The sequence below is a fragment of the Ambystoma mexicanum genome, chromosome 10 (assembly GCF_040938575.1).
Source record: "Ambystoma mexicanum isolate Mex_15411 chromosome 10, UKY_AmexF1_1, whole genome shotgun sequence".
NCBI lineage: Eukaryota > Metazoa > Chordata > Amphibia > Caudata > Ambystomatidae > Ambystoma > Ambystoma mexicanum.
Genome location: NC_090932.1, coordinates 1,393,278,478 through 1,393,350,566, shown reverse-complemented (window position 1 = coordinate 1,393,350,566; position 72,089 = coordinate 1,393,278,478).

Here is a 72,089-nt window from a genome sequence, read left to right as displayed (position 1 = left end):
CTTCTTCAAAGTGACCATGTTGTTTACCAGAATGTCTGACATACCAACCTTTAGACCCTTTTCGATCTGGTTTTCGTCCAGCGCATGGGACTGAGACAGCCACAGTGATGGTATGGGACGACATCTTGAAATATGCTGATGAGGGTGCTTGCACTCTACTCATCATGTTGGATATTCTGGCAGCCTTCTACACCATAGACCATAACATCTTACTGCTCAAGCGCTGGTGTATCACAGCAGGCACTGGGCTGGTTTCACTCATTTTGGAAGAATCGCACCCAACAAGTTAAAATAGGTGGCTGTTTCTCTGATTTACTTCCTGTTTCATGTGGAGTACCCCAGCAGCCATGCTTGCACCCCTTGCTTTTTAATATTTACATCCAGCCTCTGGTGTCTCTTTTTTCACCTTTTGCTCTTCAATATCACTCATATTCTGATGCCAGACAGATTTATCTACGTGTCAACAACTCAACAAATTCTTTATTCCGTCAAATAGTGGATGATCCCTTACATATTACAGTTTAATTAATCAAAGACTGAGACTGTTTTACTTCTAAACATATGCTCAATGGGCCTCATTCCGAGTATGGCGGTAAGGGATAGCGGCCACCGGTAATGAGACCGGTGGCGGTGATCCCTTACCGCCATACTCCGAGTTCCCTTTGCGCCCTCGCCCTTAACGCCTGCTTTGAGCAGGTGTTAAAGTCGAGGGCGCAAAGGGGCCTCCAAGCCAATAACGGTGACCGTAATGAACGGTCACTGTTATTTGCATCTTCCCCATTCCCATTGAGCCCTATGGGGGCTCATTTGGGAATGGGGAAGAGCCTTGGTGAATGGGGAATTACCGCCCCGCCAACCTTGGAATGGGGCGGTAATTCCGCCATCCACCAAGGAGCTGCCGGTCCGGGTACGGCGTGAACCAAGGCGTTAATAGCGCCATTGGTTAGCGCCGTACTCGGAATGAGGCCCAATGATTTTTGCCATCCCTGCCTCCCTTGTGCCATCTTCCAGCGTGCTTTACACATGAAGTTATGGATCTTGGCTGTTATTGGCAATCTAATTTGGGCAGTGAATATCACGTAGTGAAGATAGTTTAGTTGATTGTTTGTAGGCTTCATTTACTACAGTCTGTATTGCCATATACTCCTGCTGCCACTGACCATTCTGCTGCAGTAGGTGCATTAGTTTAAGATAAGCTAGACTATGAAAATGCCATTCTGGCTGGTATTCCGCAGCAACATTTGTCCCATCTTCAGACCACACAAAATCTCTGCATTGGCTGGCAGTGCCTGTTTTCAAAATATGATCATTGTCGTGCACCATCTTATCGTTCCAAGAAACAAGAAAGAAAAAATTCAAACATAGCAGCCAACAATTATTCTTTGATCCACTCACTGAAACTTTTTGGTTATCCCAACATCCTGCTTTGTGCATCAGCGTGGCAGCTGGTTTGCTCGGAAGTGAAACTCTGGTCAACTGAAATCAGCACTAGTACGGCTGAGATGGTTTACAACTTTTATAATTCAATACAACAAAAAACATTGCCATTTCCCTTAATTTGCATTATAGGATATTATTGAAAGTCAACCATATTATTATAACTTTGTTCAATGATCCGACAGTGGTTGAAGAAAGAAACAAAATGTTTAATTAGCGAAAACTTTTGAATACAGTGGTGTTCCCTTTTGGCTTGCCTTGATGGAAAGTAGTGCAACTGCCATATATGTCATTTTAAAACATCTGTTCTAGGCTCTCGTCTTTGGAAATCTCTTCCTATAAGAATCTATAAGTATCTTTAATACATTATAGATGTATTTTCTTGTTTCCCTAAAGCCCTTAAGATTCACCTTTTTAGCTAACATTTGTTGATCTTTTTTCACCCTTTCTGGTTCTTTTATACTGTAATAAAATGCAGACGTGGCTTACTCTGCTCGCTTTTGGCAAAATGCAAGTAAATAAATAGATACACATAAAGAAAGCATGCTCTCCAAATTGCCACTCATCTTTTACATTCTGAGGACAAGAGGTGGCTGCTGGGATCCTGTCATACATTAGTGTTGGGAGCACCCTTCTGCTACTAATGTATGGAAGGGGGCTCGACAGCAAATCTTTGCACCACTGTTCAGCCTCTCCTGAAATGCTCATGTCACCTTTATGACTAAGGGAACCTGAGCATTTCTAAACATAGCACAAATCAAATGAGCACATTCTCTGCTCTCCTTTCATTTGCGTTATTTTCTGTGATGTGGGCGCATTATGCGGATGCCACTGAGTGAATGGTCACATTAAGCTACACAAATAGAGCCTATATCCAGACTAACAGTTGGACACACATGGAGGAAAATGCATTCACAGTGGCCAAAAAGCACTCCACACCTCAGTGCAACTACAGATAGAAGGGGGAACATATCAGGTAATAGGAATGGTGTATGCATACACAACATAGTGAACGAAATGGCCCACTGCTGGAAGGACTCTGCAGTGTAATTAACCATGTGCATGCTACCTTTCTCATAGCATTTAATGTATCCAGCTATGGAATGGCATGCATCCTTGTATAAGTCCATCTACAGTGAATGTGTACTATTCTTTGTGACACCTGTATCTTGCATCTATTGTCCCATCCATTGAGATTGTTCTGCTGATATGGAGAGGTTTACTTTGTCCAGAATGCCTGATAACACCACTGGCCTCTTGCAAGGTGTTCTCACCTATTTACTTGGGGGGTCATCTGCCTACCAGGGATGGAAAATGTTAATAGTCACTGATTTCAACACCAAGCAGTGATGGCTGTACCTAAGAAGGACGTCTATGCAACAACACTATGCTATACTAGTCATGGTGGACCTCTATTTCACTGGTATTCTACCCTGTATGTAACATTGTCTTCTTTCATATGTATTGGTATTTTATGGAGTTTATCAGAAAAAAAGGTTTTGAATTAAATTGAAACAATAGAATCCCGGACTTGTATGGGCATTGTGAACCCATTCAAACCAGTTATTCCCTATTTAAAAGGGCCCCATTTTTTTAGACAACCATACTTAGCAGCGTGTGGACCACTTCACTTGTTGTCGCTCCTGTACGTGCTATACCTGCACTGCCTGAAATCATAGACCCATGATGAGCTAACTATGTGGTGCAGGGAATTCCATTACAGAAGTCTAGCAATGGTTCTTCACTTTCTGGATTTTACTCACATGGACTGCCATCTAGTACCACATCAGTGGGCAAGTCCATCCACCAAAGAGGATAATTAAGTAAGCAATAGGTGTTGTAGTGTAGACTATACCAAAGTGGGGTGTTACAATAGAGTGTAGGGGGTGGGTGACTGTACATGCAAACCATCCCTATGTTCAATATAAGTGTGGACTCCAAATATGTGATTTCTCCCTTCTCTCTCCAAAATATCATGTATAAATGTTAACAGAGATGCCGTTAAGGAAGAGAGGGTACCTTTCTATTAGGCAGCAACTGAAGCATCCAGTGGAATTCCATGGGCCTCATTACACGGAAGGCGGAGGACCAAGGTGCTATTAGCACCTTGGTCCATGCCGGTAAAATACCAGCACCGCCTTGGTGGAAAGGGGAATTACCGCCCCATTCCAAGGTTGGCGGGGCGGTAATTCCCCCTTCCACCACTGCCCTTCCCCATTCCCATTTTTGCCCCATAGGGCATAATGGGAATGGGGAAGGTGCTAATTACGGCACCGCAATTTTGCGGTGCCGTAATTAGCACCAAGGTCCCTTAGCGGGTTGGTTTTTAACACCTGCAAAAAGCAGGCGTTAAAGCACCAACCTGCTAAGGAACCTCGTAGTAAGGCGGTAATGGTTAACGGTCACCCTTACCATTAACGGTGACCGTTAACCATTACCGCCTTCCGTGTAATGAGGCCCCATCTCTCTGTGGACATCTCTAAGAATGGCCCAGGTCCCATGGTCAACTTTGAGGCCATAATGGACACAACATTATTCAAGGAACACATTATCTGTGTTTTGTGGTCTCATAGGTGCAAAGGTACTATGCTGAGGACACCAGACAATTATATATAAGACATCAAATTCTGAACGTTCCGCTGCTGCAGGATTCATTGAGAGGGTCTTTAATGGAGTCAGACTCTGCCTGAGTATCTGTACTTAAATCTGGTTGAAATGGTGTAGGTGAACCTGAAGGGTACTTAATGCAGGTGTATAAATCCCAAAACTACTGGTCATCGAAAGGAATGGGGCACTGAAAAGTATGTAATGTGGATGTATTTTGTCTGTATTCTTAGTGCATGAGCTATTTATGTTTATATATGCTTGTCCAAATGATGAGTTAAAACAAATTTGAGATCCTATACCATTCACACTTTCTTTTTTGGAAGTCAGGTGACTAATCAGACTGCACAGACAGTTGCAATGTGTCTTGGCATGTAGAAGTCTAGGGCAGCCTGCAAAATCTCCTTCATGGTAGCCTGAATATTGCTGCTTAAAGAGCAAGTTTGGAAGTTGTGCTTAAGATTTACTCTCAGCTCGGCACTAGGTACTCATGTGTGCCCAAGTGGTGGATGCATGAAGAGCGAGGGGAGGGCAGATTCATTGTAACGATACCTTTGAAGAAGGTGGTGGGGGTGTGTGGAGAAATGGGCTTAAGGGCTGCAGATTATCTCTCTATACAGTAGAAGGTATATTTTCAACAAACGTTGCAAGTTGTTGAAAAAAGGTATTGTATTGCAAGCTGTTGAAAAAAGGTATTGTATAAATAGTAGTGGAACAAATAGATTATTTCTATAAGTAAGAGCACATATTACACACATTAATCTGCATCACTTGCTTATTTTCCCACACCATAGAAAAACATTGGATTACAGCATACCACACCAGAAACAAAATAGGGGAAACGAACAAATAATAAACAGAAAACAACAAAATAGAGGACACTGAGTAATCCCACCGTACAATATTTCACATCACATCACACTCTGCTGGATCACATAAAAACCAGAAGAAATACATACATTGTAAGGATGTCTACAACACACACCTCGTCAACTCAGGCATTATATGTACAGTTTAATGAATGCATTCACTGTACAAATAAGCAGGGGACACATTCAAATTATAAACAATAAAAAGTGACGTCTAGTGGACACAACAAAATAACATTGGTAGAGTGGATCAAATCCTGGTTTTCGGGATTCATTGAGAAGTACAGCTTATTTCTTTGCACAGTATAAATGTCTTTTCCAAACTAATTTGCAAGATAGGATGTATGTGTCGTGTGCAGTATAAGCCAATGCGCCCCATGTATGTGATTCTGACATTCACTGTCCTGCACAACTCACAAGTAGCTTAACTGTCTTCTTGGTGAGTGGCCTCTTAATAATTCATTACCTTTCCCTTTGCCCTGTGCTACAAAAGTATAGCAGTGGCTCTACACTATAGTAGCAAAAAACAATCAATTCAAAATACTTTAATAACAATACACTGTTAAATCTCTGGGAATAAGTCCTGAATGCATTTACCAATTTTCCACACTTATTTCCAGCACCAAACTAAATATTAGAATAGATAAAAACACACCTAAACGCACTCGACAAATTAAAACAATACATAATAAATACCAACTCAGATGTACAGTTAAACACATTCACAATAACGTTTGTTGTGAGGGCAGTTTTAGCTTAACCGAGATTTTGAAGAACTTTGAGCTGTAGGGAGATGGGCATTAAAAGTGAAGATTGTTCTGTGAACAGTATTTTTGGAAGCCCATACGTCCACCTTTGGAAGCTCAGGATGCCTGTGTTGTGTGTAGTACTTACCAACAGGCCCAATGCATTCTGGCCCATGAAATGCTACAATGTAAAAAAAGAAATGTCGATATGAGTGCGTCTACTGCAACACTGCTACAAGACACATGATGCCGACCTTCTGACCCACATCTGTCCTGTACCCTACACTGGAATCATGACTTTCAAACAAGCGTGTAGGGTAACTCTGCTGTAGGTTTGCGTTATTCCATCCAAGCTTTCTCTTTTGAATGTGCAGTGCATTAGATATCCATAAGTACTTCTAATGGAAATTTGTAATATTGGCTGATTTACAGATCACCCTTTTCTGTGATAAAAGACCCTTTGTCTGGGTGAGCAGCCTCTGGGGAATTCAGTGGATTTCCTTTTTTCCTCATTGCAGTATTATAGTGGCTTTACACTATAATCTATCCCACACATAATATAATACATATATCAATATCAATGTATACTGTAAAAACAGCAGGGAGTGTATAATAACAATAAATATAGAACATTTTCCCTGGCATCCTGTGCTAGATTCGTAAACCAAGCAAATATTTAGAATAGTTAAAACGTAGTGGATGAATTAAAGAATGGATGATTAGTACCTCAGATGTTTAATGCGCCTTTTACAGAACACATTCCAAATAACCTGGGGCCCAGTTTATTCAGGTGTGACCTATTTGAAACAGCTGATGAGATGCTTGTCAGGCTTGAACCCTGGTCTCAAATCTGTTCAGGGTAGACTAGGCAGGTGTTCAATTGTGTGCCCACCGATGCTGCAGTATTCACAGGCACCTGAATCTTGTCCTTGAAAGAACGCCTTGGTCACACTCTCCTCATCTTCAAGGTGTATGTGTGGCCCAGAGCAGTGTATGCAGTTGTAGGTGCTTAACCTCGTTAAATGCCAACAAGCTACCTAATTGCAACACGAAAATAAACTGTCACAGAAGAGTGTGTTTGGCATGTAGCATAGATGCACTGGACCCTGAAAAGTGGTGATTTGTGCCAGGGAGACAGCTGATTTGAACGAACAAAAGTGATAAGTACATCCCTCTCAAGTAAAGTATAAGTATGCACCTGCCTAGAGAAAATTCTGCTCGATCATACAGGTTCATTTTGGAGTTTGCCTGTCTGGAAATAAGGTGCCGGTAACAACGTGTACCACCAACAACCAGCACCAACTCCAAGTCTGCCGGTAGGGTCTGTGTTGTACCAGCAGGCCTGACCTGTCGGTTGTTCAGGCCCCTACCGGTAGACAATTGCCACGATCACACGTATCAGTAATACTGGTGCCTGTAATTGTGGCATCCCCATCCTATGGAGTCCTCTGGGACTCCAGGGGAATGGGGAGTTACCGACATCTCCTGCAGCCATAATATCCTGGTAACACTGGTATATTAGGTGGCAGAGATGGTACAGTAGTTCTGCAATATCCCACCAGAATTACCAGCGGGATACCCGGGAAGCTATAATGAGCCCCGTACTCTACACTATATTAACGGACAGGATGAAACAAACTCTTTAACAGGGTACGGCGCTACACATTGAGTAGGGACAGAGTACTGAAACTTCAAAGATACCAACCAGGAAGCATCCAGTAAGAGGATGAAGAAGAGAGACACAGCCAATGGGATCATGGACCCCCACAGAGGCACAGGACATTTCCAGGAGAGATACAACAAACAAATGTGATGGGTGGAAGGTTTTGAATGAATGTGAACCACTAGCAAAGCTCTGGGCAATCTTCCACACAAGTGTTTTGTAGCCCATCTGCATAATTGCAGAAGGGGATCAATGGCATACAAATCAGTATCAAAACTGCCTCCAACAGGAGCAGACTAGCCCACACTGCTAGGTCATGTCCCCTCTGCATGGAAACTATAGCAACCCAGGCATGTTTAGGCCTTATTGGTCCTCATCAGTGAGGTAATTGGGCTGCTTTGGCACATCGAGCAAGAAGATCACATCTGAGAATACGCACTCTCACTTAGGGAAAACAAACTATAACTAACAAAGGTGATGGGGGGGTTTGAATTAATCTTAACCACAGGCATAGCTCTGGGCAACATTCCACACCACACATTTTAGCCCATCTGCAGTACTGCAGAAAGGTAACAGCCATGTGCAAATCAGTATTGGAAAGGTCACCAACAGGAGGAGGCCAGCCCGGACAGCTGCACCATATCGCCTCTGTATGGGAACTCAAGGGATCCCAGATATAACTCAGCCTTGTTGCGCCTCATCGGTGAGGTGAAGCTTCATTTCCTATAGGCCGGAGTTTAGTGGACCCACATCTCGGCACAGCCTCATTCATTTAGGAAGACTGACACTAACCAACAAAAGGAATTGGTGGAAGGTTTTGAAATAAACTTAATCACTGGCATAGCTCTATGCAACCTTCCAGACTACTTTTTCATCCCATCAGTACCATTGCAGAAGGGTAACAACCATATGCCAATCAGTGTTGGAACTGCCACTAAAATGTTAGAACAGCCCAAACTGTGAGACCAACATCACCCTCAATTTTGAAAATCAAGCTACCCCTAGAAATGTTTCATCCTTGTTGAACCTCATCATTGAAGTGATGCTTGGTGTCCTATGGCGAAGCAAGCAAGGAACCGACATCTGGCGATATGTTTTCTCACTTAGAAAGACAATCTATAACCATCAAAAGTGATGGGTGGAAGGTATTGACGTAATCTTAACCACTTGCATAGCTCATGCCAACCATCAGCATCACTGTTTTTTAGCCAGTCTGTACCTTTGCAGGAACAAGTCACATAAAGCAGTGACGATGTTATAGTAAACTCTGAATGTTTGTTCACTAAATCATATATGTGTCTTGTTTTCAGTGATCAACACTTATTTCTATGAAGCTTCTATTCTGGAGCCAGGATCTATCGAATGAAGCTGCTATACTTTCAAAACAGCAAGAATGACAATATATTGTTCCTACTGGCCAACATATGCTGGCTAAATTACACTGATGAATTCAGATTGGGCTGTTCTAGCCACCATGACATGACTGTGCACATGTGAAGTTAAACATTGAATGTATGTCGATAACAATGAAGTTACACCTGTAAATGTATGCAGAAAGCTTAGTGCACAATTAAACAAAGACCTATTTCATTAAGGGAGAACACACACAGGGATGCTGGAGCACTACTCGACCCCATCATGAAAACACATAGTAGACGCTACTCCCATGGGTTATAAACTCATTCTTAGGAGGATTATGCATTAGCCCTTTCCCTATGAGTGGTATGCTTTGATCACTCATCATTCACACAACAGCACATACAATTTCACAATCTCCACCCCTACTTTCCATCCACTCTCTTACCTTATTTTCTATGTTTTACTCTGCTTCTTCTGTGCCTCTCCTCTGATACTCCTTTGTATTCCTCTCCAGAGTAAGGTCTGGATATCCCTGGATGGGGCACAGACCCTTGTCTGGGCCATTTACCATGTCTACAAACAGAAATTGTATGTTGTCTCACTTGTTACTCCTTATTATGTAAACAGCGCCTTTATGCCTCCGGGTTTAGAGCGCTTATAATGCAAAACTAAATAAATAAATAAATGACTCTTTCCAGACAAACCTCAAAGCAGTTTTAAAACTGTGCTTGTGGCTTTTGCAGCATTGCAAAATAACATAAAACAGGGCAAGTGTAATGACAATTTACAGGAATGATTGCACAGGCCCTCATTCAAGGAAGTTTAACAACACACCCTCAATCAGGACTTATTTCAGGTCCTTTTTTTGAGAAAAATACATTCGGCAAAAAATCCATCGAAAAAAACAACTGTCGATGAATGGACATAGTTTGTTAATGTAATGATCTTGCTGAGAGGACAGAAAGCATAGTTGGGGAGACCAAAGTGGATTTTGGCACATTAGTCTAGTTTAGAGAAGACAAGAGTGGTTAGGAGATGTTTGGCTGTGTTGAAAGGAAGCCTGTGTCTGATTTTCCTAATATTTAGGAGGTTGCGAGAGCTGCTGTTCCAGTTCTGGAGATCTTATCTTATCTTATTGGCATCTGTATAGCGCATCGTACACCCACTGTAGCAACAAACAAGTAGTAGACAGGGGCAGAAATGAATTAAACAGAAAGGTGTTCAAAAGACGACGGAAAGAAAGATGATATTTAGTGGCATGTAGCGGCTGAGGGAGTGCGTTTCACAGCTTAGCTGTGACCATGGAGAAAACACGCCCACCTACACGAGTGAGCTAGACCCGAGGCACTTGGATGGTGAAGGATTCTTGAGACTGCAGGGGGCAATTGGGTGCATATGGGGGAAATTGAACCTATAGATATTCTGGTCCAGTGCCATAGAAAGCTCAATGTATTATGCACATGGCCTTGATTTGAAATCTCTGAACAACAGGAAGCCAGTGCAATAGTCCCAGGGCAGGAGAGATTTGTGTAGAAAAATAGGTCTGAGTCTCCAGCCTAGCTGCAGCATTTTGCAGGAGCTGGGGGCGGCACATTAAGTAAAGTGGCTGAGCTGAATAGGGGGAATTGCCATAGTCGATTGTGCCAAGCACAAGATAGGCTACTGCAGGAGTATGCAGCCTGGATAGAAGAAAGGGTAGCACCTTGCGTTGGACCCTAGGTTTATAGTGTCATGATTGGCATACTAATGCAATTTGTGCCTCACGAGACAGTGAAGATGAGAACCTAACACGTAGATCCCTCACAGATGCCTCTGGTGCTGGAAACAGACCAAGAGAAGGAGGCCAGAAAGAGGGAGTCCACAGAGAAAGAAAAGAGGATGGAACCATCACCAGAACCTCTGTCTTGTCCCCATTCAACTTCAACCAGATGAAAATAGAGAAGGTGTGAGAAGGGTCATAGATGGTGATGAGAATAGGCAAGACTATCAGGTGGGAGCTGGAAAGGCAGATGAAGTGATGAGAGAAAGCTTTTAGCAGGGAAAAAGAGCACCTCTGTTTTGGTAGAGTTTAACACCAGAGAGTGTGAGGCCATACAATATTTAATGTCAGACAGTTGAACATGTTGATGGAGAGATCAGAGAATAGTTCATGAAAAGAGAAGAAGATTTGGATGTTGTCAGATAAGAGTTGGTACGAAAACCCTCAGGAAGCGATAAGGGCTACAAGAGCAGAGGTGTAGAGTTTATAGAGGAGCTGACCCAAGAAAGAGCATTGTGGAACACCAACAGTTAGATATATTACACAATACCACATTGATTATTAACAACACATATATGGCACTCATTTTAGAATACATTTTCTGAGATCTGAGTCATGTGTTATCATTATATATAAAGCAGAATGTATGTATGTATGTGGGTGTGCATGTTTGTCTGGCTATACAAATCCACACTGTTGAACCCACCTCTACCAAATTATGCATGGATTCCTCTTCTGTCTGGGGCAAGATCATAGTCTATGATTGGATGCAAAAATCTTATATGCAAAACCGTTTTGGGATCTGTGTCTGTATGGTAGTCCGGCTATACAAAACCACACCTTAAACCTGCAGCTACCAAATTTTGCATGAATTCCTTATTTGTCTGGGGCAAGATTGCAGTATATGTTTGGATGCAAAAAATGCACTCGTCATTTACTGAGGCTCACCCCGATTCACTTCAGTAGGTACTAGATGGGAGGCAAAATTTGGAAAAGTGTCTGAAGAAAAATGTTCAATGTGTTGGTTATTCCTTTGAAATCTATTAATACTGTATACAGTTCAAAAGTGTTTATTAAAGCAATTTTAAAGGGAATTAAAAAAATATTCTTTTTTTTATCACACAACCCAAATATGGGAAATGGAAAGCTTACAGTTTACTTAAATACATTTATGAGAAGAGAGCACAATCAATCAATCTTTCTTGGACATTTTCTCAAATGTTCTGAAGCCATCGAGTGACTGAAACATGCTACACAAAAAACGAACATCACTTGGAGAAGCTCCATCTGATGCAAAACATCAAGAACTTCTGTAACACAACAAACAGCAGCACAACTTGCCGACCAGAGGACGAGAACAACTTTCTCCAGGGCAAATAAAATGCCAGAGCAAACTGAAGCAAGTCTTGCTGACATGAGGACAAGAGCAACATCCTCCAGTGCACATGAGACACCATTCGATCAGGACACGGGCAACGCCGGGTACCCCAGCTAGTTTACTTAATTTTTTTTTATTGCGATTTGCAGCCTTTCCACATAGTAAATGTAATTCTTGTAGAAAGTCAAATTTTGCTGCTTTTTTAAACTGACATTATTATATATTGTGTGCACTGGGTTATTTTGTTATGCTTTCATTCAAAAAATCATTTGTTTCAAGGAAAGTGCCAAGAGAATTACATTCATCATTTGGATTGACAATAGAATGGTTAGATGGCTCAATGGTCATTCCGCGGCTAAATGCAAGATAAGCAATGTCATGGATAAAAAGGGTATTGCTATGGACTACACAACAAGAGGCAACTGAAAACTATACAATGAACTATTCTCTTTCATTTGTGAAATTTATTTAACTTCTCAAAGAGATGTTTTAGTTCCATTTCCAAAGAGTGTGTGTTGCTTGAGGTCTTCCCTATCTACACTTGCTCCCTGCAAATAATCAGATTAAGGGCTGCAATGTAAATCTTGACATCAAGAAGAGGAATCCTATGTCTGACGATTATGGTTCCACCGATGTGATTGCAAGGTTATCAGAGGCCAGGCTGGTGGAAATCCCACCATGACAAACACCATTACATTGCCATCTGGCCACATGCTGTATTAGGAGGCATTTCACACTACCCAATTGTCAATTTGGCCATCCAAAGTCCCAGAGGGATTGAAGTTCGCCTGAATGAGTCCTTGGAATACTCCCATATTTGGAGTGGTAAGGTCAATGGTGCCTGACTTCATGTGGGAGTAAGGAGATTCTAGGGATCCCTTCCAAGGAAAACAGTTTCTGCAGGTATTTGGAATGCATACTCTTTCCACAGATTGCACCTTGCACAGGGGAATTGGTAAGCATGCACGTTCAACACCTAGCCCACCAAGAGATCATCTTTTAGTACAATGTAAGTGTTATTTTAATTTATTTGTGTATAGCTCAATCTCTGCCAGTGCATCTAAGCACATCAGCCTCAAAACTGAAAGTTGATGGATGGAAGGTTTTGAATTAATTCTTACCAACAGCATTGCTCTGGGCAACTCCTGAAAACACTGTTTCCCCATGGCATGTGTGACGAATTTGATGAAGCCATCACTGATTCCCCAGGGAAAGCTTTTCCCCATGTGGCCCGGGAAGGGCAGAAGCTATCTGACTCAAAACCTTGGGGTGGCTTTCTGTAGGAGGACCACATGAGGGGAGACCAACCTTTGGAGAGTGTAGTCAGTTCACCTTGGAAAATACATAATGACCCTGCCCCCCTTTGGAAGGACTAATAATAGTAGTCCTCTATATCGATCTCAAACCAGCATGGCATACGGTGCAGTAGAAGATATTGAAAGCCATAGGCAAATACATCTTGATTCCCATGAATCCGCTGGGATGAGGAAGTTGACAAGAGCAAAGCAGCTTAACAACAAGAAGCATGTGATACAGTCTAGTCCTTCTGATCAGGGGACCCATACCGGGACGTTTAAAAGCTACAGCAAGACTGAAAGATGGAGAATCTCCTCTCCTAATGCAGTTCTGGAAGCAGGTGGGTTGTGGTGTGCAGCAGAGCAGATGAACGGTTGGGAAGACGTCGCCAGGAGAGACTCAAACCCGGGATGACCACTGTCACAATACACAGAGCAGTGGAAGCTCAGACGTGAATGCCACAGCTGTGAGAAGACCAGAAAGTGCAGGAGATGCTGATGTGAAGAGAAGGAAGACTGCTTCCGTGAACGTCCCTCGCGGAGGATGCTGAAGCAGCCAGATACTACTGGTGAGCCCAGACAAGCAAAAGGGTGACATGGGGGCACTTCACTGCATGGACGATACAGCGATTGAGAAGGCAGGGCTCATTAAGAGAACATGAACAATGGAGCTGGAACATTTAAGCAAACAATAATTGTGTTGCATGCAAGATAATGGGAAAACAGTGAATCCAGAGCAGGGGAAATACTAAACAAGAACAAGCATTGAAAACAGCCAGCAGGAGAGTGGCAATAACCCATTATTGGTCGAAGGGAAACCTCTCTGAAGTTTGGCAAAGTACTGCAAAGGGAGTTTACCAGGCACATTGAAAACGGCTCTGGGACTTGCACCCTAATTCACAAACATACGCATATGTGAAGCCTTGGCAGGAGAGTATACCAGGCATGTGAAGAGAGTACAATACTGTAAAGAATAATACACACAGATGTGAGTAATACCTAGCAGGGGAGTATACAAGGTACATTGTTTGGAGAACTATGAACTGAGATATTTTAATAAAACCTTTCAGGAGAGTAGACCAGGTGTGTTGTTTTGGTGGGTTGTGAATTGCAATTCTTAAGTAAAACTTGGCAGGGAAGTACACCAGGTAGACTGTTTTGAAAGACATTAAAGCTGATGTATTGAAACTTGTGCTTGTGAAGAGAGGAGAAGTTATACCTTGATGCTGCAAGCCTTGTGACCTAGACGAAAAGATATTTTATTTTTGTGGCAACATTTGAAAACCAGATGAAGGAAGTGAAGACCTGTTGATATTTTGAGACTGTGGGCCTCATCCTGAGTTGGGCAGAGCTGTAAAATGTGCAGTAATGCAATTACTGCTGCATGTACCGCTTGTTGGGTGTTCTGACCCACGTTTGGACTATTATGCTACAACATTTGGTGCTGTGGGCTTAGGAAATCCAAGATGGCCGAAAAAGCCCACATGTGCGCCAGAATCTATGAAAACCGCGCAGCTTGTGCGCACACCAAAATGGTCACCTGACTTGCCACCCCCCGGTGCGGGTGTGCTGGGTCAGAAGAGCCATGAGTGAAATGGGGTGCCAAAGAGAAAAACAGCAGTGCCTGTTCGCTAGAAAGCACTTTAAAAATCACCCTTTGTTTCTCTGAAGGCAAGCTCAGAATGCCCATTTCAAACATTGCAGAATATCCAACAATCTCACTGAACACCAGCAGACATTTGACAGAATAAAGTCTTGTGGGCATACAAAATCTGGAAAGAAGATGAGCCTAAAATAATGTTCATAGCAAAACTGGCTGAGCTGTGGATTTAAGCAGTTTAAGTAAATTTGGACTGAAAGACACCAAAAATCTAAATGTTTAAAAGAAATGAGTGACCTACTTTTGAGTGTCACATAGGTTTCAATTGTTTAAATGTCATAGTTTTAAACTTAGAATCAGCATTCTAGCTGCATGTGTAAAAATTGTTAGTTAATTTGAATGCAGAAAACTGGGTAACTAGAAGTGACATTAGCTGGGGCCTGGTTAAGGAACTGAATTCTGCCTGACATCTACCCCCACAGGAGTTAAAACCTGCTCAGCCACTCTTCCCCTTGCCAAAAGGAGTTGTCACCTCTCTGATTAGATTAGGGGTGGAGCAGCTACAGGGAGTTGAACAAAGGCCTGTCCTGGGCCCAGGCAGATGGTTTATTAGGGTAGTCGTAAATGGCTTCCTTTTGAACAATGGGCCTTCCAGGGCCCAGGCAGATGGTTTATTAGGGGGACCGTAAAATAGCTTCCTCTTGGCAGAAGCTGGGAGGGGCAGGGTCTCTGAGCTTGGCAGAAACTGGATAAACTGGTTTCTACACCATGTGACCTGGGAAACCACACCCCTTTGGGGCCAGAACATAAATCTAAAAAGATGGATCATTCATAGAGCGGACTTGTGAAAATTTTATAAGTGATATCATTATTCTTGTGATTTTTCTGTGCACATTTGAAGACGTGTTAGGACCCGGTGGTATGTTCAGGGGGGTTTTTAGCGGAAAAGAAGATATTACTCTAAATGTATGTATGTTAAAAATCTGACACTCCACCACCTAATGCCCACATGCTTTGCGAACATTGGTGTAAATGCGGGGACAAATCCAATATTGGTAACCCGACCAAAAAGTGAAATATGTTGCCATGTTTGAACCCAAGCTCCTAGAAACGACAGAATTGGAACAGGGGCTACCATCAGTAAATGCATGATGTGTGTATGTAATGCCAAACAACTGTCTATCGGGGAAGTATGTATTTGGATCAAATATAAATTGTGTGTAATTTGACAGGGAGTGTCCTTTCTGCAAGCCATTTAATGACATCGCTCTGACACTCCACTTCTTTTCCCCAATCAAGAGAGAAAGGAAAGCTTGACCAATGGGCAGTTGAGAGAGGGGCTGGCTAGTGATGCTGCACACACACCCACTTTCAAAAGACATAAAAAGAGCCACTGGAAGCTAGAGAGGGGATTCTATTCCACCTGCTGCGGGACGCTCTGCCGGGAAAATCCATACTTTACCTCCATCAACCTCCAGAGAGCCAACATAGAGACTTCAATCTATCCACCTTCAGAGACCAAGACTTTACTTCAGAATTTGTAGCAGAGAGGTCAACTACAAGCTAAATCCCTCTTTAGCAGGCCTCAAATCATTGCCACTATTCACAGCCAGGCGAGCTGTTTGAATTCTTTGCAAGAACTCTTGCCATTTGCCAGGGAGCAGTGTTGTATCCAGAGAGAGACCGGCTGAACCGGAGACCGCTGTATCCGGACCCACAGACCTTATCAGAACCAGAGACCCAGACCAGACCAGCAGAGTAGAGCTGACCCAGACGCTGTGCGCAGAAACCGTCCGTGGCGAGTGAAGAAAACCTGTTGACCAGATCCGTGGCAAGGCCTATTTCTAAATATATTGTGAGTACCTAGCAGAACTGTGCAGAACCAATCTCTTAGTTAAAATATTATAATTCAATCTATTTTAATCTAACCAGAACTGCCTCCTTACTGTCACCTGTCATTTGCAAAGCTGTCACTTGTCATTTTCTAGCTGCAAGCTGTAACCTGTCGCTTTGAACTTTTAAAATTTCAAATCCGAAAAACTACCTTTATTTAATTGTCCGTATCTCTGGAACCGTTTGGGCTAGGAACTTGGTTTAACTTTCCACTGACATCTTAGAATATCAGCTTTACAACAGGCTTAGAATCGACTTGCTACTCTGTATACTTTTGCCGTAATAACGATTCTCGCATTCGCGAATTTTACCGCGATTTGCGATTTGGTTAAAAATCCAGCCACGTGTGAAAACAGCAGCTTCATTGCTTTCCTTTGCCAAAAATTCGGTTAACCTGCTAGTTACTCCTAGATCCTTGCTAAAGTGAGCCTGAACTCATCCCAAGTATATTTCACTCACCCTGAACCTCCTGAAGGGAATTAAAAGCATTTTCAGCATATTTCTCACCGCATTGTCACCATATTCAAAGCATTTTGCCTGTGTTTCAAAACTCCTATCTGTTGTATAAGCTGCTGGGGGGGAATTGAACTGAATTCTATTTGATTGCATTCCTAAGAACTGTGTCATCTTCATCTCCTTACAGTGCATAAAAGGGGGGGTGAATTGTCCAAGAAAGTGATTACATTGTCTTTTGCTGAAATCCTATCAAGTTATTTTCTGTACTGCATTTCATTCCACGTTGCATCCATTTGAAACCATAAAAGTATTGTTGCTATCGCATCCATCCTATAACCACTCATCATTGATTATAAAGAAGTGTGCTAGTGCCGGACTATCCATTATTGATTACTGCTCAGATTAAGTGTGATATTCAATTATTAATTTATTATAAAGTGTGATATATATATATATATTGTTTAAATTATCAAATAAACCTTTTAAACTTGCAAAACAGGACTACTTCTTGGCTCAGTGGGGTCAGGGGGATTCCAAGAGAGGGGTGTTATATAGGGGTAGTCATCCAGAATGCATGAACTGGACATAAAGATATATCAATAAGGGTTTCCATTCAGTATCCCAGACTAGGCATTGATTTAGCTGTAGTGTTGAATTGAATCCTCTTACAAATTGGGGGCTCGTCCGGGATGTTTGGGTTAGATCTATCACTTGTGCAGATTAATACAGTGTGCCAGCTGACCAGATACACATATCCGGTCGGATCACCACGCTGTGTTACGCTGTAAAGCACTCCTCAAAGGAACGCTCTAAGGAAAAGGTCTGTTTTGCAAAAATAAAATCTAAACTTCTGTAAGTCAGGAAGGAACTCAAATTCCAGAATGACGACCTTGGTAGATATGAAAATAGCCAGAGAACACTTATTACATAAGCTATTTGTGAGAGGTGAGTGGAATCATCAGGACCAAACGGTCTGGTTGCAGGCAATCGCGCAACAGGTCACTGAAACAGGGTCAGATATATGGGGAGATCAGGGTCCCCTACATGTAGCACTGAGTGAACTATACATGGCCCCGAAGGCCAAGGATGAGCACCACAAGATTGCCAGGGTAGCGGCATATTTATATTTACATATGGGAGCCATGCAGGACAAATGTGCTGAAGGCCAAGATCTGGCGAGTAGGCAACTGCTGGCATTACAGAAGGCCCAATCTGATCTGGACTCTTCTGAGCAGAGGCTGCTCAGGAGCCAGGAGTCAGAAAATGGCAGCAGACGGTACACCACTAAAATAAAGGAGGATATGGATGTGCTGCAACAGGAAAAAGCAGACCAGGATACCAGATTTCTGGCCTTGCAGAAGGAGTACCAAGAAGATTTGGACTCCCTACTGCAGAGCCAGAAAAAGCTGGAGCAACAGTTAGACTTCAATAGGGCATGTGCTGAGCAGGTAGTCACCCTGCAAAGCCACCTAGATAGGGAGAAGGCAGAGAGCAATAAACTGATTTTGAAAGACCTGGATACCCAGGCAGAGTTTGACCAGGAGCGCCAGAAAACTGGTGCCTTCCAAAGGCAAAGGGACGACCTGGCGGCACAGATGCAGGCTCTTAGTCAGGAAAGGGATACCTTAGGCCAGGAAGTCTGCCACTTAAAAAGGAAAATGGAAGAAAATCACCTGGCCCTCCAGGGACTGGGTGACCTCCAAAAAGAACACCAGAACTTGTTAGAGCACACCAGGAGGGTGGAGGATGCTCTGGCAAGAAAGGAGCAGGCCAATAGGGACACAGCTCAGGAGGTAACCCTCCTGCAGCAAAGACTGGCCCAGTGCTCCAGGACCAATCAGGAAACGCAGAGAGAGAATGAGGCTCTCTGCCAGCACAATGATAGGCTCCAACAACAGGTAGCGATGCAGGAGAGACTGATAGAGTCTAGTAAGGCCTTAACTGAGGAACTGAAGGCGCAGGCTCTTGCATTGCAACAGGGAGCAGGGGCGGATAGAGACCAGGTTCGCTGGGAAAGGGAAACTCCTGAGCATAACCTCAGGAGCCCTAGTACCAGAGGCATTTATCTCTCTCAGTCCCTGGACTCTGCCACCCCCCTGTCCCCTGGCGCACATGAGCACCGGGCCACAGGGATGGCAGATTACTATCCAGCCAGAAGCATGGGGCTCATAGGCCAGTACCTCCCAGGAATGGATGGGCGGGCATCCGGGTATGGGCACCCAAGCACAGTGCAATTTAGTGGGGAACCCCAGGAGAATAGGCCCATTAAGGGCATCCTGAAAACGTCTGCCCAGTTAGGTCAGTGGGGGGGGGGTACCCATCAAATCCTGGCAGCAAGGAGGAATCTGAAGACTCCTCTGAACGGCGCAGGACACAGGAGACCAGGTCCCCACATTCTCGCAGAATCCGGGAAAACCTGGAAGATCAGACAGGAACCTCTGGGAGCAGTGCCTCTGAGTGAGAGGATGAATGGACAAGGGTTACCCGAACCAAAAAGGCCAATAAGGCAAAAAGGGCCTTGCTTAAGGACCCATTGAAACAGATTAAGGCAATCAGGAGTGTCATCACGCCTTATCATAAGAACGCCAAGTACTCTGTTTGGGAACACTTGGAGCTCTATGAGCAAATGATGGAGACTTTCCATTTGAAGGACAGCAGTTATTATTATTATTATTATTATTATTATTATTATTATTATTATTATTAGTAGCTGCATCCAGTACGTCAAATGGACATTCTCCCCAGAATACTCCATTTTCTTTGCGGGGCTGGAGGACCAAAATCATTTAAGATGGTCCACCTATAAGGTGGCCATCTTGAAACATTTTTCTGTTCACAGAAATCCTCAAGAGGCTCGCAAGGCAGCCTACAATTTGCAATGTGGGGAGGATCAGGCCCCACAAGAATTCGTGCAAGAACTGAAACGTGCCTTTGCGCAGACCACCAGAAGTGTGCACACAGACAGCAGAGAATTTGTCAATACATTTTTCCATGCCTTGCCCAAATATATAATGACCCAGCTCGTGAGAGATTTTCATGAGAAATGATCTTTAGACTGGGTCATTGAACAGGTTACCCGGATCTATGAGGTGCAGAAGCCCATAGAAAATAAAAGCAATACCCAGAAAAATTCGAAAACCAACAGCACCCCTACTGCTGCCAAGGTGGCAGAGGTAAAGGTCACCCCCGTTTTGGATTGGGAGATGAGGGGGCCTAAAAACCCACCTGCACCTAATAATGCTAGGCCCAGAAGGTCCTCGGGCCAGTCACATACAGGGAGTGAAAGAGGTAGTCCCACAAATGAGGTCCCTCGCTCTCCTGACTATGTAAGTCCCCGTTACAAGGGAAACAGACCAATCATGGGTTATGTGTGGACTCCTCCAGCCCAAGGGGGGGATCCAGCCAAGCACCTGACCCGGGGCACTTCCCTCCTAACTTCCCCAAGGAGCGCAGAAATTCTCCAAATCCTGGGCAGAAATTTTTTCACCAGGTATCCACCCAATTTCCAGCCCCAAAATCATCCATCCTTCTTTCCCCAATTCCCTGAGCCCAGACAACCTAATCCGGGAGAGGGGAGGCCAAGGGTGGAGGGGTACCAAAATCTTCCCAACCAGGGGTACTACCAGAGAAGGGATAGCTACCCTTCCCGGGATCAGCCCAGGGGAGAAAATAGAGCCCCGTATCAGCCTGAGCGGGTTTCCCAGTTAGAGCGCCAGGTCCAAAATATGGCCCGGGATCTGGGTCACATACTGAGGGCTCAACAGAACCCTCAGATGAGCATGCCACCGCAGAATGCCCCAAACTCTGGACCTGGTGCTCCAGAACAATGACGGGGGCAGCACCCCGATAATACACCGGTTCCCAGGGAGGAGGCACAAGGGGAAGGGGGGTGTAAAGCCTTGGAGGAAGCTTCCTTCCCAAATTGTAAACAGCCCCTGGAAACCCAGGAACCGGAAACAAAATCCCCTGCCCCTGAAAGTCTGCCTCCAAAGGAGCAGAGGGGGGGTAGGAGAATCAAAGGACCCAAACAGACCCACTTTGTGGAGGAGGTACAGGTCTTCCAATTTGAGGGAGAGGGATCCTCAGGGGATCCTGGGGAAAGGACCTTCTCCTTCAGAGATGGGGGAACTCCTCCCAAGGAAAAATGGGTCCCAAGGGATGCCAATTCAGACTGGGGAGATATGGAGACTGAGCTACCGCCGCCCATCATCTCATCCCAGAACCCACAATACCAAAATCCCCTGGTTCAAACCCATCCTGATGACTGCCTCCAAAAAGGGGGGGGCGGCCCAGAACCAGAACCAGGGGAACCCACAATGGCTCTGATCTCCAGTTGCCAACTTTTTCTTTCAGATTCCCAAGGCTCTCCACAGAATTTTGCACAAATTTCTTCTCTTGCAATGTCCAAAACCAGAAAGTTAGCCCACCAGTTGTCCAAAAATGTGCATTATCTGTGCCCCCTTGAGGAGAAGGAGCTAAGATATTATGCCCCGGTACAAGTACAGGGGCAGGGTACGATTTCAGCGCTGGTAAACACAGGATCTCAACCTACCCTTCTATCCAGAAGGGCCTTTGATGAACTGAATGCAGGAAGGGGAGGGAATTACCAAATTCCTCTCACCTCACTTCCTGGACAACTCCAGAACTTTGACGGGAAGGAAATTCCTGTCGAGGGGACGGCAGATTTGGACATTAAAATTGGGCGACACAAGTTGAAACACCCAGTCATAGTTGTGACTCCAGAGGGCAACCCTTGTTTACTAGGGAACGACCTCCTGAGAAGGTTGTCACCCCTAATAGATTGCGTAAACAAGGTCCTCTGGACCCAGACTAGCCGACCCATAAAATTAAAACAGAGTGTCAACCATGTTAGTTTAAACGGCACCTGCCACATGGTTGAACAAAAATCTGACCAAGTAGAATTTCACTTCCAGAACAACCAGATTCCAGACGTGACAGTAATAGCAGTAGGACAACAGACTGGTGATGGGGGGTTCTCTCTATTTCTAAAAATCAACCTTCCTTCCAGTTTAAGGTGGTATTCCACACTGGAAGGAAACACCCTGAAATTCTTTACCGATCCACAATCAGAAACTCCCACTCCTATAGTCCAGAAAGATGTGAAATCAGCTCAGAGCCTGGCTGATATTCAGCAAATTGGAGAGCAGTTGTTCATCCCTGTTCAGTTAAATGATGGGAAGGACTCTGTTCTCGCTCGAGTGTGTGTGAACAACGGTAAGAGCTTCATCAGCGAAGCCATGTTCCGCCAACTCCCAAAAGATCCAGCCATTCCCACATTCAAACTGATAGACAAATGGGAAATGGACCTGGAAGCACCTAGTTCCAAACATCTCCTGCCAAGCAGGTGTATGCTCACAATCTCCATTGGCAACAAGAGCATAGTCCACAATTGTTGGGTCGTGCGAGACGTCACTGCCGCTTTTTACTTGGGCAGTGACATTCTCAATCGCTTTGCCATTAGTTTGGACCTAATAAACTTCAAAGCTTGGTCCCGATTAGCGGATAATCCCATGGGCTTTGATGATCCAGAAAAAGCATTTAGGTCAGCTCAATTGCTACCTTATGCAGTTGAGATTCAGATTAAAGAGGAAGTCACCATCCCAGAAAGGACCCGACAATTCTCCCTGGAAGTGAAAGTTAAAAGAGGACAACATTTGAAAAACCCTGATGCTTATATACACCTAAATGCTTCTCTCCAACAGCAAGGGTTGGGGTTAAACCCAACTCCATTAGTCAACATAGAACATGACACCATTCTAATAGAGGTGGATAACAGCGACTTAAAGAGTATTACTCTAGCCGGAGGCACCATTATTGGAATGGCAGTTGATGACCGACATTTTTCCATCGATTTAGGAAATGAACTGTTAGGACCAATCCCCAAGGACTGTTTTGACAGTGACAGTGAGGACAATACAACACCAGACAGGATTTTTACCCGCCATGGGGGGGGAACTTCCTGGTGTACATTTCTTGCCCTTATGGTAAGGAAGATGTGACTTGTGACTTCAGGAGGAATGAGGTGATTTTCCAGGTCCATGAGGGCTGCCTTTCCCACCTGAAGCCTCCAGTCCAAATCAGCACTCTTACCAGGGACTTCTCCACCCAGCTGGAGGAGGCCGCTGAGATAGCCAAACCAGAAGTCTTTCCAGGCTTCAGGCAGATGGTGGAAGAGAGAGTCAACCTAGCTGATGCCTGTATGACTCTGGAACAGAAGCAAAAGTTAAAACAAGTCTTCTTGGATTTCCAAGATCTCTTTGCGGTAGACTCATATGTCTGTGGTCGCACCGACATCCACACAACAACAATCCCCACGGACCCTGGCATGACTCCAGTGTTTGTGAAGCAATATCGCTTGCCTCTCGCATCCATGGAGTCCCTTACTGAAATAATTAAGAACCTTGAGTTCCGGGGAATCATCTGTCCAGTCCACAGCACTTTCAATAATCCGGTGCTGGGAATATTGAAGCCAAACGGCCAGTGGAGACTCTGTGCCGACCTCAGGGAGCTCAACAAACGGGTCCATACTTCCCGATGGCCTCTGCCCTACATTGACCAAGGGCTGGCCCAGATTCAGGGGTCACAGGTATTCACAGCAATAGACCTGACCAATGGATACTGGACCATGCCTGTCAGTAGGGAGGACCAATACAAGCTGGCTTTTACCTTTGGGGGCCAGTAGTAGACATGGACCCGGACTCCCTTCGGATACCTCAACTCCGGTAATGAGTTCAATATTTTCCTACATAAGGACATGCCCGACCTGGGTGCGAGGGGTAACCTGGCTTATGTAGATGATGTCCTCATCAAAAGTTCATCTGTGGAGGAACACATAGCGGAGATCTGTTATGTTCTGACACAGTTGAGGGCCGCCGGAGCAAAACTTTACTTTCAGAAAGCACAGTGGTGTCGAACCCGTGTTAATTTCTTGGGGCATGAGATTACTCCTCAGGGTCTCTGTCCCCAGGAAAAGAAGGTGGAAGCACTCCAAAAACTGAAAGACCCCACAACTCTGCGGGAACTAAGGAGCCTCCTTGGACTGACGAATTACAGCAGAAAGTTCATTGAGGGCTACGCAGAGATCACCAGACCCCTGATTCATCTCCTGAAGGGGGGGTCAAGTGGGAATGGGTTCCAGAACAAGCCGAGGTGGTAAAACAACTCAAAAGAAGCCTCTCACAAGCGCCTTGCCTAGCTTACCCTGTCAGAAACAAGGAGTTCTTCCTGGAGACGGGGTTCTCTAATACGTGCTTGACGGCAGTATTATACCAAAAGCATGACAAGGTCAATAAAGTAATCTCCTATGCGAGCAAAACTTTATCCTCTGTGGAGGAAAAATTCAACGATTTTGAGAAGGCACACCTGGCAACGGTGTGGGCATTGAAGAATTACCGCCCGTTTATCCATGGGGAACACATCATAGTGGAGACTCCACACCAGCCTCTGCAATATCTCCAAAGTGACAGAATCCGGGCCAGAAATGTGAGTAATTCCCGAATTACTTCCTGGATTCTGTCAATGCAAGGCTTTCCTGTGGAGGTCAGATATGGCCAAAACAAGAAGAGTCCCCTCGCGCAAGGTCTGGCTGACTTGCATGATTGTGCCAGAGAAAACTGTCTCGAGGACGAAAGTCTAAAAATCAAGGACAACACGGAGGCATACCTTAATTCCCCACACAAAGTCTTTGAAGAGGACAAGTGTGAGGGAATGCCCACTGTCTATGTGGATGGATGCTCGTACCATGTTGACAACAACGGGGAGAAAGAACTGGTGGCTGGCGTAGGGAATGCCTGGGTGAAGGAGTTCCCAGAACCCTCCGCTGGATACAAAATTGATCCCCGAAGTAGTCAGGTGGCAGAATTGATGGCTGTGCATCAGGCCATCCTCACTGCTGTCCAGCATCAACTCCACAAACTGGTCATAATCACAGATTCGGATTATGTACGGAACGGGTTCGTGGAGCACCTGGTTAATTGGAAAACCAGAGGCATGTTATGTGCTAACAACAAACCCTTGAAACATGGGAAGTTGATCCAAAACATTGATGATCTGGTCACCTCGAATGAGATGACCATCTATTGGAAAAAGATCAAGGGTCATTCCAAAGTTGAGGGACCAGACAAAACTGGAAATGACTTAGCTGATCAGCTGGCCAAAACCGGGGCCATCCAAGAAGATCTAATTGAGATTGAGTCCCTGTTGGGGGAAATCCAGGTCACTGCTATCACTAGGTCACAGACAAATGCTCACAATGACCTTTCAATTGCACAATGGAGTAAGGAGACCCCTGATGCTGATTTGATTACCGCTCAGAAGGGGGATCCAATAATTGGTAAATTTTACCAACACATTGAGGACCCTGAGAACTTTCCCCTGACGGATACCGATTACAACGGGAAAGAGGACCTTAGAGTGTTGATGAAATGTCCAAAAATGTTCCGGATCCAAGACGGTTTGTTGGTAAGGAAATCCAAAGCTGGCCACGATCAGTGGGTGGTTCCTACCTCATTCCGAAGCCTGATGTTAAGTCACGCCCATGATGCGGCCACCGCCGGTCATAGGGGGTTTCACACAACACTCGAAATCTTAAGAGAGGTTGCATACTGGCCACACATGGGCCAGGACCTCAACCAATACTTGAAGGGTTGTCTTGTGTGTGCACAATTTCAGCCAACATCCCTCACACACCGGGCGCCTCTCCAAAAGAGGGGGATGACACTGCCAAGGTCAGATTTACAAATCGACTTCGTAGGCCCTGTGATTCGCTCGTCTAGAGGAAATAAGTACATGTTGACTGTGACATGCTTGTTTACCAAGTGGGTGGAATGTCTCCCAGGCCCAAATTGCAAGGCAGAAACAGCAGCTGCCCTGATGATTAACCACATCTTTTCCCGTTTTGGTCTACCTCAAAGGATTGAGTCAGACAGAGGTAGCCACTTCACCAGTGAGGTAATGACAAAGATGTGGGAGATACTGGGGGTCAAGAGAAAGCTACACATTGCTTACAGCCAGCTTCTTCTGGAGCAGTGGAGAGATACAACCGAACCATTGTCAGCATATTAAAGAAGTTTGTGGCAGATTCTTGGCCAAGTTGGGATATCCAATTACCTCTGGTCCTAATGGCCATCAGATCTACCCCTTCATCTGCAACCAAAATGTCACCATTTGAATTGATGACTGGACGCAAGATGGTGCTTCCTCAGCATTTGCTCTACAGAACCCAAGAGCAAACGTTGATAAATGCCTCCACAACTCATGAGTATGTGGAGAATTTAAGGAAACACCTTCAGCATGATTTTGCCTATGCTCAGCGGAATCTAGAAAGATCAGCTGAGAGTATGAAGACCCACTATGACCTGAAAACTTCCAGGAAGGAATATCAGGTGGGGGACCGGGTCTATCTATACAATTTCCAAAGGAACCAGGCCAAGCAGCGAAAATTTTTGCCTACATGGAAGGGACCCTATGAGATTATAGACAAGATCTCCCCTGTGGCCTACAAGACCTGCATCCCCAAAGGCGGTTTGGCAGAGGGGGAAGACAAGTGGGTCCACATAAACCAGTTGAAGTGTTGCCATCCCAGGCACACTTTGCAGCAACTGGAGGAGTCCTCGGTAATCCCAGAGGGTACCGCTCCAGAGTAATTCAATTCCAATCCTAAAAGATCCTACCTATAGACTATCAAATTCTGTGTTTCTCAAGTTTATGTGTTCCTGTCTCTTAATTTAAGAAAAATGTGCATGTTCATATCTGTTGAGTTCTAAAATATATATGCCACCCCACTAAATCAACGGTGGGGGAGAAATGTCCATGAATAGGTATTGCCGCTCTTCCTTTGTCGTCCTAGGAGAAAGAAAACCTTGAGACTGGCCAGGGATGACGATCCGGAGACCGGGAGCAGAGAAGCAAGGGGCCCAGAGTACCGCCCAATACTCCCATCAGGACCGGCGAGGAGAACCGACTGATCCACCCCTGATGGAGGAAAGGATGCTGAACTTTGTCATCTGCGAAATTGGAAGAAGATGATGCGGACCTCCGAGCACGTGGGTCAACATCCTTAGCACCCGACATCCCCTCGACTCAATCCAAGTGCAGTCGGGCGGGGGGGTTTGTTGGGTGTTCTGACCCACGTTTTGGACTATTATGCTACAACATTTGGTGCTGTGGGCTTAGGAAATCCAAGATGTCCGAAAAAGCCCACATGTGCGCCAGAATCTATGAAAACCGCGCAGTTTGTGCGCACACCAAAATGGTCGCCTGACTTGCCACCCCCCGGTGCGGGTGTGCTGGGTCAGAAGAGCCATGAGTGAAATGGGGTGCCAAAGAGAAAAACAGCAGTGCCTGTTCGCTAGAAAGCACTTTAAAAATCACCCTTTGTTTCTCTGAAGGCAAGCTCAGAATGCCCATTTCAAACATTGCAGAATATCCAACAATCTCACTGAACACCAGCAGACATTTGACAGAATAAAGTCTTGTGGGCATACAAAATCTGGAAAGAGGATGAGCCTAAAATAATGTTCACAGCAAAACTGGCTGAGCTGTGGATTTAAGCAGTTTAAGTAAAATTGGACTGAAAGACACTAAAAATCTGAATGTTTAAAAGAAATGAGTGACCTACTTTTGAGTGTCACATAGGTTTCAATTGTTTAAATGTCATAGTTTTAAACTTAGAATCAGCATTCTAGCTGCATGTGTAAAAATTGTTAGTTTATTTGAATGCAGAAAACTGGGTAACTAGAAGTGACATTAGCTGGGGCCTGGTTAAGGAACTGAATTCTGCCTGACATCTACCCCCACAGGAGTTAAAACCTGCTCAGCTACTCTTCCCCTTGCCAAAAGGAGTTGTCACCTCTCTAATTAGATTAGGGGTGGAGCAGCTACAGGGAGTTGAACAAAGGCTTGTCCTGGGCCCAGGCAGATGGTTTATTAGGGTAGTCGTAAATGGCTTCCTTTTGAACAATGGGCCTTCCAGGGCCCAGGCAGATGGTTTATTAGGGGGACCGTAAAATAGCTTCCTCTTGGCAGAAGCTGGGAGGGGCAGGGTCTCTGAGCTTGGCAGAAACTGGATAAACTGGTTTCTACACCATGTGACCTGGGAAACCACACCCCTTTGGGGCCAGCACTTAAATCTAAAAAGATGGATCATTCATAGAGCGGACTTGTGAAAATTTTATAAGTGATATCATTATTCTTGTGGTTTTTCTGTGCACATTTGAAGACGTGTTAGGACCCGGTGGTATGTTCAGGGGGGTTTTTAGCAGAAAAGAGGATATTACTCTAAATGTATGTATGTTAAAAATCTGACACTCCACCACCTAATGCCCACATGCTTTGCGAACATTGGTGTAAATGCGGGGACAAATCCAATATTGGTAACCTGACCAAAAAGTGAAATATGTTGCCATTTTTGAACCCAAGCTCCTAGAAACGACAGAATTGGAACAGGGGCTACCATCAGTAAATGCATGATGTGTGTATGCAATGCCAAACAACTGTCTATCGGGGAAGTATGTATTTGGATCAAATATAAATTGTATGTAATTTGACAGGGGAGTGTCCTTTCTGCAAGCCATTAAATGACATCGCTCTGACACTCCACTTCTTTTCCCCAATCAAGAGAGAAAGGAAAGCTTGACCAATGGGCAGTTGAGAGAGGGGCTGGCTAGTGATGCTGCACACACACCCACTTTCAAAAGACATAAAAAGAGCCACTGGAAGCTAGAGAGGGGATTCTATTCCACCTGCTGCGGGACGCTCTGCTGGGAAAATCCATACTTTACCTCCATCAACCTCTAGAGAGCCAACATAGAGACTTAACTCTATCCACCTTCAGAGACCAAGACTTTACTTCAGAATTTGTAGCAGAGAGGTCAACTACAAGCTAAATCCCTCTTTAGCAGGCCTCAAATCATTGCCACTATTCACAGCCAGGCGAGCTGTTTGAATTCTTTGCAAGAACTCTTGCCATTTGCCAGGGAGCAGTGTTGTATCCAAAGAGAGACCAGCTGAACTGGAGACCGCTGTATCCGGACCCACAGACCTGATCAGAACCAGAGACCCAGACCAGCAGAGTAGAGCTGACCCAGACGCTGTGCGCAGAAACCGTCCGTGGCGAGTGAAGAAAACCTGTTGACCAGATCCATGGCGAGGCCTATTTCTAAATATATTGTGAGTACCTAGCAGAACTGTGCAGAACCAATCTCTTAGTTAAAATAATATAATTCAATCTATTTTAATCTAACCAGAACTGCCTCCTAACTGTCACCTGTCATTTGCAAAGCTGTCACTTGTCATTTTCTAGCTGCAAGCTGTAACCTGTCGCTTTGAACTTTTAAAATTTCAAATCCGAAAAACTACCTTTATTTAATCGTCCGTATCTCTGGAACCGTTTGTGCTAGGAACTTGGTTTAACTTTCCACTGACAGCTTAGAATATCAGATTTTCAACAAGCTTAGAACCGACTAGCTACTCCGTATACTTTTGCCGTAATCACGATTCTCGCACTCGCGAATTTTACAGCGATTTGCGATTTGGTTAAAAATCCAGCCACGTGTGAAAACAGCAGCTTCATTGCTTTCCTTTGCCAAAAATTCGGTTAACCTGCTAGTTACTCCTAGATCCTTGCTAAAGTGAGCCTGAACTCATCCCAAGTATATTTCACTCACCCTGAACCTCCTGAAGGGAATTAAAAGCATTTTCAGCATATTTCTCACTGCATTGTCACCATATTTAAAGCATTTTGCCTGTGTTTCAAAACTCCTATCTGTTGTATAAGCTGCTGGGGGGGAATTGAACTGAATTCTATTTGATTGCATTCCTAAGAACTGTGTCATCTTCATCTCCTTACAGTGCATAAAAGGGGGGGTGAATTTTCCAAGAAAGTGATTACATTGTCTTTTGCTGAAATCCTATCAAGTTATTTTCTGTACTGCATTTCATTCCACGTTGCATCCATTTGAAACCATAAAAGTATTGTTGCTATCGCATCCATCCTATAACCACTCATCAATGATTATAAAGAAGTGTGCTAGTGCCGGACTATCCATTATTGATTCCTGCTCAGATTAAGTGTGATATTCAATTATTAATTTATTATAAAGTGTGATATATATATATATATATATATATATATATATATATATATATATATATATATATATATATATTGTTTAAATTATCAAATAAACCTTTTAAACTTGCAAAACTGGACTACTTCTTGGCTCAGTGGGGTCAGTGGGATTCCAAGAGAGGGGTGTTATATAGGGGTAGTCATCCAGAACGCATGAACTGGACATAAAGATAAATCAATAAGGGTTTCCATTCAGTATCCCAGACTAGGCATTGATTTAGCTGTAGTGTTGAATTGAATCCTCTTACACGCTCTGCCTATTCTCACGTTGGTCAGAAAGTGGGAGTTTTATTTCCAGCTTTTTGCTAGACGTAAAAATCTCCCCTTTCTGTCCGTTTCCAGCACTCTTAGTGCAGCACTGATTGTGACAGCACTAATAGTGCCAATAAACCCTGATTGGGTCCAATGGACCCAATGGGTAGGGGAATTTACATCCCCACCGCAACTCGGGATCCGGAGAAAATTGTTCCGGACCGAGTTGCGGTAACACTAATAGAGTTGGGCGGTATCCCGCCACAATTAGCGCTGCGATACTGACCAACTCAGGATGAGGGCCTGTTTGTTATAAAGAAACTGTGTAATTCTAGTGGAAGGGAACCCCTTTCATATCCTTGAGGTACATTGGTTGTTTGCTTCCTTTTTGCACTACTTAAGTTGAACTGGCAAAGAACAGCTGCAAGGACACAGCCAGAAGAACATTCACCCTTTCAATTTATAATCAGTTTAGAATGTGAGGGTCAGTTTAGGTTTTGGACACAGGACAAGGGACTTTTACTTTTGGACATCCTGACTTGGACACAGGTTATTTTGGTTGAGGCAGGGAAAGGTAGGTTTTCCTCCAACTCCTTTTTCTTGAATAAAAGTACATAGCAAAGCAATCAAAATATGCCCCTGTGTCTGACCCATCACATGTGGCATCCTTGAGATGTAATTTGGGACTCTAGGCAAAGCAATCTCTTGACTCACTTGGGGTGACATTTGCAAAACCGAACAGCGATGGATGGAAAGGGTTTCAATTAATCATAACCACTGGCATTGCACTGGGAAACCCTCCAAAACATATTTTTCAGCCTGCCACACTTTAACATAAAGGGAAAAAAATATTCGAATTTGGTTTGTCCCCACCTGGAAAGAATCACTGCATGCTAGGTAACAGCCTTTCTGCACAATAACACAAGCAATTTAGACATGGCATTTCCCATTATCTGTGAGGTGTAAGTTAGGCAAGTAGGTAGAGCAAGCTTAGGACACAAGACTGGGGATTCCAATCCTGATGGGTGTGAATGATGCAAAAACTAAAGACTGGGGAAATGAAGGTTTTGAAATAATCATAACTATGGGCATTGGTCTGAACAACTCTCCAAACCAATGTTTTTTCAGCCTGTCATGCATTACAGAAGGGGAAAAACAATATGTAAAGCAGGCGTTTTCCCAAATTGCAAGGTCACTTCCCTCCTGCAAAAGTCTGCAAGTAACCTAGTCATGTAGGAAAAGGAATCCTAGGACCACATTTGGCCATACCCATTCTACTGGGGGCAACTTAAACAAAACAAGATCTCACTAAAAAAAAAACGGAACACAAAATGTGCGCCAAAATGGAGATTGTGTAACGATATCCTGAGATGCGTGAAAAAGGAAAAGTACTTAGGAGTGTGGATTAACAGTAACCTGAATGATGCACCCTGGACAGAAAACGCTAAACAAAAATGTAGACAACTAGAATGTCAAGGTGTAATCATAAACAAAAAGTTTGGGAAATTCTCATTGTTACCAGTACTAGCCCACTATATCCAAAAAGCTATACCAACATTGATCTACGGTGCTGAAAGTGCCCTAGGAGTGTCTGCTAATTTATGGCTGGAATTGGAAAATCAATACTGGAGGCGAGTTCTTTACCTACAAAAGGAATCTCGAGTGCATGTGTGCGATATGAACTCAATCTGATATCCATGCAGGCTCGAGTGTTATGGAACATGCTGTCCATATACCGGAAAAATAATCATAGTTGACTGTACTCCACAGTTTAAGATCTTGCAAGACGCGCTGAAGGGTAATCCGGAAACCCTCTTGTGTAAATGGGCAATTGGCTGTAGAAACCAGTTAATGCAACTAGGCACGGATCAGGGCACACTGAAAAATAACCCAAATCATGTTAAGAAAAAGCTATGGGAACAGGATTGGTGCTCGACAGTAAATGATCGAAATCGCCATAAGCTCATGGAAGATGCAGCTATCGAAGCTAAAGATCGAAAGAAAATGCAGCAATACCTGAAGAGGACAGTTAATGCAAGACATCGAGCAATTTACATGAAATTTCGATTGAATCTATTCAACACAAGACTAAGCCAAGCCATAAGAGCTCGGAAAATGACAGCGATACTTAGCTGTCGCTTCTGCAATAAACAACAAGAGACCCTCAAACATCTCACATTGGATTGTGAAAGCCTGAAAGACCTAAGATGCTTGCACTTAGGAAACTTAGTTCGACAATATTCCACCCTATGCGGTGAAGTCCTATGGCGAAAATTCCACAACCCATATGAAAAAGACATTTTTGGGCTAACAAATTTCTTACAAAATCTTGAAAGTTTACTAAAAGACAGATAAACAGGACGGAGCAAGTAAGATGTTGGTGTGTTGGGGAAGCTGAGATTAGAACATGGGGCAAAGAGTAATCCCAGAAATCCTGGCACGGAAGAAACTAGTCCTCTTAATAGAACTTTGAATGGGGAACTGGGAATCATAAGTCTGATTAGAGGTGGACATCTGCAGCAAAGCAGTGAACTTCGCGCATTGAGACTCGGCAGCAACTTGTTCTGACTCGGCTCCCTTGACACACTGTAAGAGGGGGATGGGAATTATTTTCAAAAAGTTTTGTATAAACTAAATGAAATAAAAAAAAATTAAAAAAACTTAAACAAAACTTAAGTGGGATTTGTGAAAGCTTCTGAATTAATCATAACTACCAGCAATGCGTTGGGCAAACCCTGCACCATTACTTTTCAGTTTGCCATTCCATTGCAGCAGGAAACACATCTAGGTCGCATTCCTTTGTCGCAAGACCTCAAGCTACCCCAAACATGTTTAGGTCTCACTGGGTGTCATGCACCTTGGGATTCTCGGCACAGCAAGCATGGTAGCAGCCATTATTTCCCGTGTGAACTTGCACAGTGGCCTGGCAGTAGTGGGCATAATGACTGAAGTGTCTCGGCTGATTAACCCCTCTTCCTTATTCACATCAACCCACCTTTTAAATGGGTTTTCCTGCTACTGACACCACTGGAGGCAGATCCGGGGTAGCCTATCACAAGCCTAATGTGCGGCCTAACCGCGGTGATTCAGTCCCTTGAAAATCTCTCCTTGGACAGGACAGCCACTTTATTCATTAGAATTTTTTAATACATACGTTCTGTGTCATTTCAAATCAAAGAGTGAATTACTTACGTTTTCAGTTCTGTACAAAAGAACCTCTTTGTGTAATTGTAATAATTGATAAGATGTAGAAGAGAACAAAGTGTAAAAACAGATGCACTCGCCTTTACACGTTTGTTTTCTACTACGTGCTTGAAAAAAGCATCCATGTCTCCGGGTACTTAACAATCGCGGGCGTCTTTTACAGTCGATACTTGTGGAATCAGCCTGATTTCGCCAGGTGCAAAATAGCATGGAGATTCCATGGGACTCCATTGGTTTCTTGCCAGCATTAAAAGCTCATGCTCACGTAGAACCTGTTGTGTTGAGAGACAAGCAACACCAGTGTCCCCCAGATTGGAAAACAAGGGGTAAAGACAGACACCTGCCTTAACACCTCGTTTTCCGTTGCAGGGGGCTTAAAATATGACCACCCTTGGCTGTTGAAATATTTCACCCCCGCCTCAACCCCGCTACCTTGCACTTGTGAATACAGGTATAACATAGCATAACAGGTGTATTTGCACAGCGCACAGTCACTTCTATCTGGGCATCATGGCACTATGGATAGAAAACGATGAATCTAAAATGAGTTCATACTTTCAATTAAATAATTAAATAAGCCAGAATGAATTGGCATCATACCTGTCCAAGAAGGCAAAAAAAGTAATTTGAGCTGTGATGCCAGCTGAGAATCGGGTTCTCAGTGGCATTATTGAACAGCTACAACACCTAAAAGTAGGTCATTGGTAGAATGATTAATAATTGAGTTTATATAAAAAAAAAAATATTTCACAACTGTAACTTGTGGTTTCTCAAATTAGCCATAACACCCATTTCCATGAGGTAGACGGGGCAATACTTCTGAAACAAAACTCTAGGTTTGCACGGAAAGTGTTTTTTTGTTCCCTGGCTAAAAAGGCACATCCCATCTTTTGTCTAGAAGAATCTGCTCTTCTTCATTGTGAGGTGTAAAATACTCCTTTTCATACACCAAGTTCTCCTTTGTCTATGTCCCTACCTTATTTGCCAGTGTTATTAATGCCTCTGTCATCCACGTGGTGGGCCTGGTGCAGTCCCACATTGCAATGCATGACAGACCACTCTGGCACCATTTCACATTAAACCTCATTTTCAATCATTGTTTGGATTACAGCTCTATTACCATATTGCTACATGTTCACAGCATTATTCACAAATGGCCAATGCAGCCGACGTAGACGTGGGACGTTCCTCTACGTTTCTTTCTTTTTTTATTTTTTTATTCTGCATTCATTCATTTTAGTTAAACAGTAACAATCAGAGAAGAAACACATCAAGTTTTGAAATCTGATACATTCTCTTGAAAAGCAGTACATAAGAGTAAAAAAAAAGCCCATTCCATCCTCCCACCACCCACCCAAAAACAACTTAAATCTGTTTGGAACTAGTACATATTCAAAAATGTCCCCCATATTTTGTCGACGATTTTTAGCTTTCCCTGCTTCCTGTATATTACCTTTTCCATACCTGTAAGACAATACATTTCCTCAATCCATTCTGCAGACTGTGGTGCAATTTGAGATTCTTTGCATATGGCACACATTGCATTCACTATCAAAATAGGTTTTAAGGGTGCATATTGCCTCTGTTCCAAATATCCTTTTGCTATCAGGATGCAGTCTGCAACAGGCGCTTTACTGGCCCTTTAATATGGCTGGGATATATTTAAAAAAAAAGATTTGCAGATTTCAACAAAATGCCCTTTTGGTTAATCCCCTCAATCCATTACCTCTTCACAATGAATTCTATCAAAACCCTGGATGGATTCTTTGGGCAAAATGGAGTTTACTGTAAGTCTTCACAGCCACACATACATCCTCGCACGATGGTTTTCACTAAGTTGGAAAGCAGCGTCTAATGCGGATTTTTTCGATTTACTAAACGTTCCCCGTGCTTTGCCACACGCCACAGCAGATGTGCAGTGAGGCGACTTAAGGGCCACCGCCGTTGGCAGAAGCTCTGGCAACGCGGCTGTCTTAATGGCTCGGGCATGTTCAGAATCAGGTCAGCTGCTGAAATAGAGGAATGGCTTGCATGGGTGATCCCTCTGAATGCGTCTGATACTTGTACAGTGACTGTGTTCAAACAGCACACCTTGATAGAAGGGCAGGGGAGGGGTGCGGTGGGGTGTCAGTGTTTCTATACACACAGAAAGGAGGGCGTCCATTTTGCACAGGGTGAGAAGATCGGGACAGCGCATTTTTGAGGAGGAAGCAGCGTGAAACCTGCGCTAGATATTTTTGGTACAGGGGGACCACCTCCTGCCTCAGTCTGCATGGGTTTTGAAGTGAAAGTGATGTTGTTGCTCTGACGCAGTGGCTAATTAAGCCGAAAGTGTCTTGTAGCAATTACCAGCCCCTATGATGGCACTTCACACTGGGTCTAATTTGCGCTATTCTCAGCAGGCCCGGTTCCTGCTGATCGAAGGCCTTGATGGACAGGCAAAACCTTTCATTTTCCACAACACGTTCATACCGACACATTGTTTTTCTGCACATTCTGCTCACTGCAAAGGAGGCAGGTGGCATCTTCTCCTGAAGTCAATTTCCTGCTCCTTCACCTGGAGGGCAGGATCTTTGTAGACCGAAATAAAATGTGGCGTTTCTGTTCCACCCTCTGGAAAATCGATGGTGGCAGCGGTTCTTCAGCGGGAGCAGAACGTGTACAGGGGTGGTGCCACATCAAAACAATTGTAGGTCATCCCTTGTGGCAGCAGGGGCGGCACCAAGTGGGCACCATATTGGGCATAGGAACTTCAAATCTGGGTACATTTTCAAGGAGAGGAGGGTGTAAAAAGGCACTTTACCATAAGTGGCGGAAATACCATCAATATCCTTGATCCCTTAAAAAGAGTGCTTTCCAATCCAATTATCTAGAAGCAAGTCACCTGACAGAGCTCTTTCTTAGTGTCTGTGGTATATATATTCCTATATGCTTTGGATGTGTCCAAGCTTGTGCTTTGCTACAATGTCACTGAGGTGGTGAAATTCAGGACCCTAGGTACACATCATCAAGTTCCAGTATGCTTCGCAACAGGCATTTCCAAGATATTTATGAGAAGACTGGTCCATAAAACCAGTGGTAACCTTTCCCCACTGGACTATATAACTTTTGAAACACATTAAAGTATCCCCCTTTAAAGCCACCATGGTTAGAAGATTGACTTTGTCCAGCGCAACCTCCTTGGCTCTGCTTTAATTTGTTCTGAGGTTTTAGGGGTAGAAGGGACATCCTTGTGCTCTGCTGAGTGCCAAATGAAATCAAAATCTTTCTTAAGGTTTCATTCTGTGTAGGTGGGCGCCACTCTTTAGCAGTCACCCCAATTATCAGCAGTGAACACTTGGGCCCATCAAAGACTCCCTGCCCCAAGAACAGAAGACTCAGCCATGGGGCAAAGTTACTGCCTTTTATTAGCAAATAAAATGACAGCGTTCACACCAGAAAAACAAGTATCCTCCAGAGCTCTCATCTTGTAAGCAGATGTCACGTCACAATTCAGGTTCCTTCGCAAAAACCTATCAAACATTCACATTGGTCAGTTTGGGTAGGATACACATGGGAACTATATGTGTTAGTTACTAGTATCAATCTACTATGTTGCAGGGTCGTTGAGATACCATTGGCCCTTGCAACACATTATCCCCACATGAAAGATGAATATGGATTGGCCAGAATGTGTCCTCCCATCCCTGGGACCCTGGACAGTTACCAGACTGAGTGTACCTTCTCAAGGCAATGGGCATGAACATGGGGGTGTGACATGTTCCCCAATGTTGACAAACAGAACCTGTCATCTGCTGACAGGTGGTCCCTAACGGCACTCCAACAGGGGAAAGCAAAACCCCTACAATATTAGATGTAAGTACATTCACTATTAAATAAATATAAATCACACCAAGCATTAGTTGTTCGTGTAAAGTAAATTAATTTATCAAGGTTAATAAACATTGGACTCCCCAATGTTGTAATCTCTGATCACCTAAGCCTGGGAGAGTTCAGTCAGTTAGCAACTCGTAGGTAACATGGTTTATAGTCAAAATATCGAAAACAAAATAGTCGAAAGTCAAAATATCGAGAAAAAAAAATGTCGAAAATAAAAGTTGAATTTCTTTTTTATTACGTTTTTCATTCGAAATTGGGGGTTCCCCTCTAATAAAAAATGCGACTTTTTTTCGGTATTATTTTTTCGATTTTTTTGTCTTTCAACATTTCTTTTCTCGATATTTTGACTGCACACCAGGTAACACTTGTAGCCCTTTTCCCTTCTAGTTCCACAGGAACAGTGCTCTTCATCTACCTTGGTTGAATGGGAATTGTCCTTTTCGGCCCGGTCACGTGTGTGGAGATCACACAATGAAGCTAGGGAACACATTGTCAGCTTCAGCAACCACACCCACCTTAACCCACTTGAAGTACTTGTCCACAAGGGCCTAAATGGTCTTGCATTGACCCGCTCACTGAAATAGGTCCCAAAATATGCAATGCAACAAATGTTCATGGCATCTTGTGGAAATAGATGGGCACACCGGATTCACATGTGACTTGACTACTTTGTCACTATCCTGACAAATAGTACAAACTTTGACCAACTCCTCCACCTCAGCGTCAACCCTTGCCACCAATAGTCCCATCTTGGTTTTCGTCATCCCTGAAAAGCCTTTCTGGCAAAGTGACAAAGAAGTAGGCCGCACACCTTGTGTGGGAATTACTTTGCTCACATGTCTCGGGAGGATAGCTCAGGGGCAACGTGCACACCTTGGGAGCAAGATGACACAGAGCAACACAGGTTCGATCCCCGGGTCTGCGCTTAGAAACCTCTGGGTATTAAGCGCGTTATAAATAACCTATCATATCATATATTGTTCTACACAAACCTCCTATTGGTGCCTACCTCCTCCAACACCTTCAAATATGGCTTCTCAGGAACTCCCTCCACTTCTCCCGTATGTCTCTCACTTGCACCATGCTTTCGTTTTCTTTATGGTACTGTTGCTTTGAAAAGCCTCTTCCCACGCGGCTTCCACAATCGTAGACTCCCCAATCTGCAACATATCTTCCTTCTCCTTGCTACCTTGCTATATCCTCCTCACTACCTTCAATTCCCTCATCCTCATAAGGGAAAGGCATTCAGGGAGCGAACATCCGCCACTACGTTCTCTTCCAGGTGCATGCACAATCTCAAAATTCTATCATTTTAAGAAGGGACCCACTCTATAATCTTTCTCCAAACTCCCTCCAGGACTTTGGTTAAGAAAATCAAAACAAGTGGCCTATTGTCCATCCTAATCCTGAACTTCCTTCCCAACAGAAGGAGCAAAACTTGTTCATAGCCTACAAATAACTAAGGATTTCCAGCTCCATCATAGAGCATCTTTGCTCTACTCCCTTGCGAATGTGGGAGGCAAAAGCTATACTCCTGTCCACCTGACATGTTCCTGTAGCAACAAAGTCTCTAACTCTGTCTTCCTAGCATCTGCCACATTAGCACATCTGAGATTTCTGTTAAATCGACACAAAGCTTGCAAGACAAAATTTCTCTTTTGATCGTCTCAAATGCCTCGTGACACTTGGGCCACCAGAACAAATTCCACAACTTTTTTACACAGTATGTTTCTTCTCTTGTCTACAAAGTGCTCCACAAAGCTAACATAACATTCTAGCAGACCTAGAAAGGATAACATTTTCTGCTGAGTAACAGACTTTGTATCTCCACAATGGCCTTCAGTTTGTCCCCTTTCACATTGAACTCAAGCCCCAGATAACTAATCTTACAGTGTTGAGTGGAAAAGATTAACCCTCTTTTGCAAAATCACTCTCCCAAATAGCCTCATGATCATGACCTTGCTAAACTGCGAAATACACAAGAACACATCGTCAACGTTAGGCAAATGGGTCTTAAACAATAGAAATATCTTGGAAGACCAAAACTGCACAGAAGATGATCTTAGGTCCAACCCGCAGAGGGTGAAGAAAAAACTGTTCCAACTAGATTGGATAAAGACTTTGGAAAAAGCAGGCGCATCGAAATTGATAAAGGATTTGCCTCAGCCTGTCATGAAGTTGAACAAACCCAATCTTTCCTTTTAAAATTCCAAAATACAATATTCAGAGGAATTTCTATGAGGATTCATCTCAACTTAATCCACACCAACAAGATATTGGCAAAAAGAGGGTAGAGTGCTTCCAGTTCCTGTAGATTCTGTAAGGATCTGTCAAAGGTAGAATCTATCTAACATGTGTTTATCAAGTGCCTTGCACTGAGAGTTTCTTACACCTATTTTTCAGAACTTTCAAACTATGGGCAACGATGACGATAGATGGTCAGTCTTAATGAGTGATCATAAACGTCTTGGGTCATAACAGCGAGCTCTTTTGCCAAAATAATCTATCATCTTTAATTAGTGAACAGGGTAAGAGGCACCCTAAACAATGAAACAATGGAACGAGAATTTAATAGAAACTCCATGGAGAAAAGGAACTTTTATAAACTTTTTTGATGAACTTTTAATGATGATGAAATTTGATGAATTTGATGTTTTCTTTTTGTTTTTTTTTTTTTAAATGCAATTAAATCAAATACAAAATAAAAAATCGCTAATCTTACAACGTTGCCTTAATTGGCATCTCCCTTTGTGGAGTGTGAGCCTAGAAACCTGCACTGTACTGAAAACATGACAAAAAGCTCTGTCATGTTCATCCATGTTCTGCCTGAAAGCCAACATGTTATCCTTACAACAGGCCACTTCACAAGCCTTCCCTAGTAGCACATGCATGAGGCATTGGCAGAAAGAAGCTACTCAAAGTATCCGAAAACACATTCTTTTATATCTAAATGTTCTATCTGGGTGACAAATGTGTTTGTTACCTTCCCTCAAGGCATGATACAGCTTAACCTGGTGGTATGCAAAGGCAAGGTCAACCATGCTGAATACATTTGGCTACCCTACTATGTTCACCAACTCCCCAATGCTCTACAAGGGAAGTCTGTCAACCACAACACTTTCATTCACAGCATGGAGGTCAGCACACAGCCTTATCTGCCCAGCTGGGTACGAGCACCACAGGGGACATTCATCATGGGGTAGGGTATTGACTGGCTTTATGCCCACCCATCTCTTGATCCATCATTTTGGCAGATAGCTCTGCTCTGAGACTTATCATCAGGACGATTCCAACCCTTGCTATCACTGGCATGGCATCAGCCTTCTGCCGGATCCTATACTGAAAACATGTTTATACACTTTTACAGCTTTCTTCCACAACCCTCCCTCATGCTATCATCTCCATTTCCTGTCCCATTACTCAGGAAAAGAGGACAATTCCCAAATTGCTTTTCTCGTACATAATATTAAAGTGAATCCCTTTCTCATTGTGCCAATTGGAGCTCACTCCTCTATAGGCATTATATTGGACACCTGCATCTCCCTTCCCTTTCACTTGAAAACATGTACCCACACCTTATCCTCAATGATTGTGTAACTGAATCCCAAGTATATCAGCATGTGATTGGGCTATCCATCCAGTCCTATAAAGGTCTATCTATCTATCTATCTATCTATCTATCTATCTATCTATCTATCTATCTATCTATCTATCTATCTATCTATCTATCTATCTATCTATCTATCCATCCATCCATCCATCCATCCATCCATCCATCCATCCATCCATCCATCCATCCATCCATCCATCCATCCATCCATCCATCCATCTATAGTGTTTCTTGTATAGTGCCATTCGCCCGTAGGCCTCAAGGCGCTCACATGGACAAAGACAGACACAAAGAACATAAAGCAGTGTAGGTCGAGTGTCCTAGGGTGGAGTTATAGTTGGATGACTAGTATGCCCCTCCATCAAACAACACTTTAAGACCTCACTTACTGAAAAGGGTAATCCCTCTCCATCAATTACTTGCTCATCGTTCTCACAACCCCCAACCTCCTTAACATTCCAACGATTTGTGCAGCACCTTGGAAAGTGCCCCTTTCTCCCACATTGTCTGCATATAATGAAATGGCTAGGGATCTCCTGTGCACTGGCAAGGTGAAAGATGCTGCACCTGAAGCATCTTTTTGCCACTCGTCTTTTTTTGTCATCATCCACCACACTGGTCCACTCTTTACCCTCCTGGGTGTTACCCTTTTGTTACCAATGGGTTTGTGAGTTCCTCTGCCCTGGAGGTGTTCTGAAGGTATTACCCAAATTGGTCGTTTCTAATTGACCGAGTGGTAGAATGGCCGAATTCGGCCAGTACAATTTGGTCATTTGGAAACAACCAATTTGGGTAATCGCTACCAAACATGGGGAGCATGGGTTGTGGCTGGTGTCCCCCGCTCACATGTTTGGTAGTGATTACCTTTGGGGGTAGCATGGTTGGCCCCACTTCTGGAGGTCAGGAGGCGGGGGACAAAAAAAAAGTGGACCCTGCGCCATCGGATCCGACCCGCGTAGGAGGAACCGGATCCGACGGTGCAGGGTCAGATCATGCCTCGATGGTGAAAAGGTAAGTGGGTGGTGGGTGAGTGTGCATTTTTTTTAAATTGGGGCAGTTTTGGCCGTGGCAAAATTGGCTTCACGGCTGAATTCACCACAGTCAATTCGGCAGCAAACAATTGTGCCACGGCCAAAACCTATACATCCATTCTGAAGGCTTGAACTCCAATTGTCTCTCCCACGGCATTGCTGCAGCCTCGCCATTGCCAACTGTATTCCCTCTTTTATCCAACTCTTTCAAATAGTGCTATATGTGCACCATCCTTTTTGCTAACTTTTCTCCATATTCCTTCCCTAATTCATGGTCCAACAATCTTATGTAAGTGTTTTCAACCCGGCACTCCACCTAAGTCAATGCCTAGTGTGTGATGCACAGCTGGAACCCTTAATTATTTATTTATGTCTATAAGTTCTTTTATTTCTGAACGATATACCCTTATATTACGCCCCTCTCTTTGAATCCCCCCGGTCTCACTGAACTAGGAAGCAGGCTGGTTTGCAAAGTTAACAGGATTTATTTTATGTATTTCACAATATATATATATATCACCCTATTTAATATTATACAAGGATCACCAATGGGGAGATGTCACAAGAACTCTCTTTAATCACACGGAGTAATGATAGGAAAAATAATCCAGCATAGAATAATACTTTGTGTGGGTTCAATCAAAATGCAATGTGATTACTCTTTCCCCCTGCACACTACTCAAACCCCCCAATATGCAGTATAAAGAGATGGAAGGGGAGAAAACAGGTTTCAGGAATACACACTCCACAAATACAGTATGAATCCCAATTTCCCCCAGCAAACACAGAGAAAAACAGGAATGATTGCAAATGGGTCCAAAATGGTTTTGAATTTGGCTTTGAATGAAAGGTAAAAACACTGAAAATGGATTTAATTCACTAAAGAGGATTCAATACTAGTGGGTGCAGCTTTGTATGGTTTCAGATAAACGCTAACAATGATTATTGAGTAACTAGCAGGTCGAACACTTAATTCTGAGGTCGGATGCAAGGAACAGCTATTTCACACATGAGAGATTTGAGCCAAATGTCAAATTCACGGCAAACTGTTCCGCGCGCGGTAAGCGCGATTGCAGAATAATTATAAGGAGTTGGGATGCGGTTTTGGGTTCGTTGGAAAGCTGAGTTTCTAGCATACATGGTGAAGAATTTGCAAAAGAAAGATGCGCTTTTTAAAATTACAAACAAGATTTCTTTACACTAGGGAGACTATGAAGCCGCAAACTACATGACAGCACAGCCACCAGCCCAGCAACGCCTCTGGATGTTTTCTGCCTGCCGAGACGCTCGCCTTTCTTCAGAAAATATATTAGCGCAAAGATGATTTTAACACTATTATTACCAAAGGACTATAAGGATGAGAGAAAGATTCAGGTAAGACAAAAGATTTTCTACAATGCAGTTCTGGATATAATAGAATGGTTTTGGATAGGATTACTTATGGACAATACATATGCTAGAGACAATCCTATGCTATGGATACTCACTACCACTGTTTGGAATGGACCCGTCAGGGATCTGGTCAGGGAGACTTTCTGGACAGGAATTCAGCTAGCACACCGGACTGGACTCAAGACACCCTGGTTCTGCACTCAGCACGGCACTTTGGATACTGCAAGGCGGGATTGGACTGGATCTGACAGGTTCGTTCTGGTTCACAGCTATCTGGTCACCGCTCTGCTTCTCTGGGTTGGATCTCTGTATTCTGGCAAGACTTCTTAGCAAGAAAGCAGAAACAGCACAGCCAGGCTGTTCTTTGTGGTTCCCCTTGGAGGTCTGGGGGTAAAATCTGGTTTCAGGATTTATTAAAGGCCAAGCTGAGAATGGTTCAGTTTTGGAAATGGGCCTTTCTGCTTTCAAAATTCTGACATCTGGAGTCTGGAGTCTTGGATATGGATTTCTCTTGCAAAGTGCTCTGCCAGCAATCGGATGGTGGGCGAATGTGTGTTTCCAGGTCCTAAGCTGTCTCTATTTATGTATTTTCTAAAAGGGTGGGTAGGCTGAATTATACTAGGCACAACCCTAGGTATTCTATTGGTTAGGGTCTTTCCTCTCCCCTGATTCGAGAAGAAAACATGGTGTCATGATGATGCTGTATTTTACGATCCAGGGATAACCTCCCCCTGGTTTCTGCACATGAAATCTATTTTTCATACAAGACATATTTACAATTTTACAAACTTGCTAGCAATAGCATATTGATATCACAGATTTGGTGGAGTAAGTATTCATCCCAGCCCTGTCTCGGTGAAAGTTTGGGTCTAGGTTTGGCAATTTTTCGCACTTTTGGTCTGGTACCCAATGTCAGATTTGTCCACATTTTTATACATATGTTTGCATGATATCTGGGTATAATCATGTGAAGTTCCATGTTTCTGGCATCACCAAAATTGCTACAAAACCACAAATTCTGTAGTCTTGTCCCTGAACATAGCACAGAGTTCTGAGTACTTTTAACATGTGACCAGAATTGTCATATTAACAATACTGTATTTTACAAATATTTACAATTTTGCACAGTCCTGTCAGTCCTTTTCAAAAATATACTTTCTTGTGCTTTAAGAATACACATAACTGTCTGTCCCGCCCCCAAAGTTTTGGTGGGTCAAGAGCAATCCCTGCCCCTTTCCTCTAGCAGGGGTTTCTGTTGACACTTGCACCTGCATATTCTTTTCAGCCAAGGGAGTCCTTTGTCTCTCCCAGGAGCAGCAGAGCAAAATCATCTCCCCTCTTCATTAACACCTGACAATTTTGCACAGTCCTCTGTCAGTCCTTTTCAAAAATATACTTTCTTGTGCTTTAAGAATACACATAACTGTCTGTCCCGCCCCCAAAGTTTTGGTGGGTCAAGAGCAATCCCTGCCCCTTTCCTCTAGCAGGGGTTTCTGTTGACACTTGCACCTGCATATTCTTTTCAGCCAAGGGAGTCCTTTGTCTCTCCCAGGAGCAGCAGAGCAAAATCCTCGCCCCTCCTGATTAACACCTGACTGGGGGTTCCTGGCCTTTGATGAGAAGCAGGAGATATGCCTTTTGTTGGAGCAAACTGTGGAATTCGCTTTGAAGTTTGTTGGCTTGCATCAGATTTACTTTAAAGTCAATTATTACATTTTCTTAGCTGAAAATAAACTTACAATTTCACAACAGGCAAACAGATCTCCAATTACAGTATTTTAAACATAGAGATTAAATAGTAGCAACATATATTGTTTTTGATAGCAAGTCACTTAATTTCAACCATGTGATTTTAACTGCACAAGTTAAGCTTCCAATGTAATAAACTGACAGCTGTCACACAGGCGGCTAGCGGTACTCTGCCCATTTCTGGCAGATTTTACAAACCAGCACACTTTTTAATGTGGATATTCTTGTGATGGTATCTGCTTTTCCTGACATTGTGTGCTTATGTGGATTTTTTAAATAAACTGACGGGTAGCACCCAGCAAGGAGTTTAGATATTTTCTGATGCTTGGAATCATTATTTTGTAATTTCAGCAACCAAGGTAAAATGGTTTTCAGAGCACTTCTGGGTTTCCTTGCAATGAAGCACTGCCTTTCATGTAGTTTCCATTGTCCCTCTGTTGCCAGCCGAATGACAGGTTTTAGCAGTGTGGTCTCCTGTTCCACCACTGACACAGGCAAAGTAGATTGGCAGCCAACTTTTCCGGTTTCACTGCACAATTTTCAGAGGTTTAGCACCCATAGGGCTACTTTGCGGCCATTTCACTGGTTGTGGTGCCACCAGCACACAGTGATGTCCCAGGGCAGAGCTTAGTGGGTCAATACTTCCCTTAAGATGATCTGATTATGGATATGCCTATCACATGAGTCCTAAATTAAAATTGTTGGCTAGCTCCTTCAGAGGAGTAATGTCTTCCACATTGTGACAAATCAAATTATGGGTTACCAGTTGTCCGGGGTGAATCTTTTTCTAAACCATCAATCAGCCCCATACCTCTAATACACCAGAATGGACCCAAACAGATTGGATTAAACAAGCATACAATTAAAATGATAAACCTCCTAGTCCAATTTTGGCAACGTAGACGGAACGGCGGGTTTATCTCCTCTAAAGGTCATGGATCGTTGGTTATTTGCAACACAGTGAAAAATACAATTATTACCCGTTGATATAAGGAGTGCCCCGTCAAGGTTGTATAAAAATAACTACACTATAATTATCACTAAAGGCAATCTAATAACACTACGAAATACAACCCACCTTTAAATGAATGCAGAGAACAGACAGTTTTGAAGAGAGAAAAGGTATGCACCCTGGAAACTGACAGGAGAGGAGATAGTGTGGTTAATAACCACAATCTTTTTTTTACCACGCTTCTTGGCTTCAGCAAAAAAGGAGAACTGCTCTTAAAATGTCTCTAGGGGCCTTCAGGGAAGGACCAGGGGATTCAGAACCAGAATGTACCTCTTGCTCTGGTTGTTCTTGGTGCTAGACAGTGTTGAGTTGGCTTCAGGGTGCTTTTCAGGCTTGTGCAACAGAGTTTAAGACGGGAGACAGTGGTGGGTATCAGGTGGCTAGAGGATTCGGCGAGGAAAGCTTGGTGAATGGCTGCAGGCTTGCCTTCACATTGACTCTGAGTCAGGAATTGTTGTCTCAGTGCTGATCAGCGGTTTTGAAGTGCTGGTCGAGACACCTCAGATTCAATCACCGGCTGCAGCTTGAAGCTGGTAACTCGAGGCTTGACAGCAGTCAGCATTGCAGGTGGTTGCTGATCCAGGAACTCGACTGGCTCAAGAATGTCCTTTAAGGCAGACAGCAGCAGGTGCTTGTCGTTGCACCTCTCCCTGCCTCTTTGATGAGCTTGCGTTGTCCTTTAAGGCTGATAGGCCAGGAGTGTGTTGCAGGCAGCAGTCTTATCCTTGGTTTTGGGTTCAGAAACCTTCTGCCACTTCCTGTCTAGGGAGACCGCTGCCGAGCGTAGCAGGGCCTGCTGTGTGTTGGCTGGGTACTGGTTCTGAAATGGCTGGAGGGTCTTCTGAGTTCTTTTCTCCCTTTGTTCCCTAGGTCGCTGAATGTGATCTGACTTTAATCCAAGTGGACACTTTATTTTTGAAAACTTGTTGTGCATTCTGAGATCCCCTGCCGACTCAGGCACACAGGCACGCACGGACAGGAACTACAGTTCCCAGAGCGCCCATGTCGCTTTAAGGAAATGTCTGGTGCTTCAGCGCCGGCGCTTCCGCAACGAAGCCAGTCTATGCCAGTCCACAGCATCCCACGGCACACAGCACGGAACTCTGCCAGATTTACACCACATTACCTTGCCGTTTATCTCACAGGTATGGGGTTTATTAAATTCTGCCAATTGCTGAGTCAGGCCACCATATTACAGAACCAAGGACTAGTCCAGGACTATATTAGCTCCAGACCATATCCCCTTAAATCCAACACACTTTTGAATGAATGCACCCTATCAGCTCCAGTCCAACAGGCTATACAGGTGCCAGAGATTCACAAACTGAATGCTCCAGAATCACCCAAACTTAAAATTGCATTACTTAACACCAGGTCACTGCCCAAACATGCTCAGGAGATCCATGATTATATCATAGATGATAGGTTGGACATCCTATGTCTAACTGAGACATGGTTACAGGAACCAATGGGCCCCACCATAGATACTGCAGTACCAACTAACTACAATGTCTACTTTAAAAACAGAGAGACGGGAAAAGGTGGAGGAGTGGCGATAATTGCCAGACAAAATCTCAAACTCTTTGCCACCCTCATACAGTGCACCGGTTGTGAGATTATCCACCTCAAACTGACACCTACCCACAACGACTGCATGGTCATAATAGTTATCTACAGGCCACCATCCCTAATCTCTAATTTCAACGACAAACTAATCTCTATCCGGAGCAACCTTAAAACACTCAACACTGAACTATACTCCTCAGTGACATTAAGAGATGGAGAGGCAATCACAATGATCTTGAGGCTATTAAGCTAGAGGAAGAACTAGATAGATGTGCCTTCACAGTAGTTAACAAAGGCCCCACCGCTGTCACAGGGAACCAACTCGATTGGATAATCAAGAACAACTCAGATATAACACTAATAGGAAACTACCCATGTATCTGGACAGATCATTATAAAATTGAAGTTTCAGTCACCTTAAAACAAAAAACAGAGAAAATAAATAACCCATCTAAAACAGTACTAGACAGGAACTTGAAAAGAAATCACCAGCACCATGCTATCAGAAGGAATAAATAAAATCACGTCCAACACTAAAGATGATGACTCATGTCAAAACATCATTCTGGCATATAATCAATGCATAAAAGAGATGCTAGATCTCCATGCCCCCCTGAAAAATAAACAAGTTAGGACCAACATAAACCATCAAAAATGGTTCAATACTGAAGCCATTGAAATAAAAAAAGAGAAACAAAACCTAGAAAGGAAATGGCTCAAAGACCCCCCGAATTAAACAAAACGAACTGGAAGAACGCTGACTGTAGATATAAGACCAAACTCACAGAACTGAAGAAAAACCATTACAATGAACTTATTAGCACAGCTTCAAACTCCACCGGCAAACTCTTTCAGATCCTTAAAGCCATCGATAAACCCAAGGTACTTACACCGCCCTTCCAGCCAACAGAACTAGATTGTGAGAATGTCCAAAAGGCTTTCCACAACAAAATCGTTAAGGCCAGAGACACCATGTGAAACCAAGCCTGAATTGAAAAACACCAAATTTCAATTCATACCCATAACACTTGAAGAGATGAAGAGAACGCTCGCTAATATAAAATGCACCTCATGCATAGAAAATGCACTACCACCAAAACTAATACTTGAAAACACTGATATTTTTGCTCCCTTTCTTAGAAGAATGGTTAACGCGTCCTTTAGGGACCGAACTGTACCAAACCTAATCAAAACAGTCACGGTTACACCATTACTTAAGAAACCAGAACTAGATCAACATGACCCCGCAAACCTAAGACCAATAACGAACTGCAATTTTCTGCTGAAAATATTGGACAAAGTTGCTACGGAACAGCTCCAAAATTATGTGGATATGAACAACCTCCTGCACCCCCAACAGTCGGGTTTTAGGACAAGCCACAGCACTGAATCAGCACTATTAGATCTGCAGACCGAGATGCTGGGTATATTAGACAGGGGAAAATCAGGCCTCTTGATCTTATTAGACCTCTCGGCAGCCTTTAATCTGTTTGATCACATGAGGCTCCGAGAGGCCTTAGAACTATAAGGAAACTGCTCACAAGACGTGAATGAATGGATATCATCCTTTCTGCAAGACAGACAATCAGGATTGTCTGGGGAAACCAGGCCTCCAAAACCAAACTTGTGGACTGTGGAGTCCCACATGGTGCCAGCTTTTCCCCCCTGCTATTCAATCTATACATGTGCTACCTTTGTACCATGCTGACACAACTAGGCATATTCTTCACTAATTTTGCTGACAACACTCAATTGGTCTTCAAGCTCAGTGGAGATTACAAACAAGATAGCGATGAACTCAAATCTATATACAACATCATTGAAGGCTAGATGAAGGATAACTGGATGTGCCTAAACTGTACCAAAAAGAAATTAATGATCTTTGGGTCCTCACATTTCAGAAAAAAACAGAACCCATTATATTCTTCATTCAGCATCAAAAACGCCCAAATACCAATATCAGACCAAGTGAAGACATTTGGAGTTTACTTGCAGGCCTCACTGGGAGCCGAGGCTCATACAACATACTTGAAAAGAGACTGCCAATACCATCAAAAACTCCTCAATAAAATCAGAACCCTGCTCAATCAAAAACATAGCATCACCATAGCCAGAGCTACAATTCTCTCTAGACTTGACTATGGCAATTCTCTGCTCCTCGGTGCTAGTAGCAAATGCCTGAAGCAATGTCAGGTAATTCAGAATTATGCTATTAGGACTATCACGGGCAAATCAAGACGAGAACACATAACGATTGACAGAAGAGATCTGCATTGGCTGGCCATTGAGGAGGGAATTACATTCAAGTCCCTCACTATCGCCCATCGATGCCTACATGACAAAGACCCAGCATATCTCCAGGCCTTTATTAGAGGTTACCCCAGCTAAAAAGCTGGATTGTCTTGGCAAGGCCTTCCCGGGCAGAAGTATCCTCAAATGGAACGAACTACCCATGACCCTGAGGTTGGAAACAAACTACATATACTTCAGAAAGAAACTTAAGAATTTACTATTTAAATAAACCCCAGACAAGACAATAAAAGCACACCACGGATCTGACTTATATATGTGACTACTTTTCTGTCCCATATCTGTATCTACTTGTCCTGTCTCATTGCAAAGCGGTCTGATGCCCGCGAGCTTTAGCGCTATATAAACAAACAAACAAACAAACAAACAAACAAATAAATAAATAAATAAATAAATAAATAAATAAAGGTGAGTGATCTTGCTTCCCTCTTTGGATGTTCCTGGCCTTTGTTCACTGGCAGAAGCTGTAAAGCAGAAAGTACCTTCAGCAAGGGCCCAAGGATGAGTTCTTCTTCTCGTGCTTCAAGTGAAGTCTTCAGATGATCTGCCTGAAAGAGGAGCTCCCGCCCTCTCTTAAAGCTAAGAGGGCCACAGTGATTGGTGTAGGCTGAGCCTACCTTAGTGAACCAGTCCCTAACAACAATTTTCTGTATGTGTGAGGTCATTACCAGAGTGCTTTGCAACATAAAAAGGCAAGGGGGCACTACAGGAACAAGTGTTGTCCCGGAACCAATATGGCGGAACCTTTCTCTCAGCAGAAAGAGTTCTGGGCTCACCTCCTCTACCCCCTACCCACATTCTTGTCGGCTGTTATCAAAGAGTCTTTCTGGTTAATGATTCTCCCTGTGTGATTTCTTTTAAAGCAGCAAATCTCCCTTGAAGATGCTGATAGACCAAACTCTCTGGCTTCTGCAAGCCACATTCTTGAATTTTATGAATGGTGTCCCTCAAGCAGGGATGGTCTCCTATCACAATAGACTCAGACATGTCAGTTCACTGTCATTGATACTGAGAGGCGGGAGCTGGCTTCAGGTTGACACAGTTACATATGAAAGGTTTTTGCGGTTTATTCTCTCCTTTGTTATCCTCTGCAGCCAGGCCCCATGGTTGCACATTTGAAGTACCCTCTATTGGTATATAAATCACTTCCACCTGCTGCAGGACAAACAAAGGAGCAGGGCAGTTCCATGGAGCCTGTGTCAGTTAATCAGGCTGTTCATGACAGGGGGGAGCTTTTTTTTTTTTTAAAGTTTATTGTTTAAATTTTGTTTTTGATGCTTACCCATCCTTACAGAATTATAGCTTAAATCAGTTACATGTCATTCAATAAAAATCTTTACATACATTCACTATACATATTTCAAGACCATTTTTCTTTTTAAAATTAAAAAGAAAAACCTGATATTTACAGGTGTCTACATTACACATAATATTCAAAAACAGACAAACATCCCAAGTTAGTTGTTCTATATAAAACATGAATATCCCTTCACATAGAAAGATTTCACCATTCGCAAAACCAAAAACAAATACATTCTGGGAAAAACATCTTATCACTGAACCAGTCATAAGCAAAAACTTTGAAATTCTAGGTCTCTGAATGGGTGGCTATTGCTGCCTCAATGATTTTCACTAGGCGTACAGTTGCCAGAATTATTGAATTACAGGAGCCCCACATACAACGTGACCATATTAATTCCCTTCCATTGACTGAATGGGTGGAGCTGAAAGAGTTAATGTTTTTTAGCCTCTCGGTTTCAAAGAAAGAACATGTAAGAAAAAGATGTTTTAGAGTTTCAATTGAATCAACCTTATTACAAAATCTGCAGGTGGTATCAGAAGGAATGTTAGACTCACAGACCCAGTATTTTGTTCTTGCTTTCGTGTGAATTAGATCTAAGCGAAATCGCATATATAGAGTCCTGGATTCAACACTGGCGCAAAGCAAGAAGTATTGTAAGCGTGGCAATTGTTTGTGTCTAAATATCGCGTGTTCAGAAAATGATCCATAAGAGAATATCTCGGAGCAGGTAGCAGCCCAATCATTCCTAAATAAGCGTTTGTGAGCTGTGCTTACTTTTAATTGCAACTCTTCAGAAGAAATGTTAATACCGGCTAAAATGGCTAGTATACGCTTGTGGAAAGTTACAATCGATACCGGATAGGATTCTCTCAACATAACAAGGAAATCCTCGTATATCGAATTTTCAAAAGGAAAACACATCTTTTCATAATTTTTCAATATACGCCAATTATGACGCGATGCCAGGGAATTTAATCCTAGTTCATGTCGTAAGATTGCATTCGGAAGATAAAACGGTAGACAAAGGGTAGTTTTCCACAATTTGGCTTGCAACATATTTAGAAAGGTGGAGAGATCTAATAAACATAGATCTAATCCATATAAGATGATTGCCTCCACCTTTTTAGAATAAAATTCAAACAATGGAATTAAAGAAAACTTACAATATTTATGAAAAATTATTTTTTTCATTTTGCTTTTGTAATGGCAACACTTTTCCGGCCAGAGTTTTTTGCCAAAAAATAGCAGATCGAGTTTTTTGCAAGATTGTAACCCAAATATGTAGTCTGTGTGACATTTGAATATAGGTGGAGTCTATATGCCAGCAAAATGTGCGCATCTTTTTCCTTGAAGAAAGCACAAGAATATTCGATTTCGAGGAATTTATAGTCAGGTTGTTTGCTCTACAAAAGTGCTGAAAAGTTTCCAATTTGTTCTGAAGACCCGAATGGGTGCTGTCAAACAAAAGCACATCGTCGGCATACGCCAACCACAAGAGTTGAAACCTTCCAAGCCGGACAATATAAGATTTGGAAGAGTCCCATAACCCTTCAATATCTGATAAATATAGATTGAATAGATCTGCCGCCAGGTTGCAGCCTTGCTTGACGCCAATTGCCGTTGGAATAGGCTCGGTCAGACTCCCTTTGCTTGATATACGTACTCTAAAAGACGTGTTGTGATGTAGCTACGCAATGAGTGCTACTAAGGAAAGCAGGAATTTAAGTGTCATCATTTTATCCCAAAGTCTACTGCGAATTACGCAGTCAAATGCGGAGGATAAGTCTAAAGACGCTATAAAAATTGGTCCATGATGAGGACCATGCGCTTCTGCATTTAAATGCGCCAGAATCGTGGCATTTAGTTGTGTCCCCATATTTTTTCGAAAGCCCGTCTAGACTTTGTTTAAAATGCGATTTTCCGTTATGTGGGTTTCGACATCCTTCAGTAAGTGAAGTGCGAAAATTTTAGACGCCACGTCCATAAGCGCAATAGGCCTGAAGTTTAGAGGGGTGTTTAAAGGTCCTTTTTTGTGTAATGGAATAATAATGGAACTGACTCAGGGGGGCGGGAGAGATTTTAAAGTAACAATTGATTGAAAAATCCTCAAAAATATGGTTGCCCAAAAGAATGGGTCATCCTTAATTACACAGGGAGGCAGCCCATCCAGGCCTGCACATTTAGAGGATTTTAGCTTTGTAATAGCACACAGTATGTCCTCAACAGACCATGAGCAAAGCGCTGGAATGTAGGTAACAAGATTAGTTATATCAGCAAGTGTGAATCTCGGAGGTAAGAGATATTTCTGTTAAAAAAAACTAACCATGAAGTGCCGTCTATAGCAGATTCCAGAGGAGACATGGAGCTTTTGTTCGATGCCCTAAGTAATTTCCATATATCTCGATTATTATGCTTACAGATCAGGCGTACCATGTTTTGGTTACCAATTAGATGAAACGAAGTTCAGGCGGCTTTTATGCTATTTTTATGTTTTCGTACAAGAAGTTTTTTGGCTGCCAAATAGCTAATGCAATCGATAGAACAAAGCTTTCGCTTAAGGGTTCTTAATTCGCTATTTCCTTCCGATTTTAGTTTAGCAAGTATATTTGCTAAAAGGAAGGTTGCGGCGTTAGTGTTTGTCTGTAACTGCGCTGATTCTGCTATCGCATTTAGGTGACCTTGAATCATCTGCAGATTCCACTCGAGAACAGCCTGAGAGGTTTTATCCTCGAGATAGGAATCAGGCCACCAATCCTGATTGACTAAGAATGTCAATCGTCGGCAAGTTGAAATAATCCAGCGAATTGACAAAAGCTGTCGATCGCTCTGAACTAAGGCCAGTGCCTGCATCCTAACAAAGGATTTGATTTCTACAATCATAGTACCCGAGAGTATGGCATGGTCGCCATAAGATGGAAAGTGGCCATTGATGAGAGAAATGATACCAGAGAGATATTGAGAAGCAACTATGTAATCAATGGAAGAGCATGAGTTTCCTCTACGCCAGGTGAAAAAGGCCTGAGGACGCTGAGGTTGAATCACTACAAGATCCCAGCAAGAAAAGAACTGTGTCCATCTTACACCATTTGCGCGGGCAGTTCGAAAATGGTATGAAGATTCATGTGGCGGGGGCACATTTAAAGATGCGTATAAATTTGCATTAAAGTCACCACGGATCAGGACTTCTGCAGAGAGATATTTATAGAACATTTCCATTAACGTTTCATTTAAGATATAAATGGCCTCTTCAATGGCAAGGGTAGAGGGATTAGAATAAAGGGATATCAGGACCACTTTTTTCGGCCCAAAAAATGTTAATGTCAATATCAATCAATAAAAACAATTGATTGGACGCATTGGAATTTATTTCAAAGGAGAGGTCATTGTTGAGTAAAATAGAAATCCCCCCGACTGGACGCCCAGACCAAGGCTGAGCCGCGGCATTATGAACGGCAGTAAACCCATCAAGATGAAATTCATTACAACACATGGTTTCTTGCAAAACAAAATAGATGGAGGGTCATTCCTACTCCTATTTGCGAACCATGATAAAAGATTATTAAATCCACAACAGTTCCAGGACTGAATAGTGAGCTTGTTGCGTTATGAGGTCGTCGTAGTAGAGGGGTTCGTAATTGCTAGATTTGCGGGGACTTTTGCCAAAGGCAAGATCCCCAAGATACCATTCAATGCAGAGGTAAGAGAGGCCAGTTGCATTAATATTTTTTCATTCTCCAATGGAACAGAAACAGAATTGTTCGCAGCAGTACAAATTTTTAGAATTGAAGGAGGTGAGAATTCCAAAAATTCAATTGCCTTTTCAAAAGATAAAAATGCTTGTAATTCCAGTCCCAGAAAGAGCAAATCAGTTTTGTACGCCCAAATTAGTTTCGCAATCATAGGCGATATTACTTTGCACAGCATGCGATTATTGTTAATCAAAGGTAACTTTACCGACTCTATATCTTGCGAAATTAAATTGCGCAAAGAAGGAATTTTATAAAGAGTGTTCATCAAAAATGTGCGATTGATGGGAACCACACCGTTAATTTGTTGGTTGCTGGACCATCCAATTAGGGTTTGCGTTTCATCCGGGATTTCATTAAATGACTATAAGTCTCGATTAATAATGAGAGGGACAGAAGGTGCGTCTGTGGAATTAGACTGAACATGCATGTTTTTTGATTCCACGATGCAAGGTGCAACAGGTACTTGAACAGACGCAATAGGCGGACAGATGTTCAAATAGTCGGCAACTTGTTCTACTGATTCAACTCTTGGTAAATTAGAAACATGTGACACTTTGCCTAGGGATGACACCTGGGGTGCTGTATTCTGCACAATAGATACTTGGGGATCTAGCAAAGATGGTGCAGACAGAGGTTGATGAATCAACGCCTGAACAACCACAGGAGCTAGGTCTTCAGATTCAGGTACCCCTTTGTTTGAATTACTAATAGTACCACAGCATGATGATTTTTTATTTTCTACAAGAGGAAAAAATGTATTCAAGTTAGCTTGTATTAAGACACTGGAAGGTGTGGTGCCTTCACAACCAGCAGCTGTTCCAACAATAATTTGATCTTCACATACATTCTCATCAATAGGTTTGAGAGCAGAAGAACACATGCCTTTCATCGCTCTTTTTTGTGCTTTTTTAGACAATTTTAATTGAAGTGCCATCCAACTCTCTTCGTTCAATTGACTAGAATTGAACTGAAAATCTTCATTTCCAGTTTGAGAGCTATTCAGCCTCGCATCTACATTGTCACGGTTTTTGGCTGAGCATTGTAAGGAGGTAGCTGCATTGCTAACGTTAGAGATAGAGGCACTATTCCTCTTTGATTTGTTTCTCCGTTTCAATGCTCTCTGATATGATTTTTTCATTCTACGCGATGGATGGTAAATATTTTTAGACATGTCGATTGATTCTAAGGAGGTAGACTCCTCAAGGAGATTTGTGAATGCTGATGGACTATCAGGAGAGGGCTCCGCAGAAGCAGAAGCCGAAGCAGTTGTATTGTTTTGGAGCAGTTTGGCCGAAAACAACTGTGATTTAAACAGGATCTGTTCAATTTGTAGGATTCTCTCATGTGGAAGTTTCTCCAATTCTACTACATCTATCACTGGAGGATTTGATGTTGAGGGCTCCAGTGAGTTAGGTTTAGCAACGGCATTAGCAAATGACGTTGGTATGCCATTTAGCAGAAAGGTGACTTCAGCCGTTTGAGTGCTTTGCGATGTCGAAACCTGCATTGAAAAATTAGCGGGCAGACTCCTCTTTACAAGCTCAGCCGTCCGTTCTGGACAGGTTATATGAAAATTGTGACAAGCTTCCTGAGCTAATATGAACCCTTCGATTTTAGAGAGTTTGATGGAGTTAGTTAAGATTGTGTCTTTTATGTCTTTTAGTAGCACATGAGTAAATTCATGTCCTTTATCGAGTAAGTTTAGAATGCGAGTGAGGACCGGAAAAGAATGTAGTTCTTGCTCTAACAGATGAGAGGAGTTTTCATTAGGCGGAATTGGAGACAAAGGCGAATGGGGAGAGAGCGGGACAGATATAAGCTCCTGTGGCACATGTTTATTAGGAGAGTCATGAAATAAAGGATCATCTAACTGTAATGTCCTATGGGAATGAAATTCAGGAGTAGGCGAGCTGCCCATTTTGCTAGGCGCAAAAAGATCCCTCTAGGGGTTTCTAGATGGTGTAGGGTGATTGATCGGAGCTAAAGTGGGGAAGGGTGTCGGATGAAAGTGCACTTGTTCCCGCAGTCCACAGGACGCTGCCACAGGGGTAGACGGACCTAACGAGAGGCTAATTCGCCTCTCTAGGGCAGCAATTACACCCGGTGCAAGCAGAGAGGTGTCAGAGATAGGGATGTGAACATTGTCATTCGCCTCCAAGAAAGCGTCAGACTTAATGTCCATGTCGTTGGCAGTTTGTAGTGAAAAGGATATATTCTGTTTTACCACTGATGCGGAAGCAGCCCGCTCTGTGTCCATGAGCTGATCATTAGGAATCTGAAGAGGCACCTGCTCTATAGCGTTGGACAAGGGAGCTGCTTGTATGGAAACAGATAGAAAAGATTGCTGACCTGTTGCTATAGCATATGGCCCTTCCATTTTCGCTTTTGGGAACATCTTGTGCCCAAGATTTTTAACAGATTCCCTCAGACGCTTACCGTTCCTTAGAGTCAGTGGAGTGGAATCCATAAAGTTAAGCTCCTGTAGTTATACAGAATCAGACAGAATAACGTCTAACCAATATATTGTCTACAGGTGACCTATGGCGTTTTAGATCATACAAAAGAATGCCTGAACATAACTACAAGTGCTGCTTACGGCGTCAAAATCAGGCTAGTGATAACAATACAGGCCTTACTAAAAGTCCATAAATCTTGCCAAAAAGGAAACCAGACACCACGCACCGCGCACAGCAAACAGTCCTTTGCAGTGCTTTGCGGTGCGCAGCGTGGGTGCGCTGGTGCAGAGTGATTTTATGGTAACAGGAAGGGCGTTACACAGTGAGTAGGAGGCGTGACCAAATCCAAACACCTTCAAAAAATGCAAGAGAAAATAGATATTAGAAATTGCTTAAGTGGCATTCACCGTCTATTGTTCATTGTGTGTCGATCATTGACCATTACGCCTCAAGCCTCAAGAGGAGAGGAGGAGACGCTCTTTCATTCACCTGTTTCCTGCTCTGACGCAGGTCATGCTCGAAGCGGTGTCGCTCCGAAAGAATTCCTCCTCGATCACCACGGCAGCTCGGAATAATAGAGTGCCAAAGTCCATGAAGCCAAACCAACAAGAAAGGCGGACAGCTACGATGGACTCCATGGGACAAGTCCACAGCACAGCAAATAGTCCTTTGCAGTGCTTCGCGGTGCGCAGAGCGGGTGCGCTGGAGCAGAGTGATATTATGGTAACAGGAAGGTTGCTACACAGTGAGTAGGAGGCGTGACCAAATCCAAACACCTGTTTTCTGCTCTGACGCAGGTCAGGCACGAAGCGGTGTCGCTCCGAAAGACTTCCTCCTCGATCAGCACGGCAGCTCGGAATAATAGAGTGCCAAAGTCCATGAAGCCAAACCAACAAGAAAGGCGGACAGCTACGACGGACTCCACGGGACAAGTCCACAGCACAGCAAACAATCCAGCAAACAGCTTTTCTCCCCCCTCTTCGGGATGACATTGTGCTCTCCTGTCCTGTCATATGCCAACTAAATATGACAGGGGCGGGCTGTACCTGTACCTGTAGGCCGTGTCCGTACCGGAGTACACAGGTTTATGGGTTTGTTGTAGCGTGAGCATAGGAAAATGCATGTGATTTAGCCCCACACATTTCCTGAGGCAGGTCTACCATCATACATACACTTAAAAAATTCTAAAAATCTCAGGCGAGCCCATGCCCACCATGCAGATGGTTGAATTCTTCACACACTGTCCACGTGAGCGTGCTCTCATACCCAAAAGTAAAACCTTTCCAGTATAATATTTGTCTTTGCTTCATTCTTTCAACAATACCTGCCGGAGGAATACAAATCCCCTCTCCCTACACCAATAGGACTGCATTACTGTATACAATGGCAAGCCCATTTCTGGCACAATCCTGTTGTAAAGCGCTCTGCTGCACTTGAGCTAGGATTGCACTATAAGCAATAAAATAAAATACAAGAGTGCATTTCCAAATTCCTGATAGCAGTCTCACAGGATTTTTATACACCAAGTGCCACCCCTTTATCACCCCACTTCATTGTCACCTGAGGGCACTAAGACGCGCTATGGGAGGCTTTTAATTATGCAACGCCCTGCATACCCCAAGCTGTGCAAATCTAGCACAGAGAAAAGGGACCCATATAGTGGCCGCACATAGTCCTGGAAGTCCACCTTCCACACTTGCCACTTGTCTTCTGGTGCCCATGAGCAAGGAAACCAATATTTATGTATTTCTTTCTATTTCCTATAACGTGCAACTCGCCCTCATGGATCGGTGCGCACGACCATTGCAAGCTGGAGGGCAGTTTTCTCACAAACAGCGCTTACTCTGTGGAATTCCCATTTGTCTACCGCCTGTACTGCCCTTGGGGCTTACAGGCTGTGGACAACCCCTTATCTGTTGAGCAGTGGCGAGGCTGGGTCTTTTAAACGCAGTATGCAGGAAGTGTGCCAATCCCGCACCATTCTCTCACATAAACCAGTTCCACATGTAAAGCAGAACTGGTCCCTCTCACTCCCTCACTCCCTCACTCTGCGAGCGGGCTGCTTCCCTGGCACCCGTTGCTTTTGCACTAGTCCTGACTGCTCCAGGCCTTGCATCCATCCTCCCACACTGACACGGGTTGAGCCTACTGGCCTCCTCTCATAATAGCGCAAAATAGCACAAAAAAGTCATGATGAAACTACATCTGTTGATGTAGCAGCAGAGAAATGCATATATTATGCAGAGATTCTGTTGCCTTGAGTACACTTTCATAACAGACAGAGTGTCTGGCTGTATTATAAGTGATCCCACTTCACAAAAAACAGACCTGGCTCACCAAGGTATTTCTTTCACAGGTGAGTTATTTCTGAGAAGAGCAGGTTGCTGCTTAGGTGGGGTTTAAGCAAGCAGCGCCCCAGGGCGCACCTTCAACCAGGCCACCGATTCCCTTGCTCTATCTGCTTCTAGCTCCTTTGGTGGAATTCTCTTGGTACCAGCTACCCACCATGGTTGCACCCCAGGGAGGAGAGCAAAGAGGTGAAAGGGGGACAAGCAGGGACACAGGAAAAGGGAGCATGAGTCACAACAAGTAATGCTGTTAACAACAAGGGATCAAATGTAACAGTTTGGGCCAATGTCATGTACGGGGGTGGGATAAGGCAATTACACGTCTATGGGCTTCACACAAAAGCCAGTGGTTTGTGAAGGGTTTTGGAAAGGGGCCTATGAATGATGAGCAGTTTGTGGGCGCTGGTTTTAATCAAAATGACTGCCTTTGTGAGCTGACCTTGTGTTTTATTTCATTGCATTCAATGTTGCTGCTTTCGTTTACTTGGTGACAAAAGAAACAAAAAAACTGCAGGCAATCTGTTGTGTTGCTGACGATGTACTGTTCAACTAGGACGAAGCTGCCAAATACCCTTTCAGTGTGATAGGGCCATGGCTGGCATCCCTGTGTTTCAATACTGTACATGGATAGGTTTGAAGCCCTTTGGAGTCCAATGCTGCGTTTTAGTGCCTGGTTCACGGTCACTCTTTTTTTTATCTATGTTGTGTTATGTGAGCTCATTTCATACAGCTACTGTGAATTTTGAATGATCAAGTTTTATTTCATTACTTTTGTTACAAATGGCACTATGTAGGCTTGGATTGATGAAGGGTGAGGGTTCCCCGCTAATATGAAGGTTTAAACCTCCTGTAAAATGCCTCGTTCCTCCTTTGGTCACTTTCCAGGTGTTCACACCTTTTCAGATGGGTACATTTTGTAAGCATGGTATGAAAGATGCCAATAATAGCCGAATTAGGGGGCTACGCCTTCATGGCTGTACTTATGATGCTACCTCATGAAACGATTAAACTGTGGACTTGTGCGTGCTTTCTCCTACTGTTCTACCCCATTTGAAAGAGCCCATCCTGGAGATGATCATAGAGTTATTAATTATGCATTGCAACTCTTGAACTATTTCACCTACTTGAACACCAAGCAGAAGGAGCTTTTTGGCACTGGGTATTCCATTAGGGCGGTCCAGGAATGTCGCATTAGTCTCTGGATAGCCCTCTTGCCCTCTGCCATCTATCCCATGCCAGTGGACATGCATTCCCACAGAAGTGGATAATACAATATCAGGGCAGTTAAGTGTTATACAATACGGTTTACCATAGCTGGTGAGAGTGTAGGGTGCTCTGGGGTGTTGTACTTAGAGATTCTCTGACATTTTGGCCCTTTTATGGAGCTGAACTTGTACACAAAATCCGTAACTGGAGGACTTGTTGTACGGTACTGTATGTGTATTGTAGGAAGTGCAGGTTCACGTACATGGCAACCATCCACATTTAAGAGGTTAGGCACGTGATTCTTTAGACCAGAATTTTGCCATTTTCAATATATTCTTCCGAGCTGTTGCTTTCTTGCTGCAGTAATACTCCCTTTTGTTAATACACTTTAGGCATCTGTGTAATGTAACAGATGAGCTGTTGGAACAGAGAACAAGAGGACCATGAGGCAACGGAAAACGGTCTGCAAAGGTAGAATCTACCAGGCTTGCCAAGGTCTGGTCTGGAAGCGTACAAATGCATGGTGGGTAATGTTTGGGTGGCAACCGGGACAGTGTTTTTTTCCCACATTATAACCATGTCTTCTTCTGACGTACTTCCCCCCGTGCATTATGTTTGGGTGGCAACCAGGGCAGTGTTTTTCCCACATTATAACCATGTCTTCTTCTGACTTACTTCCCCTCATGCATTATGTTTGGGTGGCAACCAGGACAGTGTTTTTCCCCACATTATAACCATGTCTTCTTCTGACTTACTTCCCCCCGTGCATTATGTTTGGGTGGCAACCAGGGCAGTTTTTTTCCCACATTATAACCATGTCTTCTTCTCACTTACTTCCCCTCGTGCATTATGTTTGGGTGGCAACCAGGACAGTGTTTTTCCCCACATTATAACCATGTCTTCTTCTGACGTACTTCCCCCCGTGCATTATGTTTGGGTGGCAACCAGGACAGTGTTTTTCCCCACATTATAACCATGTCTCCTTCTGACTTACTTCCCCCCGTGCATTATGTTTGGGTGGCAACCAGGGCAGTGTTTTCCCACATTATAACCATGTCTTCTTCTGACTTACTCCCCCCCCTGTGCATTATGTTTGGGTGGCAACCAGGACAGTGTTTTTTCCCACATTATAACCATGCGTTCTCCTGACTTACTTCCCACTGTGCATTATGTTTGGGTGGCAACCAGAAAGTGACCATTTCGTTCATCATAACCATGCCCTGTTGTGCCCACTTGGGCTACCCACACTCTGCATTATGTTTGGGTGAAAACCAGGGCAGTGTTCATTTCTTTCATGATAATCTTTTCTTATTCTGGCTCCACATTCTGTGCCTTATGTGTCAATAAAAAAACAAAAATAGATGCTGCACATTAAAGTCTGTATGGAGACAGGGGACGACTTTGAGGACATTCTCTTCACATATGAGACTGTGGTGGCCCTAGAATAGTTTGGAGACTGGCTTTGAGGAGGACATTACATCTTTCGAGCAAGCTCACCCCCCAAAAGCATCTAGTCAAAGAACATGCCTGTGCCAGCATCTCCAAAAGGAAAGCATAACCACTGATATATTTTGGGTGCATAATGGGCACAAACTTCTTTAAAGACACATATGCTGTGGCTTCTGGCATATGTGGGATGTTTTTACCCATGCATCTGAGCCCTACCACAAAAACACTGTGCAGTACTGGCATGGAAAACATCATGATGGCCAGAACTTCCCAGAAAATGCACAGGGAAATGCATGAATAGGCTGCCACCCATTTTTGCCTATGTTGTGAGCACAGAAGGGCACAGAGCCTAAAACCATTGTAAAAGGGGCAATGCTGATTGCCAAAAGCAACCCATAACTGGTGGGAATTCGTTTTCTTCAGGTCAAACATGGCTAATTTATGGGCACAAAATTATTTTACTGCAGAACTACACCAATGCCATTTGTTGAACCTGGACAATATACTTCCATGTAATATCTCTTGTTTGAAATGCTTGAATTCAAGACTGATCCAAAAAAATTTCATGCAGTACCCGCTTTCGACTGAGGGCGGCGCTAGCGGTCTAAAATCTGACAGGGAAACTGCATGTCAGGAGTTGCAGGAGAGGCCTTTACATCAAAGGCTGGGAGTTAATTAAAATCTTAACCAAATGCTGTTCCCAAAAGACAATCTGATTTAATTAACAGGCCAAAGGCTGGGAAACCTCTCACCTCCAGAGAGTCACACCAGGAGTTAGAATCTCAAATGACCTCTTGATTGATAGAAGGCAGACTGGCTGGGAGCCTCCTGGAGACCACACAATAGGCTCTTGCACTTGAATAGAATATGTTGATTTTGACTGTTTCCTGTCAACAAAGGCCTGCCTGCCAGAAGACACATGTGATCACTGACCCACCCAAGTCTTGGAGGCGGACTCCAACACTCTGAGAACTGAATTGAAAGCAAAATATATATTTTACAGAAACACTGATAACTCTTTGTAATCAAATGACAGGAATGTATAACTTTGAGAGCCTTCATTTAAAAAATGTACCTTCGATTCAAGCCCAAACTCCAATTTGTGTGATGTTCTGGGGCAAAACCCTGCTAGTTATGTATACTACAGACTCTGTGTTTAAGCTAGAGACATGGGAATTTACTGGAGTATGTATGGACAGGCCGTGTATATGTGTATAATTTTTAATGAAAAACCAATATTGCAAAACCAGTTAAAAAACGCAAAATGTTGCCGTTTCTGAATGCAAGCTCTTAGAAACATCAGAGTTTGAACAGAGTATACCTCATGTGATACGTGATGGGTGCATGTAATTTCAAACCACTGTGTATCTATGAAATATGTCTTTAGGTCAAATATAGATTTGTGGGCAAACTGACCAGGGGAGGATCCTCTGACCCATAAAACCTACAGCATCACCATGACACACATTTCCTTCCCCCAATCAAAGCAGTGCAGAAAGCTTGACCAATGGGCAGTTGAAAGAGGGGCTGGCTAGTGATGCTGCACACACACCCACTTTCAAAAGACATAAAAAGAGCCACTGGAAGCTGGAGAGCACATTCAAATCCAGTTGCTGCAACGCGCTCTGCCGGACCATACAACATCCAGAAGATACCAGATTCAACACTTAGACTTTAAAACTCCAAAGAACTTGATTCAGAACTCAAAACAAGGGCCTAAACCCACAAACTGAGAACTCTTCTCAGTAGGCCTCAGCATGCAGCAAACCTAACAGCGGTAGCAGCATCCAGGAGCCGTGCAGATCAGCGCTGGGTCCAGAGAAAGCTGTGCAGAAAGATCCAGAAGCAGTGCTGTACCCAGAGAAAGCAGAGCAGTATCCAGAACCAGAGGCCAGAGATCCAGAGTGACCCAGACCGCTGTTAGCAGAACCAGAGAGCTGACCCAGATCACTGTGAAGTGCCGAGACCAGAACCGGAGTCCAGTCCAAAACCTGACCAGATCCGTGGGGAGGCCTATTTCAAAATATATTGTGAGTACCTAGCAGAACTGTGCAGAACCAATCTCTTAGTTAAAATAATATAATTCAATCTATTTTAATCTAACCAGAACTGCCTCCTTACTGTCACCTGTCATTTGCAAAGCTGTCACCTGTCATTTTCTAGCTGCAAGCTGTAACCTGTCGCTTTGAACTTTTAGAATTTCAAGTCCAAAAAATCAACCTTCACAAAATCGTTCATAACTCCGTAACCGTTCCTTATACTTTCTCCGCAATCACGATTCACGCATTCGCGAATTTTGCAGCGATTTGCGATTTGGCCCGATTTCTTTACTTGTAAAAAGATAGCTGCTTTTGCCTGAACTGCTAAATTTCGTTTGCCTCTTAAGAACCATCGCTGAATCATTGCTAGAGTGAGCCTGAACTCATATTAACTAGATACCACTCACCCTGAACCTCCTGAAGGGAATTAAAAGCATTTTCAGCATATTTCTCACTGCATTGTCACCATATTCAAAGCATTTCGCCTGTGTTTCAAAATTCCTATCTGTTGTATAAGCTGCTGGGGGGGTGAATTGTCCAAGAAAGTGATTACATTGTCTTTTGCTGAAACCCTATCAAGTTATTTTCTGTACTGCATTTTCATTCCACCTTGCATCCATTTGAAACCATAAAAGTGTTGTTGCTATCTTATCTATCCTATAACCACTCATCATTGATTATAAAGAGGTGTGCTAGTGCCAGACTATCCATTATTGATTACTGCTCAGATTAAGTGTGATATTCAATTATTCATTTATTATAAAGTGTGATATATATATATATATATATATATATATATATATATATATATATATATATATATATATATATATATATATATTGTTTACATTCTCAAATAAACCTTTTAACTTGCAAAACAGAACTACTTCTTGGCTCAGTGGGGTCAGGGGGATTCCAAGAGAGGGGTGTTATATAGGGGTAGTCATCCAGAACTCATGAACTGGACATAAAGATATATCAATAAGGGTTTCCATTCAGTATCCCAGACTAGGCATTGACTTAGCTGTAGTGTTAAATTGAATCCTCTTACACATATACAAGGCAGCATTAACCCAATGGATATCCCAAAATGGTGTATTGTACAGTACAATCACCTCAAGCAGGCACTTCTCAGTAGTGGCCTTTATGAGGGAACAGGGTCTCACTTGGGTCTGAACTCCCCAGGAATCTCCTGGCCTAAATTATATTCATGTGATTGTGGCAAAAGCACACGCACAAGGCAGACATCTGGCAGGGCATTTCAATGTTTATCAACAGGTGCTATCCTCATGCATCTGTGAAAGTATGATAAGCCACGTTCAGGAGTTACTATCTGTCATCATGGAGTGGAATGCTACAGTAATCCCTCACTTGTACCTCTGCTCATACTGCTAAACAATGAGCACTATGTAGAACATATTGCCTAGGCAGTGTTAACAGATATTAATTGCTTGCTCATCCTCTGATGAATTTGTTTTTAACATGTAATTGGGCAAACGGTTTTCCCAGTCAGCAGCGACACTCTGTGACACACCGCGACTTTACTGGGCGGTCCCGAGCATACCCGCTCTGCCGACACAGCTACAGTTTACGCTTACGCAGCAGCACGAAACAATAGGGTAAGCTCATTCGACCTTAGGAGGCGTTTCAGCCTTGTTACTGCAGACCAGACACACCAAAACTTAGACCATAGCTTAAACCGTGTTTCTTTTCTTTTTCCATCTGACAAACAGCTCGAAAGCGGTGGACTTTTGGTTAACTTCCCGCATTGGCAATCCACTAAATCATGGGAGGTGCTCCGTGACAGGACGTCTAACCCCATCCCGTGCTCCTGATTTAAAGCATTTGTACGTGCAGTGCAGCTCACAGCGAACCGTACGCGGTTTGCACGGACTGGATAATTGGAACTTTGGAGCTTTTGGAGTTTTGTGTACACTATTGGGGAATGGCCTCAAGAGCGTTTGGTTTTGTAATGGTTTCAGCATCCCGTCACCAACCCGATATTAAGCATCCTGTGGTCCGTGAAGTGTTCTTTAGTTACACTCAAATGAGTGTTCATGATAAATTTATCCTGCTCTTTATAGTGACAGGATACTTCTCTTGTCGCGTTTTAGCAGAATTTGCACAATGTCAATAACAGTGTCTTGTTTGTTATTTGATGTTGACAGTCCCTGATGAATTTCCATGCACAACCCTTGCACTTTATTTTGGAAAGAAACATGTTGGAATGATTTGTATGTATGTGGATGAATGAGTAATGGTGAGTCTGTATGGAGTGTTAGATTTAGTTTACATGCATATTTGCACAGCACATGACACTTTTATTACACCACTGACACTTTTAGGCCATTTGACCCAATACTCTGGATCTATTGTTTTACTGTCTGTACCATCTTTTGCACTGTCTGTTTCTGATTGTTTCAATTGTGTATGTTCACCTTGCGTTGAAACTTTATGGTGCATACTGGCACCTTGCTAAAATTAGTTAAAATTATTTTTTTATATTTGTTAATAAAATTGTCCATATATCTTCTCGAACTTAGACCGGTTGTGTGCCTCTGAATTTAATGCATTGGAAGCACTAACTGGCCCTTTTGGTTTTTTCCATGGTACAACATTGCAAAAACAGTATCATTTTCCTGCCTAACCCTAATATTTGTTGTTGAAGGTGAAAAAACGTAATGATGGTAGGTTAGCAGTGGTCAGTGCCACTCCCTCAGCCTCTTTCTGTGTGTAATGAATTTTGCAACAGGGTACCCGGACATGAAGCCACATAACTGGGCCATGCCACATATTACATGGGGCATCAAATGGGGAAGGGTGTTGGAAGTTGCCTGTATAAAGGGCTGGCAAAGGAGGAAGGTGCTTGTGAGTGTGTGTGAGAAGTGGTGTACAGCTCCCACTCAAATATCACACTCCTGATGCTCCTCAACAAAATTAAACTCAAAGTTAGTAGCAGGCATGTGAGGCAGCAAATAGGAAATGGGGTGGAAGTAAGTGATGCCAAAATGCTGGTGATTGGACAAGGGGATGGTGGGCCCAGCCTAGGTATGGGTGGGGATAAAACATGGCTGAATTTCTGTGCTGCTGTGCATAATACAGTCATAGCTCAAGTCCCAATTCCATCATCAGCAATCATGCTGCTCAACAAGATCAAGTTAAAATTTGGGCGCAGGTACCTCCTTGCTCTCCACCAACATGTTCAAAGTATCAGTGAATTAGTTCACTCCACAAATGCCCCCTGACACCTTGGCAAACATCCTCCGCATATTGAGTTGGGGGCAAAGCAGCAAAAGCATGTGTTTCTTCCACTCTGCATTTTCTGTTCCTCCGGATGTTCTTGGGATTCTGAATGTCTGGGACTCTACACCATAGAGTGGGATGACCATAAGATGGGTCATCCCACTCTATGGTGTAGACAAGTACCTCCTTCTCAAGTTTGAGGCCAGTGAATTGGGCAGATTCTGTAACGACAATTAGCATACGGTACAGGCGTGGGGGAGCCAGCCAATCGTGTGGCTAGGAATGCGGGCTTGAACCGCCAGTGTAAGCATGCGTTCTAAGCCGCCTGATGGCCAGCTCCCCGGCTGCCATCTTCCCCCATCACCCCATCCCTTTCAGTAGCACTGGATTTGCATCCCGGCCCCCCAACTTACCTTATTGTGGCTATAGTGGCATAGGCCACTGCAGCTGCACCTTCCTCTCTGCGCAGAGCAGCTGCCATGGAAAGGGAAGCGGGGCTCCATATGATATGATATGATATGATATGATATGATATGGCATTTATAACGCACCTATGCACAAGTGTTTCAAGGCGCGACGAGGCAAGGGAAGGGAACACAGGGAGGACAGACAACGATCCTACTAGGCCGGTGTCATTCAGATCACGCAAGTGCATGGGAAGGTGTCAGGGACAGTGCAGTACATGAGAATAGATAATAACAATAAGTAAAGTAATGGCCAGCATGTGGTAAGTGCATGGGTAAGTGCAGACATCAGGTGTCAAGGGATGGTAGGGGAACTATAGGGAAACAGAAACAGTCCCCAAGTGTGTGGGTTGCCAGGTGGGCAGTGCAGGTGTGTGCTGCTGGCGGGGGAGGGACCTGGGCCATAGATCAGATGGTGTCCAGGTAGCCAGTGCAATTCTGGTTACAGCCATGAGGTCAGCAGAGGAGAGGAGGAGAAAATGCAGAAGCAAAGAGAAAGGTTTTGAGGTGCTTCCGGAACCGGAGATGGTTCTCCTCAAGTTTAAGGGAGGCAGGGAGGCTCCTTCCAGAGGGAGGCACCAGCGAAGAAAGAGATCTACCTCCAACTTGTTGCTTGGAAAAGCGACTGACCCTGAGGGAGTTGGATGTGGATGAGTGAAGAGCTCGAGAAGGAAGATATTTAGGAAGAGAGAGTTGAAGGTATTGAGGCCCCAGGCCCCAGAAGGCCTTGTGGACGATGCAGAGGGTTTTGAACTTAATCCTCGCAGCCACTGGAAGCCAGTGCAGAGATTTCAGTCCTGGAGAGATACGATCCCTGGTCTTGAGGCCAAGGACAAGTCTCGCAGTCCAGTTCTGGATAAGTTGCAGAGGGCGGAGAGCAGAAGCAGGCAGATTTAGGAAGAGGCTGTTGCAATAATCCAGCCTAGAGAGGACCAGAGCTCTGGATGCAGTGAGCTTCTGGGGGAAGGAGAGGAAAGAGAGAATACCTCTGAGGAGGTGCAGCTGGTAGTGTGACTTCTTAGAGACATCAGAGATGTGAGGAGAGAAGGAGAGTGTGTAGTCGAAGATGACCCAGAGGTTTTTAGCCTCGCAGGTGGGAGCAGGAGAAGGGCCAAGAGAGGCTGGCCAGAGAGCTATAAGAAAGGAGGGAGCGGTTGTGCCGATGGGGAGAATCTCAGTCTTACTGGCATTAAGGCAGAGGTCATTGGCGGCACACCACTCCTGGATAGCAGACAGAGAGTCAGAGAGGAGGGAAGGAGAGGAGGAGGCCGAGGGTAGCCTGAAAATGAGCGGGGTGTCATCCGCATAGCACTGAAAGTTGGGGCAGAGAGCAGCGATGCAGTGGGTAAAGAGTGCCAGGTATTGGTTGAACAGCCATGAAGAGAGGTTAGACCCCTGGGGGACACCACAGGTAGAGAAAAAGATAGCGGAGAGGAAGGATCCAAGTTGGACCTGGGAGGGTCGGTCAGTGAGGAAAGAAGTCAGCCATGCCAGAGCCTGACCAGTGATACCCAGGTTATCGCAGAGACAGTTCAGCAGGATGGCGCAGTTGACAGTGTCAAAGGCAGAAGAGAGATCAAGCAGATGAGGATGCAGGGGGTGTTAGAGTCCAGGTTGGAGAACAGGTCTTCACGGATGTTCAGGAGAGCAGTTTCCATGCTTCTGGCAGCTCTGAAGCCAGACTGATGGTCATGAAGACAACCAACAGATTCAGTGTGGAGATTAAGCTGGGAGATGGCCAGTTTCTCCAGGAGCTTGCCCAGGAAAGGAGTGATGGAGATTGGGCGATAGTTAGCCAGGCAGGAGAGGTCGGCAGAGGGTTTCTTAAGAAGAGTGTGCCCAAGGGAGTGTTTCAGGGAGGATGGGAAGACTCCAGTGGTGAAGGAGTGGTTGCAGAAATCAGCCAAGGCAGGAGTGAGGGAGTCAATGTGGTCCTTGATAGTTTTTGAGGAACAGGGGCGAACCTGTTTCGACAAGACTTTCATAGCTCGGACTTGTCTATAAACCTCATCGGCAGAGAACAGAGGAAAGGCAGAGAAGGAAGGAGGAGAGGTGGCTGCAGAAGGGCCAGAGCAAGAGCAGGGAGTAGAGGGAGGGCGGGGAGAGGAGGAGAGTGAGGACAGGATGTCCTGGTTTTAGAGATGAAGTGAGAAGCCAGTGCCGTGCAGAGGGCCTGGGAAGGAACAGGAGAGGTAGAGACTGCGGCAGGGTTGGCCAGTTCTTTGCATATTTTAAAGAGTTCAGCCGAGTTGTTAGATGCCGCAGAGATGCAGGCTTGGATATGAGCTCTCTTCTTGGTTAGGACTGAGAGCTGGTATTGCCTTTGGTGCAGGCCACAGGCCAGTTTGTCAGAGGATGTACATGAAGCATGCAATTTTCTCTCGGCCATCCTGCATTTGGGTTTACGGTTGAGAAGGTCCGAGTCGTACCAGGAGTTGCACTTGGCTTTGGGCTTCAGGCGGATTCTCATGACAGGGGCAAGGATATCAAGGGTATCAGATATAGCAGAGTGGAGCTTGGAGAGGGCTGTGTCAGGGTGAGAGTCAGCCAATGGGGGAAGAGGGTGGGAAAGTGGCAGCGAAAACCTCAACTGACACGCACTTCATGGGTCGGATGACCGAGAAGGTGGGCGGCAGTGTTGGAAGTGGCTTGGCCTGAGGAGTAGGAAGGGTGAGGTGGGAGGAGAGGAGAAAGTGACCACTCCAGGAGAGAGGAGTGGAGAGAGGGACAGAGAGGGAAAGGTCTGAGGAGATCAGAACATCCAGAGTATGCACTGCAGAGTGAGTTGGGCCAGAGGGGAGAATAGTGAGTGAGAGTCACAGAGGTCATGAAAGAGTCCAGAGGGAGGACAGGAGGCATCCAGGTGGATGTTGAAGTCTCCAAGAAGGAGGAGTTGAGTGGTTGAGGCCAGGAGTGAGGAGGAGAGGTCCGTCCACTCAGAGAGGAAGGAGGAGATCTGACCAGGTGGCTGATAGATAGTAGCCAGAGTAAGGGAATGGCTAGAGGAGAGAGAGAGAGCCTGCAGAAGAGGCACTCAAAAGAGGAGTAGGCCCGCGTAGGAGTGACAGAGGCAGGAATCCACTTAGGGAAGTTCAGGGCTACACCCCCTCCCCCAGAGCGGTTGGACCTGGGCGTGGAGAGAATCTTGTAGCTCTCAGGTAGGAGCGTGTCAAAGCTGGTGACAGAGCTGGCCATGAACCATGCCTCGGTAAAATCGAGGACATTGAGGTCAAGTTCTTCCAGAAGGTGGCAGATATCAGAGGAATGTTTGACAGCAGAGCAAAAGTTTAGAGTGGCAATATGGAGAAAGTTGCCACCCTTGAAGGACTTTCGGGGAGGGGTACAGATCAGAGGCACGCCCTGCAGAGGTGTAGAAGGAGCCCGAGAGGGGGCAGAGAGGGGAGGAGAAGGCACTGTAGCCAAGGAGGAGGCAGAGGGAGAGGTGAGGTAGCCACGGAAAGGGGAGGGGGACAGCAGGAGAAGAAAGGAAATTGATGAGGCGCAGGAAGCATCTATCAAAGAGGTGAAGGTTAGCCTGAGGTCCTTGGACCAAGATGGTCCCATTCGAGTAAACATTAATGATGACCTTAGAGGAATGGAAGGAGGCCAGGAGGACCT